Source organism: Bos javanicus, chromosome 15 (assembly GCF_032452875.1).
Source record: "Bos javanicus breed banteng chromosome 15, ARS-OSU_banteng_1.0, whole genome shotgun sequence".
NCBI classification, from domain to species: domain Eukaryota; kingdom Metazoa; phylum Chordata; class Mammalia; order Artiodactyla; family Bovidae; genus Bos; species Bos javanicus.
In genome coordinates, this window is record NC_083882.1 from 60,751,222 (window position 1) to 60,823,310 (window position 72,089).

The window sequence follows — 72,089 nt, forward strand, 5'->3', positions numbered from 1 at the left end:
CAGAATCATCTGTGGCCTCAGTTCCTTTGTATATGCAGGGAGAGGGTTAGATTACGATCTCTAAGGTACTCTCAATTCTATAATTCAAGTAGGAAAGAGCTCTTGTCTCACTCCAGGTGTTTCCTCCTGTTACTGAGAGAGATGAGAAGGCAGGGACGGATTTCATTTTCCACAGAGAAAGATTTACTCATGGATGCTGAGAAAAGGTGATTACCCATTGAGCTGAAATCGGAATAAAAACAATGTAAATCATAAATGAAAGCCTGTGTACAGAACAAAGAACAAACCCATTTTAATAACAAATCTGGTGTTTGTGGTAGAGGTAATCCATCAAACACTCATCAAAATGAATCTTGGAAAGGCAAGAGTACACAGCTGAGTGCTATTTATGAGTATAGATTTAAAACTACACTCATTTGGGTAAGAGTCTCATTCTGCCCCCATCAGCTGAGCTACCTTTAAAAGTTACTTAACTTCTCACATCTTATTTCCTCTACTGTAAAGAGGGAGAAAACCCGTATGCTCTCTAACAGGGTTCTTGTGAGTATTCAACAAGTTAATACATGTAAAATGTTTAGAGAGGTGCCTGCCATGTGATATGTGCTCAATAATTACTAGGCATTATTATCATTAGTCCTCCAATGTCATTCAATTTCCATAAAATGTCAGGGAAATAAATCATATAAATTCTTCAAAATGTATCAGAATAGGTCCATAATTTCAGACTTAGCTGGAAGAATGTGCATGAGAGACTCACCTTGTTAAAATTAATATTTATTATGATGATAATGATTATCATGTATTTATTGCCTACCTTATAGGAGCTGCCCAAGGAACTCCATATTTTCATTATTTCATCATATCAGCAAATCTACAAAGGAAAAGACCATTAGATAAATTGGAAAACTGGAGTTCAGCTCAGTTGGTAAAATACTTTGTGTAATAACTTTATACCTAAATTTGGAATCCTGAAGAACCACAACTTAAAATTATGTTCAATAGCTCTATAATTCTTTTTTTTTTTTTTTCCTTTTAACAAACAGAATACTTTACCCATTAAATTAAAGTCTAATGGGATGGACTTCTAAAAAAGCAATACAGAAATAGAAACAATAGGAAAATTACCATGTGGGTTAAAGATTAAATATTGAACCTGGTTGAGGATGACCAAGAATATAAATACATTCCAACCATCCCATTTTAAAGATTAAAAAATCTAAACTAGAAGAGTTTAGCTAATTACTCCTCTGACCACTGCTGCTGCTGCTGCTGCTCAGTCGCTTCAGTCGTGTCCAACTCTGTGCGACCCCATAGACGGCAGCTCACCAGGCTCAGCTGTCGCTGGGATTCTCCAGGCACCTCTGAGCACTGAGTGTCTTTTAACTCTTTATGGTCAATACAACTGCAGTAAACTTGAGAAATACCACAAGATCAAGGGAAGATACCAGGTGAGGAATAAAAAGGTAGAATGAAACTAGTTAAGATCCCTTAGGAAACTAAGGAAAGAGAGTGATGAAACCATCTGGCTGCAAGTCAAAGTCTTCAGCAAATCACTTGATTTCCTAAATAATTAGATTACAGTATGTAGTATAATGCTAGATTACGCATGCTAAATCGCTTCAGTCGTGTCTGACTCTTTGCAACCCTGTGGACTGTAGCCCGCCAGGCTCCTCTGTCTGTGGGATTCTCCAGGCAAGAATACTGGAGTGGATTTCCATGCCCTCCTCCAGGGGATCTTCCCCACCCAGGAATTGAACCCATGTAATGTTAGATTATGGAGAGAAGTAAATGACAGATGACTCTGGCTAGGGTTAGGGTTACTGCAATAGAGGTGTTGGGAATGATCATATAAGGGACAAATATTTTCCAAATAAGTATGCTATAACTCTATCACTTATCAATTGCTCTGTAACCAAACACCCTCAAATCAGAGGTTTAAAGTAACAACCACTGATTTGCTTCAGTTCAGTTCAGTCGCTCAGTTGTGTCCAACTCTTTGCGACCCCATGAATCGCAGCACACCAGGCCTCGTGTCCATCACAAACTCCTGGAGTTCACTTAGACTCAGGTCCGTTGAGTCAGTGATGCCATCCAGCCATCTCATCCTCTGTCGTTCCCTTCTCCTCTTGCCCCCAATTCCTCCTAGCATCAGAGTCTTTTCCAATGAGTCAACTCTTTGCATGAGGTGGCCGAAGTACTGGACTTTCAGCTTTAGCATCATTCCTTCCAAAGAAATCCCAGGGCTGATCTCCTTCAGAATGGACTGGTTGGATCTCCTTGCAGTCCAAGGGACTCTCAAGAGTCTTCTCCAACACCACAGTTCAAAAGCATCAATTCTTCGGCGCTCAGCTTTGTTTATAGTCCAACTCTCACATCCATACATGACCACTGGAAAAACTTGACTAGATGGACTTTTGTTGACAAAGTAATGTCTCTGCTTTTGAATATGCTATCTAGGTTGGTCATAACTTTCCTTCCAAGGAGTAAGCGTCTTTTAATTTCATGGCTGCAGTCACCATCTGTAGTGATTTTGGAGCCCAGAAAAATAAAGTCTGACACTGTTTCCACTGTTTCCCCATCTATTTCCCATGAAGTGATGGGACTGGATGCCATGATCTTCATTTTCTGAATGTTGAGCTTTAAGCCTACTTTTTCACTCTCCTCTTTCACTTTCATCAAGAGACTTTTTAGTTCCTCTTCACTTTCTGCCATAAGGGTGGTGTCATCTGCATATCTGAGGTTATTGATATTTCTCCCAGCAATCTTGATTCCAGCTTGTGCTTCTTCCAGTCCAGCATTTCTCATGATGTACTCTGCATATAAGTTAAATAAGCAGGGTGATAATATACAGCCTTGATGTACTCCTTTTCCTATTTGGAACCAGTCTGTTGTTCCATGTCCAGTTCTAACTGTTGCTTCCTGACCTGCATACAAATTTCTCAAGAGGCAGGTCACGTAGTCTGGTATTCCCATCTCTTTCAGAATTTTCCACAGTTTATTGTGATCCACACAGTCAAAGGCTTTGGCATATCAATAAAGCAGAAGATTCTGTAATTTGGGCTGAGTTCAGCTGGGCAGCTTTTGACTGGTCACCCCTGGATGATAAAGCTGTAATCACTTGGCATCTCAACTGGAGCTGCATGATCCTACGAGGCCTCAGTGGCATAGCTGTTGCTTATCTAAAGCTATCAGTCAGACCTGAGGTACTCCTCTATATGGTCTCTTCAACAGACTAGCCCAAGCTTGGAACAAGTTGGTAACAGCATCCTAAAGGATAAATCTCAGTGTTTCAGCATTTAGGAAGTTGCTGCTTATGTCATGCGTTGATGTCCAACTGGTCAAGTCCATAGGACCAAGCCCAGAGTCACTTTAGGAGGGAACTAATCAAAGGTATGGTTACTGGTGTGTGTTGTGTTTTAATCACTCAGTCATGTCTGACTCTTTGCGACCCCATGGACTGTAGTCAGGCTCCTCTGTCCATGGGATTCTCCAGGCAAGAATACTGGAGTGGGTTGCCATTCCCTTCTCCAAGGGATCTTCCCAACCCAGGGATTGAACTGGGTCTCCGGCATTGCAGGCAGATTCTTTACTATCTGAGACACATCTAACTAATTGGGTGTCATTGATACAAAAATCTGCTAATGTGGCCAAAACAATAAACAGATAGATGCAGATGCAAATATAGATACAGATGTAGGTATTGGTGCAGATGTGGATAGATAGATAGAGAGATAAATAGGATCTAGAGGGGACTGACATTAACTGTTGACATTAACAGTTTCAAATAGAGAGAAGAATAAGTATAAGTATCCTAAAATTAGCAGATGCTTAGCACACCAATACACAGCAAAGAGGCCAGCACTGCCGAAATCAAATACACAGAAGAAAAGTAGTATGAAATGAGATTAGCAAGGTATGCAGTAACCAGATCATATAGGACTTAGCCTTAGTTCAGGCCTCCTAGAAGCAAAACCTAAAACAAGAATTTATGTGAAATAGATTTATTGAGGGAGTCCTTTCAAGAGAATTTTAACCGATCACTTTTATTTGCGAAGTCTGGCAAACCAAGTACTGCTGCTGCTGCTGCCCTGGTTCATGCCCTGGTCCACCTCAATTTTATTCCAATTCTCTAGTCATATTTCCAATTCCCTTAGCCATGTGTGGTTTCCTAAACATACTTTCACACTCCTTTATCTTTGCCTGCCCTTGATATTCTCTCAGCCCAGAGTGCCAGCCCCTACCCACTCCTTTACAGAAGAAAATCCAACCCATTCATGAAAGCCCAGCTCAGCTGTCACAGTTCTGTGACACTTTCCCCAGTCTTCCTATTAAGTTTAATTGCTTTTTCACTTTTGCTTCCATAGCAATGTATTTACCTATAATATGTATGAATGAATAAATAATACGTATTTCATTCAGCCTTATATTTCCATTACTTGTTTGTATATCCTTCTCTTCCACTGAATTTTTAAGCTCCCCACTCATTTTTCCTTCATTGTTTCACCCAAACCAAGTACAATATATTGAATGTAAAAGATAAAAATATTTTTCCATTTCAATTGAATTAGACCATGGCATGTCAATCTAATGTGGACTAAAGATGCAGCGTGGTTCTCCTGTGTGAAAACGACAGTCCTTTGGGTTGTGTTTTGCATGTTTGACAGAAAGCTTTGGAGATCATCTAAAATACATGGCAAGAGCAGTTAATGTGAGAGGGGCCAATGTTAAATATTTCTTTTTTTTTAAGTAGTGATTTAAAAGACATATTATATTAACAGTGATGTAAAAACTCAACATTTGAAAGTACAACCATTAATAAAGCAAAATGGCTGGGGAAATACACAATACACACACACAATAAAGGGTATGATTATTTTGTAGTCTCGTGCAAAATCTATCATACCTCATTTTATAAACAGTGCTACTAAGAGGAAAATTCCTCAATTTGTTGTATCCTATGATCAAATCATCTCATCTCTGCAACACGGTCTTAAATCATGTTTAATTCTTCATCAGTAATATTAAATATACTGCTTGATTTTAAGAAGCCCTATGGGAAACTCTTGAAACCAATGAAAAGTCATAAGCAGTATTATATTCTGAGATTGACACATTTGTAAAGGATGGCAAACAGTTTCAGCTCCAGCTCCACCACTTCCTAACTTGATAACTCTGGGCAAGTTCCCTAGTGTGCAGGAATTTTAGTGCCTTAATGTCAAAGTTCATGTGTTTTTCCACGGCTCAAATATGGCGATTTTCGGTAAAAACAACATATAAAGGACACAGTTGTTAAAAGGAAATATAAGTTGTATTTAGAGGTTAAATTAATCTACAATCAAAAGTTCTATCACCAAATCTCAGCCCTTTTCCTTTAGTAATACCATTTTGATAATTTTGGTTATTACCAAAGCCTTCACAAATGAGTAATCTGGTGGGAAGAATGTTTTATTAACATCTGCATCCATGTGGCAGTTGGTCAGTTACTACAACAAAAGTATTTCCTTGTGGATTTAATAGATCACCCCACACCTGCTTTGAGAAAGCGTGGCACCCAGTCCAGATTTCCAGTGCAGCCTCTCTGCTGAGCTCAGTGGGCACTCGGTGCCAGCTCTGCAGAGAGGAGTTTGGTGCTTTCGCCTCTAGCATCTTCCTGGAGTTTCATTCTTTAGGCCCTTCTTGCTGCTACTGCTAAGTCGCTTCAGTCGTGTCCGACTCTGTGCGACCCCATAGACGGCAGCCCACCAGGCTCCCCTGTCCCTGGGATTCTCCAGGCAAGAACACTGGAGTGGGTTCCATTTCCTCCTCCAATGCATGAAAGAGAAAAGTGAAGTCGCTCAGTCGTGTCTGACTCTTAGCGACCCCATGGTCTGCAGCCTACCAGGCTCCTCCATCCATGGGATTTTCTAGGCAAGAGTACTGGAGTGGGGTGCCATTGCCTTCTCCGAGGCCCTTCTTAGATGACACATACTAAGATTCCTTGAGAATAGGGTGGAGTTCTGTTAACAGCAAAAGACAAGCCTCCTTCACCAGCTTTGGTGAGGAAGGGAGAAAGGAAAATGATTCCTTTTTCTTCAGTATAGTAGTGGAGACCGAAAAAAGAAATTAAAAAAAAAAAGAAAAATGATGTCATCATTTTTGCTCCTGGCTGGGAAGACTTGCTTACAATTCTAACCAACAGAATGTTGTTTTTCTCTTTTTTATTTTTTTCACACAGAGGCTCATGAAACAGTAAATGCACCCTACCACCCAGGTTCAAAATAGGTCACTTCTTTTGTATAAAACTGCTTTGGGGTTGGAAAAGAGAGGTGGGGGATAGATTTTTGTGGCAGGGTATACACTGGGGACTAGGCCTACATCTGCTATTATCCTCTTTTAGAAATTCTGTTAATCTACATTAAATATCTCTGCACAGATCTGATCTAGGCCCCACTTCAGTCCTAGCACCTAGCATGGTGCCTTAAATAACCTGGGGGCTCAATAAATATTGTCTACAAATGAATAAGAAAGAAATAAACAAGCATCACCCAAAAGGAAAAAATAAAATAAAAATATAAAACCCTCTCCTCTCTAGCGGAGACTTTCTCCCCCGGGCGACAGACATCTGGTGTTTCAAATATTGGGAACCTGTCCTTGAGCCATGTCTCTCTACTTAGGAGGCTTACCCTTGCTTAAAGTACAATCCAATCACTTACTGGGCATAAAAATAGTGACTTTTAATTTTATTCACTCCTACATGGCCTACACAAATAGAGGAATAACTTCCACATGATTATAAAAACAATGAATATTCTGCAACAAAATTGGCTTTGAAAGAGAATCAAGACACATTCAAATCCATGCAATAACTGTCCCTCTGCAGCCACTGGCTTGCATTCCTCTTTCCAATATGCTTATAAGATTAAATGAGACAGCTTACATTCGGTGTGCCCACTCGTTTGGGAGAAAAGTATCCCACCAAGCATGCCTTCAAAATGAACACAACCTTGTTGGAATCAGAGTGTCTACCTAGCCTCCACCTCCTATCGCCTACCTTATTGAATTCTCCCCCTCCACTACCACTGACAGTGTATTTGGTGTAACTACTCTCTGTGCTAAATGCCTCCATCTCTTCTTTTATCCTGAAAGTGACAGTGTCAGCTGTCCAGTGCCATCTGACTCTCTGACTCCATGGGCTGTAGCTTGTCGGGCTCCTCTGTCCATGGAATTCTCCCTGCAAGAATGCTGGCATGGGTAGCCATTTCCTTCTCCAGGGGGTCTTCCTGACCCAGGGATGGAACCCGGGTCTCCTTCATTGAAGACAGATTCTTTACCATCTGAGTCACCAGGGAAGCCCTTCTTTTATTCTATCAACCTTTCTTGTATCCCATCAACCTTTATTATCTATTACATGTCAGACCCTGTATTCATCCTTAAGGTAAGAAAAAAAAAAAAGAAAGGATAAAGAAATATGACAACATTTGTCATTAAGGGCAAGGACAATAGTAAAAAATAAAAGCAAAAATTCCCCAGGGCAGATCTCATGATTTCTTGGGTTTTGTATCCCATTCCTATTTCAGTGGGTGGCACATGCATCATAAATGTTGATGTAATGAAATGCTTCTTAACAGAGATAAATATGAGCGCTCTGGGACCCAGAAGAGATGTAGGGACAGTTTCAAGAAGTTGAGTTCTGAAGGATGGATCAGCAGGTGAATGAAGAGGGGAAGAGCAGACCAAAAAGAAGCGGTATGTGTAAGGCAGAGAAATGAGAGCTGGGTGTTGGTGTTGGGCTCGGAGGGTAGAGAGTAAGTGGTATGGCTTGCATGTGGATGTCAACTTGTGTTGGGAGTGGTGGCAGGAAAGGAACAGGAGAGGGGCAGTAGGAAACGTAATCAGGGGCTTTGATATTGTCTTAGGAGTTTGGACTATATTACTATTTAATTGTACTGTGACAGTCACATATTCCAGGTTAAATCACAATCTCCATGAGGGCATTTCCTATGTAAGATTTGATTTGTTTTATTCTCGATGCATAACATAGTGCTATTTACAGAAGGAAATCATCACCACATCACTACTATCACTCCCATCATTACATCACTACCATCATCTAACGCTTTCTGAGATCTTAGTGTATGTCTTGACCTGTTCTGGTCTTTTAAATGTCACAAAACCCCCAGTGGGGTAGGCACTGTCCTTGCTATACACATGATGAAACACTGGCTTGTGGAAAATTAACTCTTCAATTCCATATGGCTAGTAAATGCCTGGGCAGCTAAGATTTTTTAATTAACTTTAATGTCAAGATTTATCCCTCTACCTTTCTTGATAAACATATGTTGATTTTGAACTCATGTATTTCCTACACCAAAAAAGAGTTGCATTTGATGATCAATGTAACTGTATTTACTAAGGCTTCTTTCAAGCTAACAGTATGATGAAATGGGGGCTTCCCAAGTGGCTCAGTGGTAAAGAATCTGCCTGCCAATGCAGGAGATGCAGGATACATGGGTTTGATCCCTGGGTCAGGAAGATCCTCTGGAGAAGGAAATGGAAACCCACTCCAGTACGCTTGCCTGGAGAATGCCATAGGCAGAAAAGCCTGGCGGGCTATACTCCATGGGGTCACAAAAGAGTTGGACCTGACTTAGTGACTAAAACAACCACATAATGAGATGGGTAATGTGTACAAACATACTTCTAGTAATATTTCTTCTGGACAAGGTATGAACCCCACCTTCACTCCTCCTGTCATCACTCATACACATTTATTCTGGGAAGTCAAAAAGTGCAGAAGTCTGGGTATATTTCACCAGCTATGGTAAGCTTTCTTTCCTCTTTACCTTCCCCCAAATTGGCAGGTATCATTAAAACCTCCTCCATAAAACTTTTTAGCAGTTAACTAAGGCCCAGTCTCCATGGGAAGAATAAATGAAGGCACATTTTTTTAAATGTATAAACTGAATCTTCAGAGGTACAGCGTTGGAGGTTGCCATGGAAACTTTTCTCTCTCCTTCCCACTGTTTTTGGCGAGTTTTTTATTAAACAAAACAAAAAAAATTTAAATGCCCTCATTAGCCCCATCTCCATTTCCAGCAGTGTCAGATCATTTCTTCTAAATATCTTATGGCCCAAGTAAATAGCTCACAATACACTGAACACTAAGATATATAGGTACTTTGGTTCCCCAATATTAAGAACTAAGGACTGAGTTCATTCACTCACTCAATCAGTACATATAATCAAGGACTCTGCTAATCTACACTCTTTGTGAATATAGTCTTGCAAAAAGGCCCTCACTTAAAAGAATCCTCCATCTATTGCAAGAAATAAAATAAGTACATGACTCTTATTTAAGACAGCATATAAGAGAATTTTAAAATGATATAGGGTTCACAGGGGGGGAAAAAGCATTCATATCCAGCTAGTGCCAGCAGGTAAGGGTTCTCAGAAGACCCCTGTGCATCTGTGCTCAGCTGTGTCCAACTCTTTGCAACCCCATGAACTGCAGCCCGCCAGGCTCCTCTGTCTATGGAATTTTCCAGGCAAGTGGGTTACCATTTTCTCCTCCATGGGATCTTCCCACTGCAGCCCAGGGATCGAATCTATATCTCTTACATCTCCTGCATTAGCAGGTGGGTTCTTTACCACTGTGCCACCTGGGAAGTCCTTCTTGGAAGAAGCAGTACTTAAATAGATCCTTGAAAGTAAACTAAGAATTAAAGAACATGAGGTTAGGTTTAAATTGACTCTGTCTCCTATATCACAACAATAGCATCTCCTAGGTCAGGCTGAAGAGTTTAGTGTTTACTTACTGGAAAAACTATTTTTGAGTCACACTATGATATGATGTAATGTGATGTGATGTGATATATCTGGATAATAAATCTGAAAGGCTCAATCAGTGTGGGGATATGATAGTTTTATTTCTTATATATCAAGCTTCAGGTAGAAAAGATTTTCTCTCCACAAATTAATTGACAAAATAGAAAAAAAATCTTATGAATGTTTCTTGTAGCAATGCTAAATGAAATCCTAGCCAAGGATGAAATTAAATGTCTTATAAAGCCCAATGGAAACGTTTTAGGAGGAAGGGCCCATGGTTCTTTCTTGACAAAAAACGACTGAACTTTTCTATAGGCAAAGTAACTGCATTCCTCATTTTCCTCATTATTTTATTTGGTCATAGATTTTTTTTCACATTTCCTCAGAGGTAGAAGTTAGAAATCAGAAACTACTCATAAATAAAGAATGCTTAAAGTCTGCTCTCCCTACACTGTTATTTCATTAAGGCAAAAGGCAGAAATTTATTTCTCTTGACCTATTAATTCCTGGCATTTATCAGTTAATGCAAATATTTGTGCATTATGGTAAAAATGTTTCTTAAACATTCAGCTAAGATGCTGACCCTAAAAAAAGGCTTTATAGACCTTGAGAACTCCTAAAAATGTTTACCCTAACATTTAACCCAAGAGCAATGCCTTCGGTTAAGTCAGTGGTTCCTAGCCTAGGTCTCCAAAAATGAAGTATTTTTAAACAAAGGAACATAGATTTTCAAGAGCAAAATTTTTGCTATTTTTAAAGCCTAATTGAAGTTCTCTATTTGCATATGGCAAGGCTGGAAATTTCCTTGTTTTTCACTGGATAGAATCATCTCGGGATGGTCATACTGCTTATATCTCATGCTGATCAGGAGCTCTGTATAGCAGCTGTTTAAGTCTCTTGTTAATTAAATATGAGAAAACAGATTAATTATTAATATATGCAGTTGGCTTGATAGCTACATTTTTTTAGAAAATGAATCTATAGAAGACACAAAAATAAAAATGAAATCATCCTTAGGTATAAAAATCTAGGATTCATAAAATTCTTATGATAGTTCAATTAAGTACTTATTACCTCCCTTAACATATTAAGAATTCATTTCTCACAGGCACTGGAAACAGAACACTGGAAAGGTAAACTTTGATGTAAAAAGGTGGGAGGAGAATAACTACAGTAGACCTTGATAAAAGGAGACCAGAAACAACTGGGGCTTTGGGAATGGGAATGGGAAATTTCCAATTCCTATTACAGATGGAGAAACTGAGAATCAGAGATAAATAACTGGTCCAAGCAGATGACTAACAAAACAAGCTTGGCCTCTTTCACAACTTGCTTTGGCCCTGCTTGGGGGCAATTATTTGCAGATCCTGAAAAAACAGCAGCATAACTGGCAAATAGCAAGCTCATCACATAAACAGGGGCTTCCCTGGTAGCTCAGCTGGTAAAGAATCCGCCTGTAATGCAGGAGATCCCGGTTCAATTCCTGGGTTTGGAAGATCCCCTGGAGAAGGGATAGGCTACTCAATGCAGTATCCCTGGGCTTCCCTCATGGTTCAGCTGGTGAAGAATCCACCTGCAATGTGGGAGACCTGAGTTTGATGCCTGGGTTGGGAAGATCCCCTGGAGAAGGGAAAGACTACCTGCTCCAGTATTCTGGCCTGGAGAAATACACTAATTGTATAGTCCATGGGGTTGCAGAGTCGGACATGACTGAGTGACTTTCACGTTCATATATATTACATGTGGGCTTCCCGGGGGGGCACTAGTGGTAAAGAACCTGCCTGCCAATGCAGGAGACATAAAAGATGAGGGTTAGATCCCTGGTTTGGGAAGATCCCCTGCGGAAGGCATGGCAACCCACTCCAGTATTCTTGCCTGGAGAATCTCCATGGACAGAGGAGCCTGGTGGGCTACAGTCTGTGAGGTCTCAAAGAGTCAGACACAACTGAGTGACTAAGCACAGCACAGCACATAGATGGCTGTGACCGACAGGTTAAGTGGGAAGAAATCTCAGAATTATTCTGCCATGATGGTTTGTGACACAGTTTAACAGAAAGGACAACTGAATTCCAAAATCAAGCTGAGATCAATTAAGTCTAGTAAGTTCTGATTCTGAACTCCAAATCAGGAAATAATAGATTCTAATTGCTGCTGATTTACTGTGTGACCCTAGGCAAGTCAGCTGCTCATCTTATAAAATGGATACAGTGCATTCTTGCCTCTGAGTCACAGAAACACACTGGAGGAAATTTATGAACGACTATCTGAGTTCTGAGGAAGATATTTAGATTCTTCTTGAGTCGAAAAGCTAATGATATTTTTGCCTTGGGACATTTATCTTAATTGATATTTCTTCAGCTTTACTAATACCAGGGAGGCCAGCTATGTCTAGACTTCTTCAGGGCCATTTCATTTTGTCGTTACAAAGCAAATTATACAGGGGAATTCCTGGTGTAAATCCATCACCTTTCAACCACAATATTAAAAACAACACCAGCTTCCTTAAATTTATGTTGTTATTTTCTTTCTAAGAGCTCTAAGCCCCTTTAGCTTATTTTGACCTCACAGTAACCCAAAGAGAGACTCATACTAAAATTTCCAATTCCCATTACAGACAGAGAAACTGAGAATCAGAGATAAATAACTGGTCCAATGAGATGAAAGTAATTTTCAGCAGAGGTGAGGTTAGGACACGTGTCTCTTGACTTTCTGCCTTGTACAAACAGCTTGTTTGGTAGAATTCAACTGAGAGATAAAGAAAGAAGCACCTTTCACAAAACAAGTTCCTCATTAGCCTCCTAAAGTATCTTATATTTACCCTGACCCTATCTCTAAGGCTAAATAATGATTATGATTGTTGTAGCAGATAGATATTTAGTATGTACCTTGTGCCAAACATTTACAATTCATTTAAGTTTCATAATGTGGGCTTCTCAGGTGGCTTAGTTATAAAGAATCCTCCTGCCACCACAGGAAATGCAGGTTCGAACCTTGGGCTGAGAATATCCTCTAGAGTAGGAAATGGCAACCCCCCTGTATTCTTCAGCTTTACTAATACCAGGGAGGCCAGCTATGTCTAGACTTCTTCAGGGCCATTTCATTTTGCCGTTACAAAGTAAATTATACAGGGGAATTCATGGTGTAAATCCATCACCTTTCAACCATAACATTAAAAACAACACCAGCTTCCTTAAATTTATGTTATTATTTTCTTTCTAAGAGCTCTAAGCCCCTCTAGCTTATTTTGACCTCACAGTAACCCAAAGAAAGACTCATACTAAAATTTCCAAAATTTCATACTAAAATTTCCATTCTTGCCTGGAAAAGTTCATGGACAGAGAAGCCTGGCACATTGCAGTCCACGGGGCTACAATGAGCTGGACACGACTGAGCACACATAGTGACAGTCTTAGAGATGTGAGCAATGGCATATAGCAAGGATAATTTACCAGAGGTCACATAGCTAGTGGATTCGACATTTAAAGCCCTTATTAAAGGATAAATGTGGACCTGTTGAGGATGCTAGGGTGGTTTATGGGGAAAAGGTGAAACTCTGAAGTCAGCAGATCTGAATTCAAAACTTAACCCAGTAGTTCATGAATCATGAAACATTTAGTGTGTTACACACGAAAAACAAAGAGAGGGGCTTCCCTGACAGTCTGATGGTCAAGAGTCCAAGCTTCCACTTCAGGGGGCACAGGTTTGGTCCCTGGTTGGGGAGCTAAGATCCCCATGGCATGGCCAAAACATTAAAACAAAGACAAAGTGAAACATGAATTGTGTTACTCCCTGCTTGAAACTGTTTTCTGATTTCCCTTTGCTCTAAGTCCCTGCATGTTTCACTTCTTCTGCCTCTCCAGCATCATCTCCCATTGGCCTCCTTTTTGCTCACGGGCTCAGATCATGTATCTTTCAGTGTTTCAGATGGGACATAGTCTATCTCCTTTCTCAGAGCCTTTTCACATCCTGTTCCCTTAGGAATGTGCCTTTCCTTTACATAAACAGTTAAGCACCCCAGCAAATACCAGGGGATCTTTACCTTGCTGCTGCTGCTGCTAAGTCACTTCAATCGTGTCCAACTCTGTGCGACCCCACAGACGGCAGCCCACCAGGCTCCTCTGTCCCTGGGATTCTCCAGGCAAAAATACTGGAGTGGGTTGCCATTTCCTTCTCCAATGCATGAAAGTGAAAGTGAAGTTGCTCAGTTGTGCCCCACTCTTTACGACCCCATGGACTGGAGCCTACCAGGCTCCTCCGTCCATGGAATTTTCCAGGCAAGAGTACTGGAGTGGGGTGCCATTGCCTTCTCCGATCTTTACCTTAGTCTCAGCTTAATTATTCTACAACTCTGTGTGGCATTCATTATTCTTCATGCATTTTAGGTAAAGACACACTGAGGTTCAGAGAGGTTAAATCACTTGCCTTGGGTTATACTTGCCCAGTGGCTCAGAGGTTAAAGCTATCTGCCCCCAATGAGGGAGACCTGGGTTCAATCCCTGGTTCAGGAGGATCTCTGGAGAAGGACATGGTAACCCACTCCAGTATTCTTGCCTGGAGAATCCCATCGACAGAGAAGCCTCGTAGGCTACAGTCCATGGGGTCACAAAGAGTCGGACGCGACTAAGCAACTTCACTTTCTTTCATTTTCGGTTATACTGCTATTCAGTATCTGAGCTAAAATTCAAATCAAGTTCCAACTCCAAAGTTTGGGCTTTTTGCATTTAAACTGCTTTCTGATAGAGCTGTAAGAATATCTAGTCCTTTCCTGGGGTCCATCAGTTGAGTTAACCCCTGAAAATTAGTGTACCAAAGGCCATAAGGCTTAGGCCTTTCTCACAGTATGGCATGGAAGTCATACATTGCCAAGGAATGTGTGAAATCATTCAAAACTTCACCTACTTGGCCAACCTATGACAAGTCAGCTAAGTGATCCATCCCAATGTTGTTCCAAAGGAAAGCCACAGGGCTAAGTAACTCTGCTCTATTCTTCCTCCTAAAGGTAGTAATCTGAGTGGACTTCTGATAAAATCAGGGTCACTGAGATTGTTGAAGATTATTACAGTCAATCAACTTGAACTTACTTTGAAAATTCCCCAGCGTTACGCCATTGGTTCACTTACTCAATGCATTTATAACGAAAGAGGGACCACCACATAGGCCACACTGCCTTATGTACTTAATATACTACACGGAGTAGGCAAGACTTGGACCTTGGCATTTTGCCATCTTGAGGGAAATCAAACGTGAAACAAGCAAATATATCAATAAGCTTTTGCAAACTGTGACTGTGAAGGAATCATACAGAAGGATGTGACAGGATATAATGAAAGGGGCAGGGATCTACTTCACATGATCTCTTCATGGTACCTGGGACCTAAGGGGTGTGAAAAATCTTCCTCCACATGTGATGATCTGGAGGAGAAAATTCCAGCTAACTGGGGGTTGCAAATGCCAAGGCCATGATTCAATAAGGAGTTTGATGTGCTCAAGGTATTGAAAAAAGAGAGGAGATCAGACCAAGAGAGTAGAAGGAGAAGACATCCATTCAGCCATTCACATGCTTCTGATGGCACCAGCCGTTTGCCAGGCATTATTCCGGTGCTGGAGACAAAACAATGGCGCAGACTCAGGAAGTTCCTGAACCCTGATGGTTGACATCCCAGCAAGAGTACGGAGCAACAGGTAGGCTTCAAGTCTTTGTGGTTTTATAAGGCACAGAAAAGAGTTTGGGGTTTATTCTAATTGGAATGTAAAGTCAGGACGTAGCTTGATGTGATAAATATTTTAAAAGATCACCCTGGTTTCCTGTATGTGATAACAGTCAGAAACCTTCAGAATTATTGCTTTGCTGTTGTGATTTTGATTACTATCAGTAACAAATCTACTGGGTCTCTCTTGCTTACATTTTTCGAGACAGAAATCTTGTCAACATAGTGACAAAAATTTCAAGCCACTAGAGGGAATCATGTACAAAAGGACACTGACAAAGCATGAAAGCATGATGCTGCTTGCTCTCAGAAACTTTTTCCTCCAGATAATAGCTAACTGATATATTAGTCAATAATATTTATAAAGCAGAAGCCCGTGACAGGAGTTGAAAGAAAGTAGGAGAAACAGTGTCCATATGTAAATATAGGGATAATTTATAATCGATCATATCCCTTTCTTCTCTAAATCTTTTCTATCCCTTTCTAATTATAGACTACTTTAGAATATGAGGAATAATCCAATTCCATTAGATTCTTCTATGAAAGGAAAATGGTAGTTTCAAATCCTTTTGGAAAAAAAAAAAAAAATGGACTATCTCCTTGGCTTTTTTTTCCCCGGAAAATATTGCTGTCTCCTGGAAAAAGCATACATTTTAGACCATGAAGTCCAAATTCATATCCCAATTCCAGTATTAGCTGTTAAATGTGAGTAAGTTTCTTAGCTCCTCAAAATGAGGAGTTGAAAACAGGTATTTAAATAAAAACTTGTACATAAGAAGCACTATTATACACAGTAGCCAAAAAGTAAAAATAACTCAAATGTCCATCAGTTCTTGGACAGGATAAAAACATGGTGCATCTCTACAATGGAATATTAGTCAGCCATAAAAAGGAATGAAGTATTGATACCTACTACAACGTGAATGAACCTTGAAGATATTATGCTAGTTTAAGGAAGCCAGACATAAAAGACAATATATCATATGGTTTAATTTATAAGAAATATTCAGAATAGGTCAATCCATAGAGACAGAAGGCAGAATAGTAGATGCCAAGGGCTGATACATGCAAGCATGGTAAATTGCTTCAATCATGTCCAACTCTTTGCAGTCCTATGGACTGTAGCCTGTATGCTCCTCTGGCCATGGGATCCTCCAGGCAAGAATACTGGAGTGGTTTGTCACGTCCTTCTCCAGGGGATCTTTCTGACCTGGGAATCAAATCCTCATCTCATGTCTCCTGCATTCACAGGTGTGTTCTTTACTATTAATGCCACCTGGAAAAGGGCCAGGGAATGACTGATCAATGGGTATAAGGTTGCCTTTTTGGGTGACGAGGAAGTTTTGATAATGAGTCAAGGTGATGATTGTGCAACACTGTGAACATGTTAAATGCCACTGATTTGCACACTTTAAATGGTTACTTCTGTGTTATAATGATTCTTACCTCACTTTGGAAAAAAAAGTGGGATTCCCAGAAGCTAGGAATCTTCTTTGTTTTGAATAATTATAGCCCAAGTTTGCAACAGAAGTAATTTTTGAAAAATATATTTCATGGAAATCTAGTGTTTTCCATGGACCTTTGGAATCCTGGGATAACTATCTTTTATACTTTATACCTTGATATCCCATGAAAGATTTAATATCTGTCTTCTATTGGGTTTTTATATGGGGATTTTTAAAAATTCTATATTAAAGCAAACAATCTTTATCTGTTTTTAAAATAAAGAGGTTACAAGATGATAAGCTAAGGACTTAATTTAAACTTAGGAGTCTACATTATATATTTAAATTAACTCTAATATTTAAAATAATTTGACACTTCAAAGGATCTAACAGATTAGCCTTGTGTTCACTGAGCAACTATTCTTAAACATTTTCTGTTTGAAAAATATAATGATATTTAATCTTGATAAATACTTTTTGATTCACCATAGGGAATGTATTAGATTTTCTGGAAATGTTTAAGTATTTGGGACAATTTTGACTATTAGTTGTACCCTTGAACTGTTTAAAAAGGAAATAGGTTAAATAAGTTTAAAAGATTTGAAGCAACTTAATAGACCAAGCTTGTAAATTAAACCAAACTAGTGAAAATAATCATCAAAATTTGCTCTACTTAAAAATAGAAAAATAAGATGAACCAAGACTAAAGGAAAAACAAAATTTCTGAATTTATAAGTTAAATAAATAGAATATTACTTTAAAATAACCAAAAATAGCCTTTTCTATGCCTGAAAATCATCTCCAAGGAAATCTAAAATTCACTCTGATATTTTCCATTCAATAAAGCCATTCATACTCTCTCTAATCTTCACTCACTATTGCATATATATCACCTTCCTTACCCAGCGCATACTGAAATTTTAGAGCTTAACTTTCAAGCACATCGCAGTATAGCACTGCAATCTCACTCTGTACTTGTGGGGCCCCTGCTTCTCTTTTCTTAAAATATAATTTATAGCAATCTTAGGTTCCACTTGCAAGGGATAAAATAGAGCTTCCACTTCTCTTCTACCCAGACTTTGAGAGCAGTTACCATTAATTGATCATGGCATACCTTCCTGTAGCACCTGACTATTGCCTCAGAATCTTTCTCAAAACAATCTTTCAGGTAACTGCTACCATAAAATCTGCTCATTACCCCCAGTCTTGACTCTCAAATTATTTTCTCAGTCCTACCTCTCCACTCCACACTAAGAGAATGAAAGTAACACTCTGCACCGTATCTGATATATGTGTTTGCCTGGCCAGGCTCCATTAAAAACAGCTGCTTAACAGGATCTCTGATATATGCTTGCAATCTAATTCTAGGCATAGAACATATTCAAATTGATTACTGAGAACATACAAAGCTAAGAAACTCCAAAATGGAAACTTTTCTGTAGGAAAATTCTAGAGAACAGAACAGTCTCTCTCTAGGAGGCACAGGGATCAACTTCTCTGTGCTAGTGAAAGTGAAAGTCACTCAGTCGCGTCCGACTCTTTGCAACCTCAAGGACTCTACAGTCCATGGAATTCTCCAGGCTGGAATAGTGGAGTGAGTAGCCTTCCCCTTCTCCAGGGGATCTTCCCAACCCAGGGATCGAACCCAGGTCTCCTGCATCACAGGTGGATTCTTTACCAGCTGACCCACAAGGGACGCCCTCTCCATGCTAGACCTATCTCCGAATGATCCTATATCTAAAGAAGTAAAACAGTTCATGGTATTATTGCACTTTCCAGGCTAATTAAGTGGAATCATCTTTGGGATCTATCATTCCCTGGACAGTCCTTTGGAGGAATATAGTATGAAAGCTCTACTCCAGTGGCATATTATGGTGTTAATCTATCATCAGGATGCATTACCAGTAATTCTTTTGATACATTAGTGAGTACACTGAGGTTTACTAAAGGTCAACTACATCACCAAATGAGTTTCCAACTGACTGAATCACTTAAAATTATAGAACAAAGAGTCCAGAAGCAAATTCATTAATGGATTTTATTCTCAAGATAGCCCCACTAATGTTCAGTTCCCAGAATACTTAACTAATTCTGCATAGTAACTCCAGATGCTACCAGATTTGCAACACCTTCCCTTAGCACTCAATCCCCATGACACACACACATGGCTTTTGAGTTTATTTCTAGGTGGTTCTTTACCTCCAAATCTTTTTGTTTCATAATGTCTTCTTTATTACATAAGTCCTTCGCAGATTATAGGCATATGATGTGATAGAACCAGGATTGTGACATGGTGATCCAAAAGTGGGACATATTCAAAACTTTCTTTTCTAGAATATCTGGACATATGGCAATGACTTGTTTATAGTTCAAACTACCTCTTTAAAAAAATAATGTTTTATTTATATAATTCTGCTTATTTACATAATTCAACCTAGTATTTATGTGTATATGGCTTAGAAACAGATATATAGGGTTGGTTTTCAGATAATTTAAGTTGGAGAAATGCCCTTAAAAATTAGAGATATTGTTTCATGTCACAATGATTGACTGGTATAGGACTTGTCCTCTTGCCATAAGCAGCCAGAAAATTAGACAAAATATACATATTCCAATATAGCAAAACAAGGACAGAATTTTGCAGTCACAAAATAAAGGAAAATAAGATGAATCGTAGAATCATCTAGGCTTTCTGCCTATAGGCACTTTCTGTTCCATTTCTCAGGGAAGAGAACTTTTTAAAGAATCCTGCATTCTCATTGAGATGAGGAGACAGAAATCCAAGTTGTTCGGTAAAGGTGGCTGAAATGTATGAAGCAGAGTACCAGTAAAGAGGCTGCTTCATGAAGAATGACTGCCAGACACTGCAGACAAGGCCCCTCGAAAACTTGGCTTACTGCTAACCTGCAAAGGCTTACACTGCTCCTCCATAATGCTGGGCACAGAACAATTACCAGAGAAGGAAAAAGTACCAGAAAACTGCAGCTCACTCATTGCCAAAGCTCACATAGGGGTACAGGACATTTGAGTTTCCAGCAGTCAGAGTGGGAATTCCTCATTGAACACACAGAGCACACAGTGAAGACCCCAGAAAACTCACACTTAAGTGTTAGGACTAAACTATCCTTGGAATAAACTAGCCTTTCTATAAACCTGCCATACATGCATGCATGCTAAGTTGCTTCAGTTGTGTCCAACTCTGTGTGACCCTATGGACCATAGCCTGCCAGGCTCCTCTGTCTATGGGATGCTCCAGGCAAGAATACTGGACTGGGTTGCCATGCTCTCCCCCAGGGGATCTTCCCAACCCAGGGACTGAAGCTGTGTCTCTTACGTCTCCTGCATTGACAGACAGGTTCTGCACTACTAGCACCTCCAGGAAGCCCAAACCTGCCATCGCGCTCATGCTCAGTCACTTCAGTGTGTCCAACTCTGTGTGACCTATGGACTGTAGCCTGCCAGGCTCCTCTGCCCATGGGATTCTCCAGGCATGAATGCTGAGGTGGGTTGCACGCCCTCCTCCAAAGGATCTACCTGACCCAGGGGTCAAACCCATGTCCTGCATCTTCTGCAATGCAGGCAGCTTCTTTACTGCTGAGCCACACAGGAAGCCCAAACCTGCCATGCTGCTGCTGCTAAGTCGCTTGTCGTGTCCGACTCTGTGCGACCCCAGAGATGGCAGCCCACCAGGCTCCCCCGTCCCTGGGATTCTCCAGGCAAGAACAATGGAGTGGGTTGCCATTTCCTTCTCCAATGCATGAAAGTGAAAAGTGAAAGTGAAGTCGCTCAGTCGTGTCCGACTCTTTGCGACCCCATGGACTGTAGCCCACCAGGCTCCCCCGTCCCTGGGATTTTCCAGGCAAGAGTACTGGAGTGGGTTGCCACTGCCTTCTCCCAAACCTGCCATAACAAAGTTTAAAAATTAAACTTGAAAGGATAAAACTGATTAGTAAGTAACGTTACTGCTTGTCACACTAGGAGAGAAATAGAAGACATAACAAGGAACCAAATGGAATTCCTAGAGATGAAAAATAAAATATTTGAAAAAATGTATTCAATTGGCTTAACATCAAATTAGAGACTACATAAAAATACTAATCTGGATACATAGAAATAGAAACTATTCAAGTTAAAGCATTTTTATTTAAGGTTAAAAAAAATTATTAAATCCTCAGTAACCTGAGGGAAAACATCAACAGTGTAACAGCCATGAAATTGGAGTCTCAGAAAAGAAAGGAGATGAAGAAAAATATTTGAGGTGATAAAGCTGAAAATTTTCAATATTTAGTAAAAACTATAAACCCATAGTTGCAAGGCTCTCAATGAACAAAACAGGGGGAAATCTCAGAAGCAGCTTTAGAAAAAGTAACATTACAAACAGGGCAGCATCAATAAAATAGTTGACATTATATCTGAAAAATAAACATAAACTGTAAGATACACATGTATAAAACATATCCTTCAAAATTAAAGTAAAATAAAGATTTTGACAGACAGATTGAAGCCAATAGGACTTATTACCAGTTGATCTGTGCTAAGAAAAATAGTAAAAGAAAATCTCCCAGCAGAAGGAAAATGATACCATATAGGAACTGGAATGTATAGAAAGCAAGCAGTAGTAATCAGAATGAGAAATATGTGGGAAGTAAAAGAATTATTTATGCGTGGGGTACAATTCCAGTAAGAATTCCAGCAGGCTTTTCATAGAAATTGACATGCTGATTCTAAAATCTACATAGAGATAAAAAGAATCTAGACCAGTCAAATGAATTTTGAAAAATAACAAACATGGAAGACTATACTCAATTTAAATCCTTACTATAAAGCTACAGCAATCAAGTGAATGTGGGACTGGTAAAAGAATAAATATGTAGATGAAAGGGAAAAAAATAGAGAATCCAAAAAATAGACCCACACATACATGGTTAAGGATGGTCCTGGAGAATTGGATATCTGTTTGGAAAAATCAACTAGACCTTTACCCACCATAACATCCTAAAATTAACTTGAAAGAGATCATTGACTTAAAATTAAAACTAAAATTTCACCACCTTGGGGCAGGCAAATATTTCTCAGAAAATAAAATACATTAACCAGGAAAAAAATGATAAACTAGGTGTTTTCAACATTAAACAACTCTGCTCTTTAAAAGTCACCTTTCAGAAAATGAACAGTCAACCATAGATGGGAGAATATATCTATTATATATTCATATATATATATATATATGTAACAGGAGACTTAAATCCAAAATATAGAGAGAACCCACACTACTCTATACAAAGAAAAACAACTCAGTTAAAAAGTGGATGAAAGATTTAAAAACGTGCTTCATAAGACTTGACATACAGATGACCATTAAATCCATCAAAAGATGCTCAGTATCATTGGTCATCAGGGAAAAACAAATTAAAACCACAATAAAATAGCTCTACATATCCACTAGAATGACTAAAATTAACATTATATCAAGTCTTGGTGAGGATTTGTGACAACTAGAACTGGTAGGAACTGGTAGGAACTGGTACAAAATAGTACAACCATTCTGGAAAACAGTTCAGCAAATCTTTATAGGATTAAATACATAATTATGCTACCCAGCCATTATATTCCTAAGTATTTACCCAAGAAAAATGAAAAAAGCCCCCAAATTTAAAACTTTTACACTAATGTTCATTACAACTTTACTTATAATAGCTAAACACTGTTCACAACACTAATGTCCATGGATAAACACATTTGTCAAAACCCACAGACTGTACACTTAAAATAGATGTATTTTACTGAGTGTGAATATGCATTTGATCGTTTCCTAATTTTTATTTATTGAGTTATCTGGTGTTCCAGGCCTTAGTTGCACCATGCAGGATCTTTAGCTGTGGCATGTGAACTCTTACTTGAGGCATGTAGGATCTAGTTCACTGACCAGGGATGGAACGCAGGGTCCCACATTGGGAGTTCAGAGTCCTAGCCACAGACCACCAGGGAAGTCCCCTGTATTTGGTTATTAAGAAAAATATTGTTTAACCTCCTGTGGAACCCCAATATTAAAAAGAAAAGAAGTAAAGATTCAATGCCTGATATAGTCACAGAAGTCTTGCCGACTCACCCGGTGGAATTTCCCTTTACACAGTGCCCTTTAAGAAGCCATGAAGGATAACTAGGACTCAATGGAATAAAAAATGAAAACCAGCACTTCACAGTACCTATTTAAAGGAATGGCCTTAGAGAAATTTACTTATTTTTATTTCATCATTTCCATATTTCTCTTCAATATGATAATAGCCCATATAAAAGTATAATTAACATCAGAGAGGTTATTTTTTGAAAAAATATGAAGTGATGTTAAAGATCCATGTACCTGCCTGTAATGTTTTCCCAACAAGTGAAAACTGAGCTTGTTAGTCTCAGTATTCTAGGTATAGCTTACTTACAAAGGAGGAAATACTTGTGATGGAAAGTCTTTCACTAAAGGGTGAGTGAAACATTGACTATTTCCCTGTATCTTTTTTTCACAGTTGAAATGTACCAAAGTCTGGGCTTCACATTTAATTAAAAAAATGTGGTTCTGTGTCTTCTCATTCACGTTGGACTGAGCAAGAGACAACTTCAAATAACCCTGACATAGGCACAGCAAGGAGAGTGGCACCAAGGAGATTTTCAAAAGATGCTGAAGTTTACCAGTGTTGGTAGAATGTCTTTTATCTCTCTGCTGCCAGACTAAAACTTCCACTGAAGAGTCAACTCTTTATATTGATCCTCAGATGAAACAGCTCTTCCTTCTCTCCATCAAAATCCCTCAGTTAGAAGCACTTAACTGCAAGCAAAAGTGATGTTTCAAATAAACACCAACCATGACAGTAATATAGTAAACATACAAATAAATGTGACTCAAAAAGTTAATATACATTTCCTTTTATGCTGAAAGTGAACTGTTTTCTATGTGAAATGCATTATCCATCAAGTCTTCCAAGTATTTCCAATTCATTTGTTGATTTTTATGAATCATTGATGTGATTTTGTTTGACAGAGCTGTCACTAGCTAAGTGATGTCCCCATCTGAGCCATAATGTATTGCGGTAAACCACATTCACTCTCCCAACAACATCCCCAATTAATTGATAGTCATTCTATGACTTGTGGTCTCAATAAGCAGAGAATTCCTATAAACTCTCCAATACTGTTATTTCATAGTTTCTCTGTGGATCTTAGATCACTGTTCTCTGCAGCCCTAGAAATTTAAGCTGGAGGAAAGAAGATGAAGGAAAAGAAGGCCCCCATTTAATAGGTGGGTTGGTGACATTGTATAAGCAGTGCCTGGCCCTGCCCCGTAATGAGTAGTACTGAAAAATTAGTGGGAAACCAACATTTGTGTTCTAGCCCCCTTTTGTAAGACAGTCCCAGCCATCAAAGAGCACTCATCTGTCCCAAAGCCAGTCTCAGCAGAGATTAACCAGGAGAGGAGAAAGCAGGGAAAGGAGATAATGCTTGGACTTCAGCACCTCTTATTCCTACTCCAGTGTAAACTCCATGCCCTGCATGGAGTCCTCTTCCACTCCAGGCAGACATGACCTACAGATGCAAAATTACTTTAGAGACCACGTGTGATCCTCCAGAAGTACAGAGTACATTGGGAAAACTCCAGAATACAGCTGTGTTACTTCCCCCACCAAAGACAGAACTGGCAGAAAGTGCTTCAATCGTTCTTCAGACATTACCTTAATAAGGAAGACAGCCATTGCAATATCAATGATCACTGCAATGTCCTGTGATGACTATCTAGAACTAATTTCTCTCCTTATCATAATCATTATTGCCAACAGATGAACAAGCATGCCAACAGGTGCCTACTGATGACTTTTTTGTGAATGCCAACCGTGATTTCAAGTGGTAGAATATTCAACAACCAATAGCTTAGGCACCTTCAAGAGGTTTTGCTTTTGCAGTTTTTCTGCTCTGGCATCCTCTAAAAGGTAGATGCTCTTCCTTCTGCCTGTCACCTCAGAATCACCATAGCTTTCTGAGCATCTCCCAGCCAGGAGTAAAGAAGGAAGGGAGGAGGAAGGGGCTGAGGCCGTAATGACAAGATATATTCCTGTGCACCTTTCTCCTTTTTATCAGGAATGAAAAACATTTCCCAAAAGCTCCTCAGAAAATTTCCTTCTGTCCTAGAGAACTTGAGACAGTCATACGCAAAACAGCTCAAGGAAAATGAGATCTTAATGTCTTCTTCAGACTAATTATGACTTATCTTCATGAGTTGGTGGGGTAGGAAAGGCTAACTTCCCTGAGTTCTAGAACTGTCTAGCACTTGTACAAAATGAGGGTTCTGTTAAGGAAATGAAAGGTGATAGCTGTTGAATGGCATCTGCCATAACTGGATTTTATTTTGCTGACTTAATTGCAACCATCATTAGTATGACCATTATTACTAGTACTGTTACTAGTAACACCATTATCTTTTATTGAAGGAGTACTCCTTTCCAGGAAATTCACTGTAGTAATTCTTGTGTTATTTTGTTTAATTTATACAATGATCTTCAAGGACTGAAAAGGCCAATGTAATTTATATAGTTAGTGTTTGATTTCATCTAAGGTCTGCATGGGGGCTTCCCTGGTGTCTCAGTCGGTAATGAATCCACCTGCAGTGCAGAAGGTCACCCACAATGCAGGAGACGCGGGTTTGATTCCTGGATTGAGAAGGTTCCCTGGAGAAGGAAATGGCAACCCATTCCACTGTTCTTGCCTGGGAAATCCGATGGGCAGAGGAGCCCGTCTGGCTACTATCCATGGGCCTGCAAATAGCTGGATACAACTTAGTGACTAAACCACCAGTACCACTATCTGCATGATCCCAAAACCCAAATCATCTCATGTTCATGTGATGATCCATATTTCTACACATGGATAAATCTTTAAAATAGCCCTCTTCACAGTTCACTCTTGGCATCATTCCTGTTATTTAATTCTAAGCAGAAGGATGCTCACTGAAAATAAATGCAACCCATTACCCTACCTTTGCACATAATTGTTTTTAAATTGTGTCAAGATGTGCAATACTTTATAAAGTCCTCTAGAAAAGAAATTTCAATTAAGCTATTAGGAAATGATGATAGCACAGGCGTTCTCTTCCTGGGAGATTAAATAAAATAACACACGTGAGCTTTATTAACTCAAAGCTTAGTGCAGAGTAAGTGACCAATGAACACTAGTTGAATGAATGAATGAGAGTCAAAGACTCAAAGAACTGTCATTTGGATGCCTCTTCTGTTGCCTAGAAAGATTTATAAACATACGTGCTACTAATCAGAGCAGGGCGGGGTGTGGAATAAAACCATCTTTGTGCAAACTTTGAAGATCACAGACAGGTAACTGGACTTTGAGGTGGTAGATATAGGTTGGTTTGATGGTTGTTGACCAAAAACCAAAATTTAATACATAAATTCCCCTTGATCTTCATTTTTCATACCAGTATCAAAACTTCCAAAAACTACTCAGAGGGATATGAATCTGGATAAATTGAATACACTTAAAAATATATGTAATGTTGAGTCATATTATTTTAAATAATTTAAAGCAATATTTTTCAAGTACTTTCTTAATGCTAGATATTATGCTGGGGTCTTCTCAGGTGTCACAAGTGGTAAAGAACCCACCCACCAATGCAGGAAACATAAGAGACGTGCGTTTGATCCCTGGGTCAGGAAGATCCCCTTGAGGAGGGCAAGGCAACCCATTCCCACATTCTTGCCTGGAGAATCCCATGGACAGAGGAGCCTGGTGGATTACAGTCCAGAGGCTCGCAGAGTCAGACACAACTGAAGCAACCTAGCACGCATGCACAGATGCTATGCTAAGCAATTGAAACACATTTCATTTAATTGTCATGATAACCCCATGAGGTAATATTCAGTGGAGTTCTAGATGGTTCAATAAGTCACGTAGATGTCTTACCATGCCTGAGTTCCGAATTAGAAGATAGATGAAATGATTAGATGGAGATCAAAAGATGGTTATTATATATAAGGCTGATCAAAGAACATGACTTTAGATATGGAGCAAGTGACTCCACTCTGTCTCAGGTAGCAATATACCACGGTTGTCTCCTGGAAGGCCAGGATCCTTCAGTGACAAGACCATGACCTGGCCTAAGCATGCATTCACAGAAAACAAGAGATCTACAAGAAAACCCTTAGAGGGCTGAGAAATGCATGCAGGCCTACATCATGCATATTCACCAATCACAGAAGCTGCTTGTCTTAGGTCTGGTCCCCTGGAAAGAGACTTGGAGATATAGATTTAACTACATGAGGTTTATTGGGGAATTCCCTGGGGTTCAACAACAGTGGGGGCTGAGGGAAGCAGGACTGGGCAGTGGGAGAAATTGAACTGCAATGTAATTGCAACCAAGGCCCCTGCAGATCCTCCAAGACCTCTGGAGGAGAAGCCTTGCACAGCTGTGTTAAAGCAAGAGGGACAGGCCTTTGTCTCTTATATTGACTAGTCAAATGGATGGAGGGTGTGCCTGAGAGATGACATAACTCGGACAAGGCCATGCCTTCAGATAGAGGCCATCCTTACAGTGTGACTCAGCTGTGGCCTGTGGGCAGTCAACATCCTTGCAGGTGAAAAAAAAAAAAAATGAATGACTTGGTCCTAATGGGGGAGATTTGGACAGAACAACATGGCATTCATCAGATAAGAGACTCATGGTGGCTTTCCAGTGGAGATACCTCCACAAAGAAACAGAAAACAAGAGAAAAAGATAATGTCCAAGAATACACATCACAACCATACCCATTTATATACATGAATAAAAAAATTAATGAGAATACAGGTGGATGGTAAAGACGGGAAGTATAAGTAATCTAAACTCATTCGGTTGAATGGCCTTTACTATAGAGCTTATAGCAAAAGTAGTCTAGAAGGAAATATGGGGATGTCTTAGACTTAACTAATATAAACAATATCATATGAGGTGGAAACATCTGGTTCATGATGAAAATAAAAAGAAGTTGTTTAGCACAGTTTACTTTGGCCAATAATAGTATGTATATAAGCATAGGTCTGAATATTAGTACTAACTTTCTCCATTTTATTTTGATATCCTACTTATGCTGACTCTTGACAGATAAAATAGTTGTAAGAGAGTTCTTTGCACAGAATTAAAATCAGACTTTCTGTACCTTTTGCACACTGTTTATACATGCTTGTTGTGCACCCAATCACCCGTGGGGCTACTAACAAAGACAGAAGTCCAGACTCTACCACAAACCTACAGAAAATCAGAACTTCCAGTTTCAGTATGGTTGGAATTCATATTACAGGCTTTTAAGGTGTGTAAGACTCTCAATTAATTCTGTCCATTCTCCAAGTTAAGCATCACTACTCTGGTATGATACATATTTCACTCATTTTTAATATTACTGAGTAGATATTTCCTGTGTGCATAATACATTAATCTCCTCTTCCATATTATACATGCAAATGTGCCAACCTAAATTTCTAGGTCAACCAAGCATATTTTCCAGGCACGACTCTGAAGCTGTGGTTTGTAGATTCAACATCCTACCACAGCTCAAGCCCAGCACTAAAATTTAAAAACACATTTTTTTTTTGCCTTTAACCACATAATACTACATATGTATTATAAACACTATAGATACGGTCTAGGATTTTCAACATCTGTGCATATCAGTTACCATAAACATGGTTCTAATGTCTACAAGAAGTAGAAAAGGAAAAAATATGAAGTACATAACTAAATACAACTTATACCTTCACAACTTACAGCAGTTCTTTACTATTTATAAATTGTGAGTTCACAGCACTCTATTTGATACTTAAACAGCATTTAGAATGTTTATTATTCCCACCAAGTTATAGTCACACTAACAAATTCTGAGTATATTTAGTGATTGTCGGACAACGTGAATGTCCAACTATAATGTAAGCTCTGTGAGGACGGGACTTTATCGTTTGGTTCCTGACAGCACCCCCAGTATCTGGAACCGTGGCTGGCACACAGTCCACAGCACATCAGTGCTGTCAGTTGAATGAATGAACATCAGAGGTGATCACAAGTAGAAAGCAATTTACGGAACTATTAACTCAAACTCAGTCAGTTCATAAACCGAGGGGCCATGGTAGAAGGGACAGATCATGGTGTTCTTAGAATGAAAAAAGAGGCAGGAAGTCTAAGTGTACTTGTTTAATCAAATAAAGTAAAACACTGACAAGTTGAAGGCTGAAGTCAGCTGCTACAATGAAAAGTCAGGATTTCTCACTTACATCCCATATGTGAGTAAATTCTCACGCCAGAGTCCATTGATTGCAGTAGGGGTCATGTTCTCTGGAGGAAAGTCTGGAACCAAGTCAAGCACAGAATAAACATTCTCCCATTTCTCCCACAAAGGGACTCACAGATATCTGTCATAATATCTATTCCCTGCGAAGGGAAAATACACAGACCTTTGTAGGGTCTGAACTTTTACTAATATCTGGAGCCAGAAACATAAACATGGACTTTGGTTACATCAGGTGCTTTATGGAGGCCAAATTATAAATCAAATCCTGGCCCAAATCCATCTCACAGTGGCTCTTAAGAATCCATGGACTCGCCCTGTGGTTACTTCCCCAATTTCTGAGTACATAATTGGTATTAGTATACTTAACAACTGGCAGAATTTTCACAGTAATTCCCTGAAATAGAAATAAGAAACGTTGTGGTAGCAAGTACCATGTGGAAGCCCCCTGAATTACACTCACTCACTGGCCAAAATAAATCAGCAGCAATTTCTCAGCCTAGGCAAAGTCATCTATAATCTGAGCTACTTACCAAAGACTTATCTCATAATATGGCATTTTAAAGGTCGTATATGGTGGCCAAGATGACAGATATATAGACATGGAAGGTGAAACCATATTCAGAGCATGCATTAATTCTCACAGAAATGAATTTTGGCCTTCTTCAAAGTGGAAAGGGTCTGATGTAATTAATCTATCACCAAAGGACTGGTTAGTTTCCTTGAGGAACAGTAACATATCAATTAGCATTGATTTCTGATACTGGCATCCTGGCCATTGAGAAGAAGCTGTAGTTAGATAAGCCTTGAAAAAAAGACACTTATAATGGTAAACTCAAGCACTGCCTCTACCCATTACCTGGATTTTCTGTTTATAGATTCATTAAGCAAGTTCTGGGGTGGCTAAGGACAAAACTGATATCCACAGAACAGGTTATCCTAATTTTGTATCGGATATCTTTTTAAGTGTTGTCACCAGCTTTGAATGCTGCATGATGATTTAATTAGGATAACTTGTTGAATTAAGGGCACAAGTTCAAGGCATGAACTGTATCAGACACATCTCTTGCCCAGCTCACATCCTTCTCACCCACATTTTCACTCCAGCAGTTGTTGCTAGGGCACTCTGGGCCCTCAGCTATGAGTAGGTTAGGTTAATCTGATTTCATGATGCCCCAACTGTGGCATATCATTTCTGATTTTTATCCTGGAACTTTTTTAAACTGACAACTCCTACTACCTGAAGGATCCCTCTCACCTATTCTGATGTGCAAAACTCAGTGAAAAAGAGTTAATACACTCTGAGGCAAGCCTTGATCAAGGGGGTAAAGGAGCCTATTGATAAATACTTTTTTCTTCTGTCTCACAGACAGACAATTCTGACAGGCATTCTACATAACTCAAAAAGTCCCCAGCAAGATCAAGACCCTGTTGTCCACAGCAGACACCAGGTGATAGCCCCTCCTTAAAGGGGCTTTCTATCCTACTTCACTCTATCACTCTCCCCCTTCCCCTAATCCTAATCTTTAGGGTCACTCCCTAAAATAAATAACCATTACAGAAGCTTGTGTTTGGGCTCTGCCTTTTGGAGGAATGTAGACTAAGTTCAGTTCAGTTCAGTCGCTCAGTCGTGTCTGACTCTTTGGGACCCCATGGACTGCAGCACGTCAGGATTCCCTGTCCATCACCAACTCCTGGAGTTTACTCAAACTCATGTCCATTGAGTCGATGATGCCATCCAGCCACCTCATCCTGTGTCGTCCCCTTCTCCTCCTGCCTTCACTCTTTCTCAGCATCAGTATCTTTTCCAATGGGTCAGTTCTTTGCAACAGATGGCCAAAGTATTGGAGTTTCATCTTCAGCATCAGTCCTTCCAATGAATATTCAGGACTGATTTCCTTTAGGATGGACTGGCTGGATCTCCTTGCAGTCCAAGGGGCTCTGAAGAGTCTTCTCCAACACCACAGTTCAAAAGCATCAATTCTTCAGTGCTCAGCTTTCTTTATCATCCAACTGTCACATCCATACATGACTACTGGGAAAACCATAGCTTTGACTAGACGGACCTTTGTTGGTAAAGCAATGTCTGTGCTTTTTAATATGCTGTCTAGGTTGGTCATAGCTTTTCTTCCAAGGAGCAAGTGTTGCTGTTCTAGTTTACAGAGAGAAGTTCAGGAAGAGGGCAGAAGGTCCCATTCAAATGAGAGGGAAGAGGTCAAGAATAAAATGGTGATAGTGTGTGAAAAGGAGGGAAAATGTATTTTCCCAACTTTCAAATTTTGCTTTGGGATGTCCTATGACCATATTTGTATGTCTACAGAAAAAAGGAAAAAAAAAGATCTTCCATGTCTAAACATTGGGAAATTTAATGGAAATATTGCTCTAAGCACAGATTCCTCAATATAAACGAAATATATGGAAGTAACCTTTAATTTTTCTCTCTTTTCCCTTGGCCCTCTTCATATATTATATACATATACAGTCTTTGTGTCAACTCTTTGTGACCCCATGGACAGCAGCCTGCCAGGCTCCTCTGTCCATGGGATTCTCCAGGCAAGAATACCTAAAGCTTCTCCTTTGCCCCTGCTTGGAACCTGCCATGGGTTAAGAAAGAGGCTGTGGGGAAGGAGTTGAGGGCATAATGGCCTCTTCATTATTGCTTATCTTGTCCCTCTATTCTACCTCCTTATCCACCAGGACTTTCCTGGCTCCACAAGAAGCAGGGAAAGGAGAAGTTAAGGTCAGGAAAGACTCTGCTTGGCTGATATGGTTATCGTCTGTAACAGGGTTCTCAGAGTTGGTCAATTGCAAACTTGTTTTCCATTTCCTTCTCCAGGGGATCTTCCTGACCCAGGGATCAAACCTAGGTCTCCTACATTGCAGGCAGTTTCCTTACCATCTGAGCTATAAGGAAGTCCCTCATATGTACAAGCCCTGCCCACAAATCCTATCCTAGAGTTCACACCTTCTTCTTCCTTTACTTTTCCAAAAGCCCCCACCCTTGTTTTAAGCTCTCAGCATTTTATACCTGATCTTGGTGTTTTGTTTTCTTCTTTTTTTACTTTTCATCCGCCCCAGCATGTGGGATCTTAGTTCCTCAGCCAGGGAACAAATCCAAGCCCTCTGCTCTGGAAACTTGGAGTCTTAACCACTGGACCACCTGGGAAGTCCCTATGCCTGATTTTTCTTACTCCAATGCCTCTACCACTACTCATCACATTTCTAAAATATCCAGCTCATTTTGCTGATCCAAAGCTTCCTGGCCTTTTCCCCTTTATAATAATGTAAACAGTCATTCATGCAAAAAAAATTTTTTATTAATCCTATATTAAATGTCAGGCATCCAGCCTGGGGCTAGGGCTAAAATGCTGAGCAAAGCAGATGTCATCTGTCTCACCTACACTGTTAATATTCTCCCATGTTCCTCCTAAAATCTTCAGCCCGTTTCAGTTAAATGATTCTTCAGCCCCAGGAAACATGATCTCCAGACTCTGTTTTAAGTGTTTCTGCTAAGAACCACTCCTTGTCTTCCCTCTGCCTATCATAAGGTCACTAACCTGACAAAGACAGATGCTTTACACTGAAGTATTTGTTACATATATTCTTAAAACTTGCACCCAGGCTTCCCTAGTGGCTCAGCAATAAAGAATCCACCTGCCAACGTAGGAGTGAAAAAGTGAAAGTGAAAATCTCTCAGTCGTGTCTGACTCTTTGCGACGCCATGGACTATACAGTCCATGGAATTCTCCAGGTCAGAATACTGGAGTGAGTAGCCTTTCCCTTCTCAAGGGATCTTCCTAACCCAGGGATTGAACCCAGGTCTCCCACATTGAAGGTGGATTCTTTACCAGCTGAGCCACAAGGGAAGCCCAAGAATACTGGAGTGAGTAGCCTATCCCTTCTCCAGCGTATCTTCCTGACCCAGGAATCCAATAGGGATCTCCTGCATTGCAGGCGGATTCTTTACCAACTGAGCTATCATGGATGTAGGTTCAATCCCTGGGTCAGGAAGATCCCCTGTAGAAGGAAATGGGAATGTACTCCAGTATTCTTGCCTGGGAAATCCCATGGATAGATGAGTCTGGTTGGCTACAGTCCATGGGATCACAGAAAGTCAGACATGACTTAGCGACTGATAAAAACAATAACAAAACTTGCACCTGATTATAGTCTATTTCCCCCATTAACTTATAAATTAAATATAATCTTAGGCACAAGTTCATTTTACATTTGCATAAGAGCATAATTTTACCTTTCTAAAAGCATCCTTTAACGTGATATAAAACCCAGTACCTCTTTAGTACCCTAAAGCTTCTCCTTTGCCCCTGCTTGGAACCTGCCATGGGTTAAGAAAGAGGCTGTGGGGAAGGAGTTGAGGGCATAATGGCCTCTTCATTATTGCTTATCTTGTCCCTCTATTCTACCTCCTTATCCACCAGGACTTTCCTGGCTCCACAAGAAGCAGGGAAAGGAGAAGTTAAGGTCAGGAAAGACTCTGCTTGGCTGATATGGTTATCGTCTGTAACAGGGTTCTCAGAGTTGGTCAATTGCAAACTTGTTTTATACTAAGACATTCCGGGGATCCTCCGAGATCCCCATCTATGAATTTCTGACTGCAGTTTCCTAGATGTGAATGACATCTTTGCTTGTTTCCCAGCTTCAAATGCCCCATTGTTCTGTGGTCCCTTTACGTATTCTGTGTCCATGGACAAGCCCCTCCTCTTGCTTCCTTTAGGGTCTACATAAGTACACATCCATTTCCCACTGAATTCAGCAAGTGCAGGAATATTTCTTTGTTGCTACAGATCACTTCAGGCAGGAGTCACATGCCAGGCCTTACAGCCATAAAACCCCAGAGGACACAAGCTAGGCTATCTAAATGATTCTTCTAAAGAGCCCTCCACCTGGCTTCAAGGTTAGGAAAGCCTATTTATCACTCCTCCTCAAACAGATGCAGGAATCACTCCATACACTTACAAGTCTCTCCCAAAATAGTCACACTCTGACTGCTCTCAAGAACTCTTAGCTCTCTGAGAGTCTATTACAAAATCTAGCCTTGATATGGGCAAAAAGCTAATCCTGGGAGGAATTTTTTCACTCCCAGTGCATATCCTACATTGATAGTCAAGCACTTCAATGTAGATGTGGTTGTATTTACAATTTAACATCCATTCTCCTTATTTCTGAGAACTCAGTTAACATTCAAGACAAAACCATTTTAGCATCCCTTCATTAATGCCTAAACACACATCACTTGTTTTAAAGTAATGGATACTCTACATATGGTTCTGCAACCTGCCCTTTTCAATTAACATGTCTTTGATAACTTTCCATATTTCACATTTCTTTTGGTCAAAAATTTTAGGCATAATATAATAATAGCTTTGGGATGTCAAAATTACATATACCACTCTGGTCCATAAATCAGAGAAATCAATAGAAAATTCTGCAGACTTCAGGACTTTTCATTTTTCATGAGTGCCATAAATGTCATTGGTGAGATTAAAAGCTCAGCTATTAAGTATGAATGTCAGGATTATCATATGAGTGACATGGGGAAAAAGTTATACAAAGTTGAATCTAAGACAACTGTGTTTCTAGGCCATAATGAGCTGCCTTGTACAGAAAATGTGAACCAAGGAACAAAGTTGTAGATTAAAAAACATACCAAGATTGTACGTATTCTGAATTGCAATAAAATGGAACGGAGAAGTAATAGTTATTCCTTGTTTACCACCTGCGTGTCACTGTGCTGTGTTCCATGTGTATTTATCACTTAATACTTCTACCAATCAGTCACGCTCTTCTCTGACTTGCCCCCTCATTGCATGACTCCAGCCAAACTAAACATCTTCAGAACTTTGCATCTGCTAATCCCTAGACCTGGAATGTTCTTCCAGATAAATGTATAGCTCCTATCTTTACTTCATTCACATGCTTGTTGCACCTTTTTAAAGCACCATTTAAAGCAGTACTTCTATCCTCAGAACACTCCCTGTCCATTTACTCCACACATTTTTCTCCCTGAAATTTATGACTATCAAACTTTTTTGCCCCTTTCTCAGAGAAAAGAACTTAATTTGACTCTTCCACTGATTTCAGTGTTATTGAGTCAGTGAATCAGACTTGTCTCCAACACAGTCCTTCTGGAAGAAGCCTCTCCTCACTCCTTTCAAGGACCTTTTGCCTTGCAGTTTAGCCAATCAACCTAACCACCCCTTCCCGGGCACAGGTTAAAGCAACCAACAGTACCCAGTAGAACCAGTTATATATCCCAGAAGGTGGCTAATCCTTCCATAAATCTAAATTAAACCAGGTATATCATAGAGGCATATACCTTAGAGGTCCTCTTACAATTTAGATTGGAACACTAATGCAACAAATGGCAGCCACAGATAAAGCCATTACAACTAAAGCACAAGCATCAGCCATGCATTCCCAGGGAGCATTTTCTGGTGAATCCAGTTAATAAATCAAGAGCAAGCTAGGGGCACCTTCATTAAACAGCAAGTCACGCTGCCCATTGCACCACTGTCTCAATTGGGCCACAGAATTTTAATTTATAAAGGTGACTCAGTAACAAGAGAGGTCAATAACACTGAAAGACGAATTTATTACTTACAGTTTAAGAAGAGAAGGTATGCATATCATGAAGGGCTGCATGAAGAAGCATCAGTTTGGGTCAGGAAATAGAAAGAGTAAAAGGAGAACTTGGTCCAGAGCCCTTCTTATTACTAGTGGTGAAAAGCTGTCAGGGGAGGACATTCTCTGTTGGGCAGGAAGTGAAATACAAATGTTAAGGTTTATGACTAGAGGATTTATTAAGTAACTTATAAAATGATTTTTAAGTGTGGACCACAAAGAAGATGTGAACAATTTTAACACTCTGGCCCTGAAACATTGTAATTTATAAGAAACATATATTTGGTAATTCAGATGACCAACATATATTTCTCATATATATTTGGTCTTTGTCCACAGTTCCTGGCTCACAGCTTCCAAAATCCAGGGAATTTCCTATGCTAAGAGTAATAAATACATCTTTTCTTATGTAAATAAACTGACTATTGGGAAAGCACCTACCAATGAGAACTGGAGCAAAACATGTGATTAGAGAATTGGAAACCTTGACCTCATGGGAGGGGAGACAGGATGGAGGTTGACTCAGCTGCCAATAGCCAAGGATGTAATCAATCATGCCTATTAATGAAGCCTCCATAATACCCCAAGAGAATGGGGTTCAGAAAGCTTCTGGTTTGGCGAATACATGGGGTTGCTAGAGGAGCAGCATACCATAACAGAGCATGGAAGGTCCTCATCCTTTCCCCACTCCTGGCCCTATGCATCTCTTCCATCAGGCTGCTCCCAAGTTATACATAAAATATATACATATAAGTACATGTATCTGTATATATACTTACTCTGAGTTTTCTGAGCTTCTCTAGAAAATCAGTTGAGCCCAAGGAAGAGGTGGGAATCTCTGATCAACAGCCAGTGTCAGAAATACAAGTGACAACCTGGACTTACGGCTGGCATCTGAAGAAGGGAGTGGAACAGGGTCATAACAGTCTTGTGAGACTGAGCCCTTAATCTGTGGAATCTGATGCTCTCCAGCTAGAAAGTGTCATGATTGTGTTGAATTGTGGGGACTGAATTGTTCGTCAGTGTGGGGAAGCCTTCACATATACATGTTGGAATTGGGTCCAGGAACCTAATTTAAGCCCTGTGACCAGTGGATAACAAATCATGAATTACAAAACCTATAAGAGTTGATTAGAACATAGAAGTTCCAGTGAAAAGCAGTTTAAATATTAGTCATTAATTACCTTAGATGCTAAGAGCTCTGAAGGTAGAAGAATTCCATAAATGGCTCTGAAATACCATCAAAGCCAAAGCCCCTTTTCTTTTTACTCTCCCATCCATAACAAGCCTCATCATGTTGATTTCATCCCTCAGATTTGTTCTCTTCATGCTCACAAAATTACTGCCACATCTCCATGGCTCACATTCTTTTAAGTGTTGCCTCACATACCTGTTTTCACTGGACAACTTTGTCGCCAGAAATATATAAAAATCAGATGTGGTTAGCAAGGAAAATGGTGTGAATGATGGCTGAACAGGCAACTGAAGCTACCTGCTATAACCAATGTGACTGAATTGTATCCTTATAACCAAGTAGTTTTCAATGCCTAGGAATCTAAAGGATCTAATTTTAGACAAGGGGTAAGGACTGTGAAAATAAGAATATCGCCCATGTACTTAAGATGATGAAGGCCACAGAGATATCTGAAACAGGATCAAAATTCCTTTTCAAAAATGATATATAGAATGTGTCAAATTAGCAAAATCTAGATTTTTGGCTGAATGTATATGACAAAATATTGAATTAATTGGGTTATTCATTGAGAGCCACAAGAAATGGTAAATTTGATGTCAGAAAGAGAAAAAAACAATTTAGTGCATTAATTCAGTCATGACCAATTTTTATAATATTAAAAGTAAGATTATCCTGAGTAATAAAAGGATGCTAAAAGCAGTTTAGATCACTATCTGGAGGTTTTTAGTGAGGTCCTATCTGTAATTAACTTGGAAATCTATTACAAATTTCTCTGTTGTTCAGCCATAGACATATTCCCTCTAGACTGTGAGATTTTGTTTGTTTAATACAATATTTCCACAAGGGCCCAAAACAGTCATTTGTATAATTTACATGCTTGTACATCATCCAGAGAGATAACATTTTCAGTAGGAACAATTCCCTCATTATCAGGATTTAATGGGACATATTACTTGAGAATGTAGATTAATAGAAACTCAAAGAACACTTTCCCTGAAACTTGCATAGAAAAGAACATCTGATTTGGTTAAATGAAAGGACATTTAATCATCCTCAGTGAAATAAAACAGTTGTTTAGTTCTACAGCAGGGAGCAATGCCTTCCCCCACAGAAGTCTACATTTAAATATAAAACCATATAGCATTTCAATTCTTGAGAACACTTCAAAAATACCTAGTGTGTCAGTAGGAAAATGTGAGCCCTATCCTATGTTAAGACAGTTCATATGCTACAATTTACAAGAAGAAAAAAGGTAAAAGTTCAATTTAAGCTTCTACTTATTTTAACATAGTTACTCCGTTACAGCCCAAAATACTTCAACAGCTTTTAAACAACTTGTATAGAATGCCATGTGCCCTTTAGGCAAACTGTCTGTTGGTGACTAGCAAATGGAGGAAAATTGAAGACAAATTTTAAGAACAATGAAAAAGAGTATAGCTGTTTCATACTGTGAGAGGTCTGTATTGCATATTTAGAGTGTATCAGTTAGAGTCCAGTTACAAAAACAAAACCTATATTAGACATTTTAAAATACTGAATTGAGGATTCAGATCAAGATGGCAGAGTAGGAGGATGTGTAACTCACCTCTACCCACAAACGCATCAAAAATACATCTACATGTGATACATCACACCGAAAATGAACTAGAGACTGGCAAAGACTCTTATGCAACCAAGGCTATGAGAAAGATACTCATGGAACTGGGTAAGAAGGGAAGAGAAGTGATCAGGTCAGGACCTGTACCACTGGGAGGGCACACATAAGAAAAAGAGGAAGTGGGCAATTTGAGCCACAAATTGAGTGCCCTGAGGAGGTAAGGGTCCGCAGTGAACTGCTGCAGAGGCAGGGGCTCTGGTTGCAGTAGACCTGGGTATGGCATAAGCCCTCATGGAGGACGTCTCCATTAACTTCACCATAGAGCTGCCAGAACTTACACAGGACTGGGGAAACAGACTCTTGGAGGGCACAAACAGAACCTTGTGTGCACCAGAACCCAGGAGAAAGGAACAGTGACCCCACAAGAGATGATCCAGACTTGCCTGTGAGTGTTCAGGAGTCTCTGGCAGAGGCTTGGGTTGGCTGTGGCCTGCTCTAGGGTTGGGGAGATTGAGTGCAGCAGTGCATGCATGAGACCTTTTGAAGGAAGTGGCTATTATCTCCATTACCTGCACCATAGTTTGGCCTGAAGTCAAATAAAAGGGAGAAACACAGCCCTGCCAATCAACAGAAAATTGGATTGAAGATTTACAGAGCACGGCCCTGCCCATCAAATAAGACCCAGTTTCCCCCTCAGTCAGTCTCTCCCATCAGGAAGCTTCTATAAACCTCTTATCCCTCTCCATCAGAGGGCAGACAGTCTGAAAACCACAATCACAGAAAATTAATCAATCTGATCACACAGACCACAGCCTTGTCTAACTTGAAGAAACTATGAACCATACCATGTAGGGCCACCCAAGATGGATGGGTCATTGTGGAGAGTTCTGACAAAACATGGTCCACTGGCGAAGGGAATGGCAAACCTCTTCAGTATTCTTGCCTTAAGAACCCCATGAACAGTATGAAAAGGAAAAAAAGATAGGACACTAAAAGATGAGCTCCCCAGATTGGTAGGTGCCCAATACACTTCTAGAGATCAGTCAAGAAATAACTCCAGAAAGAATGAAAGGATGGGGCCAAAAGCAAGAACAACACCCAGTTGTAGATGTGACTTGTGATGGAAGTAAAGTCTGATGCTGTAAAGAGCAATATTACATAGGAACCTGGAATGTTAGGTCCATGAATCAAAGCAAATTGGAAGTGGTCAAACGGAGATGGCAAGAGTGAACATTGACATTCTAGGAATCAGCCAACTAAAAGGGACTGGAACAGGTGACTTTAACTCAGATGACCATTATATCTACTTCTGTGGGCAAGAATCCCTTAAAAGAAATGGAGTAGCACTCATAGCCCACAAAAAAGTCCAAAATGCAGTACTTGGATCCAATCTTAAAAATGACAGAATGATCTCTGTTCATTTCCAAGGCAAATCATTCAATATCACAGTAATGCAACTCTATATCCCAACCAGTAATGCTGAAGAAGTTGAAGTTGGATGGTTCTATGAAGACCTACAAGATTTTCTAGAACTAACACCCGAAAGAGATGTCCTTTTCATTATAGGGTACTGGGATGCAAAAGTAGGAAGTTAAGAGATACCTGGAGTAACAGGCAAATTTAGCCTTGAAATACAGAATGAAGCAGGGCAGAGGCTGATAGTTTTGCCAAGAGAATGCACTGGTCATAGCAAACACCCTCTTCTAACAACACAAGAGAAGACCCTACACATGGACATCACCAGATGGTCAACACCAAAATCAGATTGATTATATTCTTTGCAGTCAAAGATGGAGAAACTCTATACAGTCAGCAAAAACAAGACCAAGACCGAACTGTGGCTCAAATCATGAACTCCTTATTACCAAATTCAACCAAAATCTTAAAAAGTAGGGAAAACCACTAGACCATTCAGGTATGACTTAAATCAACCCCTTACGATTATACAGTGGAAGTGACAAATAGATTCAAAGGATTAGATCTGAGAGACAGAGAGCCTGAAGAACTATGGGCAGAGGTTCATGACACTGCACAGGAGGCAGTGATAAAAGAAAAAGAAATGCAAAAAGGCAAAATGGCTGTCTGAGGAGTCCTTACAAATAGCTATGAAAAGAAGAGAAGTGAAAGGCAAAGGAGAAAAGGAAAGATACACCCATTTTTATGTGGAGTTCCAAAGAATAGCAAGGAGAGATAAGAAAGTCTTCCTCAGTGATCAATACAAAGAAATAGAGGGAAACAGTAGAATGGGAAAGACTAGAGATCTCTTCAAGAAATTTAGAGATACCAAGGGAAATTTTCATACAAAGATGGGCACAGTGAGGAGGGTTCAGGATGGGGAGCATGTGTATATCTGAAATTAAAAAAAATAAAAAAATAAAAATACCGGAGCATGTGTATATCTGAAATTAAAAAAAATAAAAAAATTAAAATACTGAAAAAAAAAAAATACAAAAAAAAAAAAAAATCAAAATCTGAAGTAAAGGAAAATAGCTGTCACTAGAAAAACCACACTAAATTCTGCAAACAGTGCCTGTATCTGCAAAATCATGCTCATCATGTCCTCTAGTCCTTCATGATCTGCAAAAAAAAAAAAAAAAAAGAAATGGTATGGACCTAGAGAAGCAGAAGATATTAAGAAGAGGTGGCAAGAATACACAGAAGAACTATACAAAAAAGATCTTCACAACCAGATAATCATGATGGTGTGATCACTCACCTAGAGCCAGACATCCTAGAATATGAAGTCAAGTGTGCCTTAGGAAGCATTACTAAGAACAAAGCTAGTGGAGGTGATGGAATTCCAGTTGAGCTATTTCAAATCCTAAAAGATGATGCTGTGAAAGTGCTGCACTCAATATGCCAGCAAATTTGGAAAACTCAACAGTGGCCACAGGACTGGAAAAGGTCAGTTTTCATTCCAATCACAAAGAAAGGCAATGCCAAAGAATGCTCAAACTACCGCACAATTGCACTCATCTCACACGCTAGTAAAGTGATGCTCAAAATTCTCCAACTCAGGCTTCAATACTAGGTGAACCACGAACTTCCAGATGTTCAAGCTGGACTTATAAAAGGCAGAGGAACCAGAGATCAAATTGCCAACTTCTGTTGGATCATCAAAAAAGTGAGAGAGTTCCAGAAAAACATCTATTTCTGCTTTATTGACTATGCCAAAGCCTTTGACTGTGTGGATCACAATAAACTGTGGAAAATTCTTCAAGAGATGGGAATACCAGACCACTTGACCTGCCTCCCCAGAAATCTGTATGCAGGTCAGGAAGCAACAGTTAGAACTGGACATGGAAGAACAGACAGGTTCCAAATCATAAAAGGAGTGCATCAGGCTGTATATTGTCACCCTGCTTATTTAACTTAAATGCAGACTACATCATGAGAAATACTGGGCCGGATGAAGCACAGGCTGAAATCAAGATTGCCAGGAGAAATACCAATAACCTCAGATATGCAGATGATACTACCCTTATGGTAGAAAGTGAAGAGGAACTAAAGAGCCTCTTGATGAAAGTGAAAGAGGAGAGCAAAAAAGCTGTCTTAAAACTCAGATTCAGAAAACTAAGATCATGGCATCCAGCCCCATCACCTCATGGAAAATAGATGGGGAAGTGGGAAACAGTGTCAGACTTTATTTTGGGGTTATGACCAACCTAGATAGCATATTAAAAAGCAAAGACATTACTTTGCCAACAAAGGTCTGTCTAGTCAAGGCTATGGTTTTTCCAGTGGTCATATATGGATGTGAGAGTTGGACTGTGAAGAAAGCTGAGCACCGAAGAATTGATGTTTTTGAACTGTGGTGTTGGAGAAGACTCTTGAGAGTCCCTTGGACTGCAAGGAGATCCAACCAGTCCATTCTAAAGGAGATCAGTTCTGGGTGTTCTTTGGAAGGACTGATGCTAAAGCTGAAACTCCAATACTTTGGCCACCTCATGTGAAGTGTTGACTCATTAGAAAAGACCCTGATGCTGGGAGGGATTGGGGGCAGGAGGAGAAGGGGACAACAGGGGATGAGATGGCTGGATGGCATCACCGACTTGATAGACATGAGTTTGGGTGATCTCCAGGAGTTGTTGATGGACAGGGAGGTCTGGCGTGCTGCAATTCATGGGGTCGCAAAGAGTCAGACATGACCGAGCGACTGAACTGAACTGAACTGAAAATCACTGCAGACGGTGATTGCAGTTATAAAATTAAAAGATGTTTTCTCCTTGGAAGAAAAGTTATGACCAACCTAGAAAGCATATTAAAAACAGAGACATTACTTTGCTAACAAAGTCCATCTAGTCAAAGCTATGGCTTTTCCAGTAGTCATGAATGGATGTGAGAGTTGAACTCTTAAGTAAGCTGAATGCCCAAAAATTGATGCTTTTGAACTGTGGTGTCGAAGAAGACTCTTGAGAGTCCTTTGGACTGCAAGGAGATCCAACCAGTCCATCCTAAAGAAAATCAGTCCTGGATATTCATTGGAAGGACAAATGGTGAAGCTGAAACTCTAATACTTTGGCCATCTGATGCGAAGAACCAACTCATTGGAAAAGACCTTGATGCTGGGAAAGATTTAAGGCAGGAGGAGAAGGGGACAACAGAGGATAAGATGGTTGGATGGCATCACCGACTCAATGGACATGAGTTTGAGTAAACTCTGGGAGTTGGGGATGGACAGGGAGGCCTGGCGTGCTGCAGTCCATGGTGTCACAAAGAGCTGGACACAACTGAGTGACTAAACTGAACTGTACTGAGTGTGCTAGCCCTGGGTCAAGCAGTGGGAAAACAAATGCCCTTAGCTGTTTGGAAACCTAGTGGGGCTAATAGGAGTGCTATAAAAAACCTAGACTCTACTCATGGAGATATACTTGATTACTCTTGAAACAAACTAGAGAGAGCAGCTCAAAACTGCACTGGACCGTGACAAGTTTCCTACAGCCACCCCAGCATGCGTCTCAGCCTAAGCTGAACAGCCACTCAGGCCCCTGATACTTCATAATGTAGCTCCACACTAAGGAAAGGGATGCTGAGGCCAAGGGCAGTGCTTAGTTGTGAGGGAGAGAGTCAGTGCAGACCTGGGACGGCATCGGATGTAGGCAGGGGCAGCCATCACTAGCACTTACGGAGGCAGCACCTCTGAAGCAGTCTAGGACTCTGACTGGGGCCAGAGCTGTCACAGCCCTGGGGCAAGGATGCTCGTGCTCTGAGAGGAAAAGTGCACTCTTAGAGCTCCTGGCGCCAACTCAGACCTCACCTAATTTGCTCTGCTCCAACAAATTGGGACCTGCCCCCAACACAGCAGTGCTAGCCACTGAGCAGGGAGAAGCCCCAGGTCACACCTCACTCTGGCTCTAGCCCCTCTATCTCTAGCCCCAGCTACTACCAAGATGATAGCTGCCAGGATACCCTGGGGAAAGATGAATCATGCCCACATCGTATCTAGCTTTCTCACTAAAGCCACTGAGCACAGACAGACTTTATAAGAATGATTCGGCACAAGAATATCCCTTCAGGACTACAAAAGGTAATTGTTTTACCCAGTTTCATAGACACAGAGAGAGTTAAGCAAAATAGGGATTTTGTTTCAATTGACAGAACAAGAGAAACCTCCTGGAAAAAAAAAAAAAAAAACTAATGAAACAAAAATAAATCATTTACCAGATAAAGAATTCATTAACGTATATGCTCCCAATATAGGAGCACCTAAATATATAAAGTAAATATTAACAGACATGGAGAAATTGACAATAATATAAAATTACTGGGGGGACAGAAAATCAATAAAGAAAGTGATTTTAAATGACACATTAGACCAGTTGGACATAATAGATACCTACAGGACTTTCCATCCCCAAAGAGCAGAATACACATTCTTCTCAAGTGCTCAGGAAATATCCTTTAGGACACATCACATACTAGACCACAAAACAGGCCTCAACTAAATTAAGAGGATAGAAATCATATCAATAATCTGTCTGACAACAATGAATGAAATTAATTACAGAAAGAAAAATTGGGAAAACACAAATACATAGAGATTACACAACTCGTCACACACACAAAAATGGGTCAGTGAAAGAGGAGATCAGAAAACACATCAAGACAAATGTGTTTGCTTAAATGTCACCTCATTACTGACACCTTGCCTAATCACATTACCCAAAGTTATAGTTCTAATACTACACCTCTTGCACTTACAATCACTCTTTTTTTCTGGGAGAACTTACCACCAATAAAGATAAAAATATATGCTACCTTTAAAAATATATTTATTTTCTGCCTCCACTCAAATGCAAGGTCTGCAATTGCAGGAATATTTGAGGGTTTTTTTTCCTTCCTACTGTGAAAAGTGCCTGAAGAGTGTTTAAAATGTAATTGGTGAAAAATTATTGTAATTTCTGGGGCTAAGTATCCAAAGTTTTAGAATACTAGCTGATGTCTTTGCCCATATTTTCTCTTTCATTCTCTATTCTCTTCTCCTGGAACTCCTGTTTAACATATTTTACCGTTTAATCTTCATTTTCAACAATTTTTAAATATTTTTTAAAAATGAATATGAAGGTAATAAGTGCTGAATATTTTTCAACAATTTATAATTTTCATTTATTTATGTCACTATTCATTTTTTGTCATTTTCTTAAGGTCTAATCAATCTCTCTTCAACAGTGTCTTATATACTATGTAATTCATTCTTCACTTTTTTTACTGTTTTTAATTAATTTATTTTCCATTCTTCACATTTTAAATTTAAATAAATTTACATTTTAAAAATTCTACTAGCATTTTTGTTCAAATATGATTTTCCTGTAAAATACCACCTTTTCCTTTTCTCATGTTTTGTATTCTCACTTTTTATTTATTAAATAATTTTAAACATAGGTTGATGGTAGTGAGAGCCATTTAATCTTATTATGTGAAATTTTTGGAGATTCAATTTAGCTTTTATTTAATTTCATTTAGATGTTGGTTATTATTTTAAGTAAAGTGGATATGATTGATAATCAAGTTTTTCTGGTGTGTTTTATGAAATACTGGCATAAAGAAGGCATTCAATAAATATTAGTTTCCCTTTGTCTGCAAGACAGATCAAAGAAGGAAAAAACAGAATGTAAAAAAAGAAAATAGAATATATGTTCCTTTGCAAAAATAACAGATTTTGTTATGGTTTCTGTGTAAGCACATTTTACTTCAGAAAATTGATTCAGACAGGTTCCCTTTGGTCTCATTTTTAATGTTCCACATGTAAATGACAAATTAATTTTAATGAATTCTTTATATTTTGAGCCAAATAACTAAAATTAAAACATGAAAGGTGTTAGCTGGCTATACAAAACTGAAATATTTCATTTTGAGAATCTCAAATTTTATTACAGGAAAGAACAGTTGATGGTTTTCATTATAGAAGTTTGCTAAGCTTAAAGAATGACACTGAAATTGCCTATAATAAAATATCATTTTTAATATATAACAGTTCATAGAACACTTGATTATATGAGCAGTTATGCTTTGTAAATAAACTGGAAAGGTAATAAGTCTTGTTAATTAAATAATAGAATGTAGAATTTTGAGCTATACAAAAAAGATTTTGTTGCTGCTGCTGCTGCTAAGTCGCTTCAGTAGCGTCCGACTCTGTGTGACCCCAGAGATGGCAGCCCACCAGGCTCCCCCATCCCTGGGATTCTCCAGGCAAGAACACTGGAGTGGGTTGCCATTTCCTTCTCCAGTGTTGAAAGTGAAAAGTGAAAGTGAAGTCTCTCAGTCATGCCTGACTCCTAGCGACCCCATGGACTGCAGCCTACCAGGCCCCTCCATCCATGGGATTTTCCAGGCAAGAGTACTGGAGTGGGGTGCCATTGCTTTCTCCGAAAAAAGATCTTAAAGACCCAGATAACCACGATGGTGTGATCACTCACCTAGAGCCAGAATCTTGGAATGCAAAGTAAGGTGGGTCTTAGGAAGCATCACTATGAACCAAGTTAGTAGAGGTGATGGAATTCCAGTTCAGTTCAGTTCAGTTCAGTCACTCAGTTGTGTCCAACTCTGCGCCCCCATGGACTGCAGCACGCCCATGCCTCCCTGTCCATCACCAACTCCCAGAGTTTACCCAAACTCATCTCCATTGAGTCAGTGATGCCATCCAACCATCTCATCCTCTGTCGTCTTCTTCTTTTCGCATCTTCAATCTTTCCCAGAATCAGGGTCTTTTCCAATGAGTCAGCTTTGCGCATCAGGTGCCCGAAGTATTGAAGTTTCAGCTTCAGCATCAGTCCTTCCAATGAACACTCAGGACTGATTTCCTTTAGGATGGACTGGTTGGATCTCCTTACAGACTATCAAGGGTCTTCTCCAACACCATAGTTCAAAAGTATCAATTCTTTGGCATTCAGCTTTCTTTAGAGTCCAAGTCTCACATCCATACATGGCTACTGGAAAAGCCATAGCCTTGATTAGATAGACCTTTGTTGGCAAAGTAATGTCTCTGCTTTTCAATATGCTGTCTAGTTTGGTCGTAACTTTCCTGCCAAGGAATAAGCACCTTTTAATTTCATGGCTGCAGTCACCATCTGCAGTGATTTTGGAGCCCCAAAAATAAAGTCTGCCACTGTTTCCCCTGTTTCCCCATCTATTTGCCATAAAGTGATGGGGTCAGATGCCATGATCTTAGTTTTCTGAATGTTGAATTTTAAGCCAACTTTCACACTCTTCTCTTTCATTTTCATCAAGAGGCTCAATTCCAGTTGAGCTATTCGAAATCCTAAAGGATGATGCTGTGAAAGTGTTGCACTCAATATGCCAGCAAATTTGGAAAAGTCAGCAGTGGCCACAGGACTGGAAAAGGTCAGTTTTCATTTCAATCTCAATGAAAGGCATGCCAAAGAATGCTCAAACTACTGCACTGCTGCTTCTGCTGCTAAGTCGCTTCAGTCGTGTCTGACTCTGTGTGACCCCAGAGACAGCAGCCCACCAGGCTCCCCCATCTCTGGGATTCTCCAGGCAAGAACACTGGAGTGGGTTGCCATTTTCTTCTCCAATGCATGAAAGTGAAAAGTGAAAGTGAAGTTTCTCAGTTGTGTCTGACTCTTAGCGACCCCGTGGACTGCAGCCCACCAGGCTCCTCCAACCATGGGATTTTCCAGGCAAGAGTACTGCACAGTTGCATTTATCTCACACGCTAGGAAAGTAATGCTCAAAACTCCCCAAGTGAGGCTTCAACAATCCGTGAATTGAGAACTTTCAATGTTCAAGCTAGATTTAGAAAAGGCAGAGGAACCAGAGATCAAATTGCCAACATGCACTGGATCATCAAAAAAGCAAGAGAGTTCCAGGAAAACATCTACTTCTGCTTCATTGACTATGCGAAAGCCTCTGATTATGTGGATCACAACAAACTGTGGAAAATTCTTCAAGAGATGGGAATACCAGACCACCGGACCTGCCTCCTAAGAAATCTGTATGCAGGTCAAGAAGCAACAGTTAGAACCATTGCTTTGGAACGATGGTCTAATTCCAAACTGGGAAAGGAGTACGTCAAGGCTATATATTGTTACCCTGCTTATTTAACTTATATGCAGAGTACATCCATGCCAGGCTGGATAAAGCCCATCCTGGAATGAAGATTGATAGGAGAAATATCAGTAATCTCAGATATGCAGATGACACCACCCTTGTGGCAGAAAGCAAAGAGGAACTAAAGACTCTCTTGATGAAAGTGAAAGAAGAGAGTGAAAAAGCTGGCTTAAAACTCAACAGTCAAAAAATGGAGATCATGGCACCAGGTCCCATAACTTCATGACAAATAGATGGGGAAACAATGGAAACAGTGATAGACTTTCTTGAGCTCCACAATCACTGCAGATGGTAACTTTATCCATGATAGTAAAAGACTCCTGCTCCTTAGAAGAAAAACTATGACCAACCTAGATAGCATAATTAAAAGCAGAGACATTACTTTGACAACAAAGGTCCATCTAGTCAAAGATATGGTTTTTCCATTAGTCATATATGGATGTGAGGGTTAGACCATAAAGAAAACTGAGCGCTGAAAAATTGATGATTTTGAACTGTGGTGTTAGAGAAGACACTTGAGAGTCCCCTGGACGGCCAGGAGATCAAACCAGTCAATCCTAAAGGAAATCAGTCCTGAATATTCATTGGAAGGACCAATGCTAAAGCTGAAGCTCCAATACTTTGCCACTTTGGCCACCTGATGAGAGCTGACTCATTTGAAAAGACCCTGATGCTGGGAAAGATTGAAGGCAGGAGGAGAAGGGGACGACAGAGGATGGGATGTTTGGATCACATCACCGACTCAATGGACGTGAGTTTGAGCAAGCTCTGGGAGTTGGTGAAGGACAGGGAAGCCTGTTGTGCTGCTCTCCATGGGGTCACAAAGAGTAGGACACAACTGAGTGACTGAATTGAACTGATAATTTTGTAGGTATAAATCATCAGAAAAGACACCATACAGCTGTGAGTACTTTGCACATGTGGCACAGACAGTTTCCATAGATGTCACTATACTGAAGAGGGTGCAGAGTTTCAATTAAAACTATTGCTGTATGATTCAGGGATCTCAAACCAGCAGTCTGTGACACCCTAGAGGAGTGGGATAGGGTGGTAGGTGAGAGGGAGGCTCAAGAGGAAGGGAACATATGTATACCTATGGCTGATCCGTGTTGATGTATGGCAGAAATGAACACAATATTGTAATTATCCTTCAGTTGAAAATAAAGAAAAAAAGAATGCATAAAAAATTATTCCTGATATACCTAAAGCCTCATTCAGAAATAGTCATGATAGATGCAGTAATCAATTTGGGTTCATTCTTTTATTGTGATTCTAAATGTTCTGCAAAATACCCAATACTGATTTCCCCATTTTTGTCTGACTGCCTTGAGCATTACATTTTCTATTTGATTCTAAAACAATACTAAATGTCTTCAGTCTTCAATCTTCAATGTCAAAAAAGGCAATCATGAAGAATGGACTACTTCTGTTGCCAATGTGAAATCACTGCTGAGTGATTTTAAATACTATGTGCTCTACGTTAGCAAGTCTAAGCAGGATGCATTACAGTGTAACTCATTATACTCAATGAGGGATCAAGAAATAAAAGCTAGCAATATTAAAGCTGTGTTTAGAAGTCGGTATTTGGTGGAAAATAACCAAGTTGGAGACTATATATTCAAATAGTCTTTCAAGTGTACTTATACACTCTAGTGTATTAATGCAAAATTCATTCCTTAAATGCATTCTGATTGACAGTAGTCTTTATAAGTGACAGATATAAATGTGGTCTGAATGATCTATGGGATTGCCCTAGGTTCTTATAAATCAAAATTTGCTAGCCTCTTAGTAGGACCTCAGTAGTTACAAGAATAAGACACAAACAAAAACAAGTTTTGTGAACTCATTTTTCAAAAAGAAATTGTTACATGATGTAATTTTCAATTTTACTTGCTTTTGCCCAAGTGTTGTTCACTATATTTAAAAGATATATCTTAGTCTCAAGAATATGTTAACAGAGTTTCTATTATTTGCTGTGTTCCTGAGTTGTCTACTATTATTTACAGAAATTTCACATAGTCTGGTGATTTTCAGAGAAAATACAAAGCTAAAGCAAAGAAAATCTAGGTATAGGAAACTCCCAAGCCATTACAGCATTATTAACAAGTACAATTTTCCTTTCTTTCCTTTGATGGAAATAATACATCCCTTCTATGCCGACATTCCCAATAGCTCTATATAGTCAGTGCACTTATGATACTGCAAATATTCCATGTTAAGAGATAATTCTTGAGCTGAGATAATCTCTTATCATATTGAAAAATGAGATTGCTGGTTTCTCAAATCTTGATGACTTTTCTGATGCAGTTGAGACTTTTATTGCATGTCTATCATTTAGGTTGAATGGAATTTTGATATACATATGATACATAGCTATTTTTCAAACATTTAACAGATTTAATTACTGTAATGCAATTGGACCTGTTCTCCAAATGTATTTCTAAATTGAATTTCATCTAGAAACTGGAATCTTATACCTCTCTTACTTGGATGGACAGCTAATGAGCTAATGTTCCATAGAGTTGGGGCTCAAGAACCTTGACAATTCTGACTTCAAATACTAGGGTTCTAAAATTGCTAACAACAACATGTATGGGGTGTGTGTGCGTTTGTGAGATAGAGAGAGTGAGAAAGAGAAAGAACTCCATAAAAATAATATACCACATCTCAAAAGTAGAGTTTATAGCAATATAACTTTGCCATCATCATTAATAAACAATTATGAAATGTGCCTTTTATACAAATTAAACAATTGATTTAATTAACAAATTATTTAAACCCCTTCCTTGAAGTGCTAATAAAAGATGTGCAATTAATGTGTTCTACTAGGGAATTTTGGCTTCATCATATTCATCTTTGAGGAATAAATCAGTAATCATAAACTAATTTTTTACCATGCAGAATTTTGGAATCAGCAGCTAAAACAAAGAAAAAACAAAAATAGTTTATTGGGAATTCGGCTAAAGGGATAAAATACTTTATAAGGTATAATTTTTTATTCTATGGAAATCTGTGGGTGTGGAAGTGAATTTAAACTGAAAGGTGATACAAAACATATAGATATTGAGTTGGTCAAGAAGTTCATTCAGGCAATGTTATGGGAAAACCTGAATGAACTTTTTGGCCAACCAATTCATAAAATGGTATACTTTGTTGAAATATAATTCACATACAATACAATTCATTCACTTAAGGTATTCAATGGTTTTCAGAATATTCACTATTGTGTAACCATAGACACAATCAATTTTACACTTTCAAAATTTCAGAAAAGAAAACTTGTACAAATTAGAGATCATTCCCGTTCCTTTCAATTCCCTCAGGCCTGGCAAAACAAAAATCTACTTCTTATTGTCTGTATACTTATCTGTTCTGGGCTTCCCAATTGGCTCAGTGGAAAAGAATCTGCCTGCATAGCAGAAGCAGCAGGAGACGCAGGTTCCATCCCTGGGTGGGGAAGATCCCCTCGAGGAAGTCATGGCAACCCAGTCCAGTATTCTTGCCTGGAGAATTCCCTGCTGGGGCTAGTGTCCATAGGGTCACAAAGAGTCAGATACAACTGAAGCGAGAGCACAGCACAGCACTTGCCTATTCTGGACATTTCATACAGACAGAATCATACAATATGTCATCTTTCACGAATGACGTCTTGGAATACTGTTGACATTTCACCCATTTTGCAGCATTCATTCCCTTCCTTGTTTTATTGGGTGAATAAGGGTGAAATTTCTCCACATTTCTCCACATTTTCACCAATATTTCTTATTGTCCCTCTTTTTTATTATAGTCACCCCACTGGATGTCAAATGATATCCTATTGTGCTTTGGATTGGAATTTCTCCAATGGATTAATGACATCATGCATCTTTTCCTGTGCTTGTTGGCCACTTGAATATTTTCTCTGAACAAATGTTATTTGTTAATTTTTTATTGGATTGCCCTTTTACTATTGAGATGTAAAATTTCTTTATTCCAGATAAATATCTCTTATCTAGGATATGATTTGAACATTTTTGTCCCATTCTGTGAGTTGTCTTTTTGATTACTTGATGATATCCTTCAAAATATCAAAACATAATGAAGTATGACTTATCTACTTTTTTCTTTTGTCTCAGGCCTTAGTGACATATCTAAGAAAGCTTTGCCTAACCCAAGATCATGAATATTTAGTCCTATAATTTCATTTAATTTCACTTTTAGCTTTTACATAAGTCTATAATCTATTTTGAGTTAATTTTTTAAACAGCACATGGAAAGGGTCCAATGTTATTCTTTGTATGTGAAGATCCAACTGTCCCAACACCATTTACTGAGAAGACTAGTCTTTCTCTATTGATTCATCCTGGCAACATTGTCAAAAATCAGTTGACTATATATGTGAGGATCTATTTGTGTATTATTACTCTGTTCCACTGATCTTATGCCGGTACCAGACAACCTTAATTTTGGAAACTATATAACAGGTTTCTACATAGTGTGACTCTCGAGTTTTCTCATTCTGATTCCTTACTTATCTTGACTGTAGTTCTTTCAGGCATTATTGCAAGGGAGTCATTGAAGTCTCCAAATATTATTATTATAGTTAATTTATAAATTCTTATTAAATATGCATATGTGATTATTATTTCCCCCTTTAAGTCTGTCAGTTTTTACTTTAGGTATTTTGGAGCTCTGTTGTACACAGATGTATATAGTTGTATATTCTCCTGATGTATCGATATAAAATATAGATTTAGTATTATATCCTTCTTTGTCTCTGGGGACATTTGTGTTCTACAGTCTATTTTATCTCATTCTAATATAATCATCACTCCAGATTTCGATGGTTGCTATTTGCCCAATATATCTTTTCTATCCTGTTAATTTCAATATACCTTTGTGATTAAGTCTGTATTCTGTAGACCACACATGTAGCATCTTTTTCTTCAAATACTTTCAAATACTGACAATTTTTTTTCACAGTCTGACGATCTTTGCTTTTATGATTGTATTATTTAATCCATTCACTATTATTGTTGTCATTGATATAGTTGGAATTACATCTGCCATTTTGTTTTCTTTTGTTCTTAGTCCTATTTCATTGCATGTATTATAATTTTTGGTTAAAAATTGGACATTTTAAGTAATATTGCACAAACCGAATATATCCCCATACACAAGCACATGCTTCCAGGATTTGTTATTTTCTCATTTCTTATTAAATGAGTTCACTGAACTAGTTAATTGAGTGATGTCTATTTCCTCCACAGTTTGAAGACTCCCTGTCACTGCTCAGAGAACACAGCCTTGAGCATGAATACAGTTGCTCTAGGTTAACAGTGGTTTTATCAAGTCTTCTTTGACTGTCTCTTTTCCTGACCTCTTTGTGAAGCTGTTTGCCTCCAGTGGCATCATATCCAGCTCTTTGGCCCTGCTAGTTGCCAAATGATTACTTTATTGCTTTCAACAATGCTCTGGGTATAACTTGGTCTACAGTCTAATCTGATTAAATTTGGAGCATTTTTCAGACACAGTTTTTGAAGCAGTTATAGCTCTTCTCAGTTCTCTCTGATAAATTAGTCGGACCATAGTTTAGCTTTTTGATTTTGTGAAACCATCCACTTTCTAACAGTTTATCATCAAAATATCCATTGTTTTCTAGAGTAACTTTAGGCTTTTGCTGTTTAGTCACTCGTTGTGTCTGACTCTTTGCGACCCCATGGAGTGCAGCATGCCAGGCTTCCCTATCCTTCAGCATATTCCCAAATTTCTGCTCCAAATAAAGTCAGCTCTTTTAGGGAGAGCTTTAGAGTTAGCTGTCTATTCTTATGGTCTTTGTCTCAAACTGGGCAAAATGGCTCTGGAGCTAGGAAGAGGAACAATGGCCACCTACTCCTAAGAGGCATTTGTGCTTCACCACAGAGTTTTAGGTGCAGAAAGTAGCCTCTGTATTGATTCTCCTAGTGTGGAACCTCTGCTCTACGAGCAAGCTGGGGTACAGGTGCTCAGGCTCTAGTAGTCTCAGCCTGCCCCCTGAGTTAGAACCTCTGCCTTATGAACAAGAACTAGGTGGAATAAGGGGGTCTGCAACTTGTTAGTCTCATCTCCTTGGTCATGCCTGTTCCAGTGAAGCTGCCATCAAGCTCAGCTGGGGGAATGTGTGAGAGGAAGCATCCCATGGCTCAAGTGCCACAGGCTACAAAAATTTTCTTGAATAAGTGGTTGTTTTTAAAATAATTTTCACCAGTGTGGTTGTCTCATGTGAGAGCAAGTCTATGGAGCTCTTCATGGCACCATTCCAGAAGAAAAATTTCCAACAGCTTTTGGTGTTTGTTCCATATGCGTAATCAAATCCACCCATTTCCAGTGGCACAGTGATGGTCTAGCCACTCAACTCTATTACTGAATCACACTCACAGTAACTTCCCAGGTGGCCAAGATTTGTAACTAAGCCCCCCCCTTTTTTTTAACAAAAACAAACAAAAAAACACAACAATAATAACAACAAAATAGAATTCCTTGGAGCATAAATATTGAATTGAAGCAGTTGGGAGACAATCTGCTCTGACCAGTCATTTTCTTATTTTTTTTAAACAAAAGAGAATTATATAAATGAAGTACTAAAAAATATCCTGCAGGGTGGCAGTCTTTAACTACAACCCACAACTGTCTAAACCTATATGACAGGCAAAGACTATGACATCCACAGGAGGGGAAGCCTTTATTATGCAAAGAAATACTGAGATTAGCCATTTTCTGGCTAATCTGACAATAGCCATTTTCCAAAAAAAGGTATTTAACTCCTCCCAGATTTAACAATAATTAAAATATTTATCAAGCTAAAATTTTACAAGTGCTGGGTTCAGATGATTTCTTAAGGAAGTGGAATGTGTTTCCTTGGAGTGTTCTTTCATAGACTGTGTTTCCTTGACTCTTAAATCAGCCCCAAGAATCATTTTGAGGAATATATAGGGTTAAAAATAGAGTGTTGCACCCTCTACTTGCTGCCAATATTACAGGCTTCTTATTTGTATTGGTGAAAAGTAAATCCATTGCATTCTAAATCCAACGTACAGGACTAAAAATAACTCAAAGTGCATTTCTGCTCAAATAGGCAATTAAAATTGGCACAAAAACAAAGACAACTATTTCCAACAATGCATTAACTCTAACAATTCTGAATGGCTCTACATTCTCACATGTGAAAGTTTATAGTACTCATCTTTTCAGGACAAGAAGACAGCATTCTCAAACATAATATTATATAAGCAGTGGGATTCTGTATAACAGTATCTCATTCAAGGCCTGGAAAATGTAGACTTTTGATGAGGGACTCTAGAATGTTACCCAACATAAATTGATTTTTCTGAAAAAAAAAAAAAATTTATAAGCCTGACTTAGCACATGCATAGACAGGTAACAGTTTTTCCCAACTGGATCCTAGGTGCCCTGACAAATAAAATAGAATTTGGGGGGAAGGGATGCCTCCTTAAACTGACTTTACTATGTGCTTCTTTACTTTAAAGTATGAGAGCTTGGGGTTGACACATACACATTGCTATATTTAAACAACATAACCGACAAGGACCTACTGTAGAGTACTCTGCTCAGTATTTTATAATAATCTAAATGGGAAAAGAATTTGAAAACGCATAGATACATGTATATGTATAACTGAATCACTTTGCTGTACAACACTGTTAATCAACTATACTCCAATAGAAACTAAATTTTTTTCAAAAAATACAAAAAAATAGAGTCACTAGGACTTCCCTGATGGCACAGTGGATTAGAATCTGTCTGCCAATTGAGGGGACACAGGTACGATCCCAGGTCTGGGAAGATTCCACATGCTGTGAAGCAACTAATCCCATGCACCAGCACTCTAGAGCCCGAGAGCCACAACTACTGAGCCTGTGACCTGCGACTGCTGAAGCCTGCGCACCGAGAGCCTGTGCTGTACAACAGAAGCCACCTCAGAGAAGCCAGTGCGCCACACCGAAGACAGCCCCTGCTCAGCTCAAATAGAGAAAGCCTGTGCAAAGCAACAAGGATCCAACACAGCCAAAAATAGATAAATTAAAATGCCACTAGAAAGTAATGCATGCATGCTGAGTCGCTTCAGTCGTGTCTGACTCTGTGCGACCCTATGGACAGCAGCCCACCAGGCTCCTCTGTCCACAGGATTCTCTAGGCAAGAATACTGGAGTGGGTTGCCATTTCCTTTTTCTATATATATATACACACACTGCCATAAGCTACAAGAATTTGTGGGTAAGAACATTTCAATTGCAAATAAACTGTCACTTCTTGTTATCTGTACTGATAGATAATCTTCATACGCCCTAAGAGAAAGAGGTGTTTTCACAATTAAAACAAATTAATGGGAAATCTAAGCCCTCCAAAGGAAATCTGGGGAGGAAAAGGGACTTTTCTTTTAAAAAACCGAGTCCCTTACTTAGATTCATGATCAATATTTTGGGAATAGATTAGACTCATGATTCTCTCATCAGGAGCTTTAAAAAAAAATCTAAATTATCCTTTACCTGTACCTCTGTGTGGAAGAAATGGAAACTGTAACCAATATAGTCTTTATTTAATAGAAAATGCCCCCTTGGTCCATTTGATGTATGAGGGCAATGGCCGATGTCTCTACTCAACAGTATAAATCTTGGCTTTTGTTATCAGACACAAAAGCTGTACCAAAAACTCAAATAGAGGAGTTTGGCATTTGGATATTTCTGTTATAACTAGCTGGAAGAAAAAAATTGCATTAGGACAACCTTTAACTTTTCAGAGAACTAAAAGAAAAAGGATTCGTTCAGACTTTCTTTATCAAAACTTCTTTCACAGAAGTACGTTAAAGAAAATTCCTAGGTCTTAACTAAAGACTTTAGGAACTGACTTAATTGAAGGGAATGAATCTAGGCCTAGACTCACAGGTAGTTCATCCAGGGCCTAGTATTGGCAAAATATTAAAGCAGGCGTGTTCTTCCCTGCAACTTAACCTCATAGAAGGCAACCTCATAAAAACAGCAGTGGCATTTGCTATGGATTGATTTGTGCATCCCCAAAATTCACATTAATGCCCTAACGTTAAATGTGACAGTATCTGGAGATGGAGCCATTGGGCGGTAATTTATAAGACGAGCCCTCGTGAAAGGATCGATGCTATTATAAGAGACACAGATTCCTTCTCTCCCCCACCCCTCCACCCTGCTCCACTATATCAGAACACACTAGAAAACAGCCATCTGCAAATCAGGAAGAGGGTCCTCGCTAGGAACCATACTGACTGAAACCTTGATATTGGACTCTGCAGCCTCCAGGACTATGATAAATAATGCCTGTTGTTTACATTGCACAGTTCATGTTATTTTGCTACAGCAACCTCAGGGGACTAATGCAGTGTTGAATCCCCAAACATTTTAATTTACATTCTAACTAGGCTTCTTACTAGCTGCATAATCTTGAACAAATTACTTTATCTCTCTGAACCTTAATTTTTTCAGTGTTGAAATGGACCAGGTAAGTTAGGCAGGAGTTCTAGTTCCTGAAGGGAAATGGCTACCTACTCCTGTATTCTTACCTGGAGAATCCCAAGGACAGAGGAGCCTGGCAAGCTACAGTCTATGGGGTCACAGAGTCAAACATGACTGAACGATTAAGCATGCATGCACAGGGCTCTAAAGGAAAGATAATCACAGATTACAATAGTCCTATGACAGAGAATTGAAGGAACCTTCTATGTTCTCTATAAATAAAAATTATTTTAGTAGTTGTTATATGATCTTAATAAGTTCACAAAATTGATCTCCTTCTAAAATGAAGGAAGTGGAAAAATAAGCTTTAAACTCTCTGTTTAATCTTTATTAAACGTCTATTAAATCCTAACAAGATTGCTGGAACAGAGAGATACTCAGTAGACTCATAGGCTTCCCTGGTACCTCAGATGGTAAAGAATCTGCCTGCAATGCTAGAGACCTGAGTTTGATCCCTGGACTGGAAAGATCCCCTGGAGAAGGGCATGGCTACCCATTCCAGTCTTCTGGTCTGGAGAATTCCACGGACAAAGTCTGCTGGGTTACAGTCCATAGCGTTGCAAAGAGTCAGGCACGACTGAGTGACTAACGCTAATGAGCACTGTGCTGTGCTGTGCTGTGCTGTGCTTAGTCGCTCAATCCTGAGCACTAGAATAAATGAATTACTGAATGAATTCTTTCATCTCCCAAGCTCTTGTGGTTACTGTGAAAAGAGATTGGTAGTAAAACCCAAGATTCTTAGTCTGTTACCAGTACTTGAGGTCTCTCTGCGGTTAGCATGGTCATACTATGATGGACAGGGAAGCCTGATGTGCTGCAGTCATAGAGTCACAAAGAATCAGACATGGCTAAGTGACTAAACTGAACTGATTGTGAAACTTCAGGTCAAGCAAGAGAAAGTCTACAAAACAGTGGGGCTTTTCCTTAAGGATCTCATCTCACCCTGATGTTTTAAGGTACTGCCCAAAGGATACTGGACATTTCATTTATGTGGGTTTTTGCAGTACTAGCACTGTCCTTCCAGCCTTAATATTCTGAACACAGATGCCCATAAATTTAGCCTTGATCTCTGAAATATAGAGCAAACACAATGATTGCAAATGATTTCAATACAAAATGAAATGTGAAGTGCTACCAAACAATGGGCTGAAGAATTGTGCTGTTCAAGATTAACTTGACAATGATATTAAGAAAAATAGATTTGAATTAGGGAATGACTGGGGCACTTGATGGAGAAGGCAATGGCACCCCACTCCAGTACTCTTGCCTGGAAAATCTCATGGGCAGAGGAGCCTGGTGGGCTGAAATCCATGGGGTTGCGAAGAGTCAGACACGACTGAGTGACTTCACTTTCACTTTTCACTTTCATGCATTGGAGAAGGAAATGGCAACCCACTCCAGTGTTTTTGCCTGGAGAATCCCAGGGACAGGGGAGCCTGGTGGGCTGCCATCCATGGGGTTGCACAGAGTCAGACACGACTGAAGCGACTTAGCAGCAGGGGCACTTGATATGGTCCACTTGAATAACCACAGAGAGATGAAGACAATCTGAACATAAGAGAGTCACCAAAATGGAGGAGAGAGGATAGATTTAGTAAAACTGAAAAGCTGACATCAAGAACACCTTATTCACTATAAAGATGGAGGAAGATGGAAAACACACATTTTATTTATAGCTATTTACTCTTTATGTGGTTAAAAAATTAAGGCAGGTTTTAAAAATCTGCTTTTTACCACTTCTCACCACCTTCCAAATCTTCCCTTCACAGAAGTAGAAGGATTATTGAGGGAAAGTTGTCTGGTTGTTCTCTTGTATCAAATTAATTTTCTTCATCCCCCATATGCCAGTCGTTACACAGCCTGTTCTAAATTTTGATCTGGTGCATTATTGATGAGCTCTTAAAAGAGATTAGAACAATCTCCCACTCTCTTTCTGGGAAAAAAAAAAAAAACTTTGACACAAAAATGAACTGGTAATTTTGACTAACACGAACCATCCAGTAAATCAGTAAATCCTATTTATGGCAGACTTTTGCTAAAACCAACATTAGTTTATTAGATAAGTGTACGTGAGGACCTACTGTATATATAGCAGTATGCTAGACAACTGGTTTTCCCTGGTGGCTTAGATGGTAAAGAATCTGCCTGCAATGCGGGAGACACAGGTTCGATCCCTGGGGTGGGAAGATCCCTTGGAGAACATGGCAACCCACTTCAGCATTCTTGCCTGGAGAATCCCCATGGGCAGATGCGCATGGCAGGCTACAGTCCATGGATTCACAAAAAGTCGGACATGGCTGAGCAATTAAGCACAGAACAGACAACTGACTTATTTGACATTTAATTAGATTTATACTAGCATCTCTTGACTAGCACTCTCAGGCTGTGGAAAAGGAAAAATTTGCCCTAAACTAGTCTTAATAGTAAAGGGCAAATAAGAACTTACTTATTAGTACCTCTGACTGGAAGGGTATAAATTCCTCCCAAGAAAGAATTTTACAGTCTCATACCTCTATCTTTTGAAGTACACTGAGAGATTTTTCACTCCTCAACATTATCTTTTATTCTTAGTTATTTCTTGTCAAAGTACTTTTGTTTTTTAATAGTATTCTCTGTGCCCAGATTTGAACATCTGTAAGTAGAATTCAAATTTTGTATCGTCAACATAATGAATTAAATAAGCAATGCTGATTTTGAAGTGCACAAGATGAAATCCAGCCTGTTTTCATGCACCATATCTGTTAATTGACAGGCATGACCAGCCAAACTGCAAAAGAAAAAATGATCACGTTTGTGGAAATAATCGTAACTGTGTTCAAGAAAGTAAACAGTAATTAATTCCTTTAAAATTTGATTTTCTGAACTTAGTGAAGGGCTTTTCATCATTTTTTTAACTCATTCATGACTCAATTCTAAATTTACATGTTATTCTTTTGTTATTGGAGAAGCAATATATGTTTCATAGCATAATTATTTTTTAAAAAAGGAAGAAGAGAAAGATGGAGAAAAGTACATTCACTATCACAGTAACCAGAGAAAGTTACTATTAATATCTTACTTTGTATCCTTGCAAACTTTTTTTTAAATGATGGGTTCCTTTTTCAAACTAAAATATGCACATTCTACAAACCTGCTTTGTAACCTGTCTACTTCCCTAATAAGGCTCTGTCATGTCAATAACTATTCTACAACATATATTTTAGTGAGTAAATATATGTCTGTATAATAATGTTGTAAATAACAGTGACAGATTTTATTTTCTTGGGCTCCAAAATGACTGCAGCCATGAAATTAAAAGACACTTGGCTCCTTGGAAGGAAAGCTATGACAAACTTAGATAGCATATTAAAAAGCGGAGACATCACTTTTTAACAAAGGCCCATATAGTCAAAGCTATGGTTTTTCCAGTAGTCATGTATGGATATGAGAGTTGGACCATAAAGAAGGCCCCCATGCTGGGAAAGACTGAAGGCAAAAGGAGAAAGGGGCGGAGCAGCAGAGGATGGGATGGTCAGAAGGCATCACGAACTCAGTGGACATAAATCTAAAAGCAAACTCCGAGATATAGTGAAGGACAGGGAAGCCTGGCATGCTGCAGTCCATGGGGTCACAAAGAGTCAGATGACTTAGAGACTGAACAACAACAACAAATAATAAATAGGCTTGCATCTATATATTTGCAAATCATTTGGTTGTTTTCTTAATATAGCAGACATCATCACTGGCTTGTCCATATCTTAGGAGCGTATAACCTGTTTCCAACCATTACTCTCTACATTTTATGGATAAGTGCTCTCTACAGAACTCTGGAAGGCCTTTAACTCAAGTCCACAGCAGGCTGGAAATCTAGGGAATTAACTTTCTCAGAAGCAGCTCTCCACCAATGACTTTTGAGAGTTGGTGTATGTATAAACACACCAACTCCCTCTCCCCTTAGGTGAGATAGTTCTGAGGCATATATTATACAATTTCCAAGAGTTTCCCCCCAGGATAAAGCTCCAGCAGCCCACTGTAGCTAATGTATCCTTTATTGGCTATCTTATAAATGACTGTACTTGAGAATTTTTGTCTTTGAGATTGTTTCTGTGTGAACCTAAGAAACTATAATTAAAAAAAAAAAAAAACTAGAATAGACTCCAAGAAATGAAATTGCTAAATTAAAAGGAAAATCTATTTTAAAATCTTTCACTTAATATTACTATGTTGCCCTCTTTAAATGCTTTACTTTCTAAAATTTACATTATTTTCATCACGATCTTGCCAAAAGGTAACTGTATCATTTTAATGCCAATTTTTAAAGTTATAAAAGGAATTTGTTTTATATTAAAATAATTTTATTATTAATGAGACTGTTCACCTTTTCATATGACTATATTCATTTATGTTGCTTCATTTATGACTTGACTGTTCATATTTGTAGTGCATATTTTAATTGGAAAACTCATGTTTTTAGCTGATTTACAAGAGCTCTTTAATTATTTTTTAAAACTAGCTAGTTTGGATTTTTTTGTACTCACATAGCATCTGCCTTCCAGCCAGCTAAAAAAAAGATCATTCTTCCTGTGCTCTGTACATTACACATTGTAGGAAATGTGCATGTCTTTACTGGCAACTCTATTAATAAAAAGATTTCCAGAAAAAAAAAATTGCCACACTGGTTTGGTTCTATCGTTAGAAAGCTAGCCAGCATACCTGCTACTGCCAAATTCTTTATGTTTAAAGCAATATTGTGAGTGTTCTTGCTGGTAACACCATGGACACATCCATTATCTAAATCTAAATGACATAATTTCTGCATTCCTACAGCTTTATCTAAGAAATAAGAACTTACTGACTCCTTGCATAGAGTGAAAGCATAAACTAGCATTACTATGACCCTGAGTTTTTCAGATACAGATGCTATTCAAATATAAGGAACCAATACTACTAAATCAAGTTTCAAATACCAATAGGCATTCCTAGGAATAAATTAGCTTTTTATTCAGCCTAACAATTCAACCATTTTGATCATTTTTGTGATCTAATCCCTAAAACTGATTAAAGACAATTCAGACTTCATGGCTTTTTAAAAGCAACTCTATTGGTGTATCATTATCATCTCTGGGAACTTTAAAATGCTTCTGAAAAGTCAAATGCCACTCTATGCAACACAATCTAAATTGTGCTAATTCCCTCTTTTATAGAATTGCCCTGCCTTGACTTGATATCTATGCATCAATGACTTTTTACTATTTAGACCGTTTACTGTTTTATTGCTAATCCACTTTCCTCTTTTAACTGTCACAATAATTTCCAAATCTTGGCTGACTGTCTCACCACTCAGGGCCAACATCTTTTATCATAAAACATGCAAACTGATTAAGCTTCAACAGTTGGCAGCATAGAGAAGTCAAAGAACTTGTTAGATTCATCTGCTTCTCTAGGACCTCATCTCACTGCCTTTCTGACCTCTTCTGCAGCAGGGATCTTTTGCAGTAACATACAGTTTCCCAGATGGCACAGTTGGTAAAGAATCCACCTGTCAGGAGACCCAAGAGACACGGGTTTAATCCCTGGATTAGGAAGATCCCCTGCAGAAGGAAATGGCAACCCACTCCCAAGGACAGAGGGGCTTGGCAGGCCACAGTCCACAGGGTTGCAAAAGATCTGGACACAACTGAACACACACAGTACAGGTACATTTCACCTATTTTTAACACTGACTTAAGGCTAAGAAGGATACAAGCACATCTTGCTGAGCTTTCTGGCAATACACATCCATCCTCCCATCCACTTGAGATTTTCAGTCTCAATGTCAATCCAAGAAAGTCATAAAGTGAAGCTTCTGTCTCATTTTGTACCCTCCTCACTAACCAATGGGCTTCCCAGCTGGTGTTAGTGGTAAAGAACCCGAGTGCCAATGCAGGAGACGTAAGAGATGCGAGTTTGATCAACTAACCAATAACACAAATATGGCTAATGGCAATATTTTTTTCATAATTATTGGTACTCATGACTTTCCAGAGATTATGTTAAGCACTCTTCAAGTGTCATTCCATTTAATTCTACACCCATATAAGGTACATACTATTATAACCTCCATTTTATAGGCGAGGGACCTGAGGCATTCAGGAACTCATTTGAGGTCATATAGTCAAAAGGGCTGGAGAAGGAAACGGCAACCCACTCCAGTATTCTTGCCTGGAGAATCCCAGGGACAGAGGAGCCTGATGGGCTGCCGTCTATGGGGTCGCGCAGAGTCGGACACGAATGAAGTGACTTAGCAGCAGCAGCAGCCAAAAGGGCTGGGTTCCAGATTTGCTCCCAGACAGTATGAATACAGAGTCTGTGCTCTTAAATACTATGTTAAGTATATAATAGGTACAATTAAAAGGAAATAAATTGGGAAACAATATTTTCACTATATTATGTCTGAGTTTATAGAGATAAAAAGGTGGGCAAGAGGCAATTTATGACAAAATTGTAAAAGCTAATAAATATAACAAAGAGAACACTGCTCAATGTTATGTGACAGCCTGGATGGGAGGAGAGTTTGAGGGAGAATGGATACATATGTATGTATGGCTATTTTCCAATACAAAATAAAAGCATATACAAAATTTCCTCTTAAATGAGTAAAGAGATTTTAATATATATGTATATACATTTTTATATGTGTGTATATATGTGTGTGTGTGTGTGTATGTGTATATATATAGAGAGAAAGATATATATAAGTTTTACCAAGCATATTGGCAAAATTTTTACAAACAATAATATAGTGTTGGCCAGAGCGTAAGGAAAATGTCAACATTTCATAATCCATGAGGATGCAAAGTGTTCCTTGTTTTTTGAAGAGATTTGTTCTTAAAAAATTGCCTATCTTTTGTCCCAGCAACTTTAGAACTAAGATTTTATCCCAAAAGAATAATGGTGAGGGTATTCTTTCTGCCCCCTTCTGATGCCTATGTCAGAAGCTTTCTCTATCTCCTTTATACTTTTTTTTTTTTAAACTTTACAAAATTGTATTAATTTTGCCAAATATCAAAATGAATCCGCCACAGGTATACATGTGTTCCCCATCCTGAATCCTCCTCCCTCCTCCCTTTATACTTTAATAAAACTTTATTACACAAAAGCTCTGAGCGATCAAGCCTCGTCTCTGGCCCCGGATTGAATTCTTCTCCTCTGGGGGCCAAGAATCCCGGTGTCTTCGCGTGATTCAACAACAACCTTTCATCTTGGGGGCTTGTCTGGGATCCTTCAGGACAAGATGGGAGCTAACAATTCCAGCCTCACTCCTTTGAACTCTCAGGAGGATCTAAAGGATACCCCATTATACAATCCTGACATGGAAATGTTTACAGATGGCAGTTCTTTTGTTCAAGATGGAAAGCGTAAAGCAGGTTACACTGTGGTGACTGCTGAACAGGTTTTGGAATCAAAATCTCTCCCCCAGGGAACCAGTGCTCAGTTAGCGGAGCTTGTGGCTCTGACCCGAGCTCTAGAGTTAAGCAAAGGGCAGCGGATGGTCCTGATAACCTATGTGAGCTTACTTCTGCTGACTCCAAATATCTTGAGTCTGCCGTTGGATCCTCAAGACAATGTCTTCCTGTCCTGGGCTCACTCCTATGCTGCATTCCACAATCGGTCTAACTGCTGGGTCTGTGGAGCACTCCCCTCTTCATCAGTGGAAGGTTTCCCATGGTGGACATCCCCACTTCAAAGAAAAGACTTTCTCCAAGTCTGTGAATACCTTCGACAACAATCACATGCGATGCCTCTTCTTCATCTGATGACATCTACCAAACCCTAAAATGGACTGGTGCAACACTTTGTACTCTAACTATGGACATAATGTGACTTTTAATTTTGATTATACATTGTCTCGGTTCAATGACTATTTTGCTACATATAAGGTAAATAGGTCTAGATCTAATGGTTTTTTACCTGACGTTTATCAAATATGGGATGAGGTTACATGGCTAACTTCTGAAAAAGGACGTTTAATATCTACTGCCTCTATATGCTGGGAACAAACAGGGCCATCCCCAAAAGTTAGCCAACAACTTAATTACAATAATTCTTATTGTTTTGTTCTTGCTGTTTGCTCCCTGCATCTGTAACTGTATAACTGGATTTGTTTCTAGCCGCATGAAAGCTTTTAAGTTACAAATGGTTGCTCAAACTCCTGCTACTGCTGTAGCTTCCTCCAGCTACTATTTGGGGCCCCTGGATCAGATATACTCAATATGAGGATTAGGAGAATATGTTGCCTCACCAATTTAGGGACAATGCCCCTTGTCAGCTCGGAAGTAGTTATGGAACGAGAACGACGCCTCTTTTCCCTAGGCAACATAATTCTCCTAAAAGAAAAGGGGGGAATGAGAGAGTCAGTTCCTAGGCAGGTTGATAGGGAGTCTAGGGGTCCCCAAGGAGAGAGGGGTCTGGAATTCTCAAGGAGGAAGAAAGGACAAACTTTTTTCTTTCTCCACATTCCTTAGGATTATATAACAATAATGTATCCTGCCTAAGGACAGTCTTTGGATTCAACCTTCTGTTATCTTAAAATGTTAATTATGGGAGTAGACCTGGTCTTTACAAGGATGTATCTTGCCTGAGGACAGTGTTATCTTAAAACATAAATTATGGGAGTAAGTCTGATGAGGTCTTTACAACCTCCAGATATTCTTTGGATTATATAACTTCATTGTTAACACTAGCAAGCGCGTATTCTTTCTGCCCTCTTCTGATGCCTATGTCATAAGCTTTCTCTATCTCCTTTATACTTTAATAAAACTTTATTACACACACACAAAAAAAGAATAATGGTGAATGTATACTAAGATTTACCTATAAGAAAAATAATTATAACTTTGCTTATAACAGTGAAAAATGAAAACAACTTAAAAATCAAAAATTAAAAGTGATTAAAGTAAGAAATATCCAAATAGCAGAATACTACCCATCAGTCAAAAATGACATGGTGAAAGAATATTAATGACATAGAAAATTTTATGATGAGTATTAAGTTAAAAACCTTGCAAAAGAGTATGAACAGTGTAGACTTATACTTCATATATAGGTATCAAAGTAGGAGTGGAAAGATATATACCAATATGTTAACAGTAGTCATAGTTGAATAGTAGAATGACAGGTGATTTCTTATTTGTGTCTTTTACATCATCTAAACATTCTACAATAGTATTTATATGCCTAAAAAATACCTACACATTTTTGATACCTAAAAATGCTATTTAAACTAATTACAAAACAAGTCTCTTTTCCCCAGTTCTAAAATGAACCAACTGTATGTCTCTCACAAGAGAAGAGCTACAGTAAAGTTCTTATAGACAGTGGAGCAAGTTATTTATGTCCCAGTTATCTGTAGGAAGCCATCCAGCTCTTACTTTGGGGCGGGGCAGATCTCCATCTGGGACAGCTAATTAATGATGATCGCTGCAATCTGTAACTTTGCTGTTTTGCTTAAGTGAGAATTGTCTCTCTTCTTTGCAGAGCATCAGCTTGTTTTAGGAACTACAGACTTAGAGGTTATCAACTAAAAAATTACGCCTCTAAATTTAAACTAAAGTCTTATCAAATAAGTTGCCAAGTCAATACATAAATGAACCAAAGAAAAAGAAAACAAGAAAGGAGGGAAGAAAGGAAACACAGGAAATTCACTTTAGTTTAATCCTCAGATCACAAATAATGCTATGGGGATTAATTTTCAAGATTAATTTAGTCTGATTTCATCATATAGATGAGAAAATTGAAGTTAGAACGAAGGAGAAAGCCCCTGGTGTTTTGGCAAGTTGCAGACTCAGGTAACAAAGGAACAAATACAGAAGGGGTCACTTAGAAAAGCTGGCGAAATTCTGGGCTTATTTTGCAGTCTTTATTCACTGTTAGGAGGCCTGGAGGATTTCCACCAATATATTATGGTTGCCCTAATGGCCAAAGCCATCATTAAATGTTTCATTCTCTGTGAAGTCAGTGGCTAGAAAGACAAAACTCTTAGTAAACTGCCCTGTCTTCATATTTGCCCTGCAATGAAATTAATACAGACATCTAAGTGGAACTCAATGGCAATCTGACAGATTTCCTGAAAATGAAAACCTCAAATAAAACAAGAAAGAAAAGTGAAAGAAAAATCATTATGGACAATGAAATGTAACTTAAAAGAAAACTGATAGTGAAATGTCTTGACATGTACTGAGGACTCAAATCAAGAGAAGAAACCTACCCACAACATTCTGTGTAAACAACAAGACACATATGCAGCCTATCTCTTATTGGATATTTCCAACTTATAGAAAAGGATACAGCAGAGAAAATAAGGAATTTGCAGTCCAAGGGAACTAGGTTGAAATCCTAGCTTCTCCAATTGACTTGAGCAGGCGATGGTCCTTAACTCCAGCTTCCCTTCTACGTAAAATAAGGACAATAATTCTTATTTTATTAGATAGTTATAAAAGTTAAATGCCATAAGTGAAAGCGTATGCTTAATACATTATGCTCAGTCTCTCAGTCATGTCCAATTCTCTGAGAACCCATGGACTGCAGTCCACCAGGCTCTTCTGTCTATGGGATTTTCCAGGCAAGAATATTGGAGTAAGTTGCCATTCCCTATTCCATTAACATATCATAAGTACTAAATAAGTATTTCCTGCCTTCCTTCTACTCTCCACCTATCGGTCCTGGTGTCACTTAAATTTCATTATAACCCCCAATTAAGTATCTGCTCTCCTCTCCAGTTCAACCATTCTATCTCAAACATTTTTCACTCCTGTTCTGAAGCCTGCTCATTATCCCATGGTATATTATGTCCCCTATAGATACATTCTAATTTTTCAATGACCATCCTAAAGTGTGGCAGCAAATACTTATCTCCATACTCAAGCATGGTTGCTCCTGAAAAGGAAAGACTAAGATTCATTTTTAATATAATGTTTTAGATCATTGTAGCTTCAGATCAACAGGTATTGTATGTGTGTGTCCACTGAGTTACACTGACTCACTGAGACAAAAAAACAACCTCTTGGACTTTTTAATACATGATATTATCTAGTATTTATCAAGCAGTTTTTATGTGTCATTCACCGTTCTTAGTCCTCGAGAAGGCACTGGCAATCCACTCCAGTACTCTTGCCTGGAACATCCCATGGCCAGAGGAGCCTGTTGGGCTACAGTCCATGGGGTTGCTAAGAGTCGGACACAAGTGAGCGACTTCACTTTCACTTTTCCCTTTCGTGCATTGGAGAAGGAAATGGCACCCCACTCCAGTACTCTTGCCTGGAAAATCCCATGGACAGAGGAGCCTGGTGGGCTTCAGTCCATGGAGTCGCTAAGAGTCGGACACAAGTGATCGACTTCACTTTCACTTTTCCCTTTCATGCATTGGAGAAGGAAATGGCAACCCACTCCAGTGTTCTTGCCTGGAGAATGCCAGGGATGGGGGAGCCTGGTGGCTGCCGTCTATGGGGTCGCACAGAGTTGGACACGACTGAAGCGACTTGGCAGCAGCAGCAGCAGCAGTCTTCTATATGAAGTATTAATTTAATTATTAAAGCAGTCCAAAGTGGCAGTTACCATTGTTATTCCCATTTTAGGGATAAAAAGGTTAACACAGAGGGAGGCTATTTTTAAACTTAAGTTAAAGAGCTAGAATCTTTTCAACATTTTTTCTTTCTTTTTTTTTAAATAATGAAATCATGATAACACATTTTCAGGAGACTTGGAAAATACAGAACAAAATTACATATAATTCCACAATATAATTAATTTTTAAGTAGATAAATTTAGATTTTCAGTTGGAGTTATAATATTGAACTCTCAAAAACTAATAGAATGAGTATATTGAAAAGTAGAAGAATATAGTAGACCTGAAGATCACCATGAGACATAACTAAGATTTATACAATTTTCACACAGCAGTAGGATATAAATTCTATTCAAGTTCCCATAGACTATAAAATAGGAGACACTGGAACAAATTCAGGGACATAAAACAAGGTGCAAAAATTTCATGATCTAAAGTTATTGAAGTCATATAGAGTCTGTTCAAAGAGCTAGAATATTTAAAAAAAAAAAAAAGTAGCTAGAATCTCAGTCTGTGAAATATGATACGAGAATCTGTGTCTTCTTGGTAATAATAATTAAAATGCAAGATGAAGATGCCTTCTATCTCCTTAGGAAAGAGACAGAAGTTCTTGCTCCTGATATGATATCGATGTGTGTGTGTGCTTATTTGCTCAGTCATGTCTAACTCTTTGAGACCCATGGACCATAGCTTGTCAGGCTCCTCTATCCATAGGATTCTCCAGGTAAGAATACTGAGGTGGGTAGCCATTCTCTTCTCCAGGGGATCTTTCCCACCCAGGGATAGAACCCAGGTCTCCTATGTTGATGGCAGATTCTTTACCGCTACCAGGGAAGCCCCATGATATCTATAACTTCAGTCTTTGAAGCCCTAGATTTCTACAGAGGCACCTTGGAGCAGTCAGTAAGTAGAGGAGGATGAATCTGTATAGACAGGGTCTCCAAGTTTCTAAAACCCAAACTCAGCCTCAGTGGCCTCATTCTCTTTTGGTTTTATCACATATTGGGCATCTCCATAATATTTCATTTGAAGGAGTAGATTTCTTGTTTTGAAAAATTTGAAAACCACTTGTAGACTGAGTATCTGTTTAGGATCCAAGACACCAATAACCTCATAGGATTACCTTGCATACTTGGTCATGCCCAGTGCTTTCTCTGAGTGTTAACTTCAGCTTGACAGTGTTATTATAAGAAACAAACCTGGCACTTAGGAGAAGCTCTTGTAACTCACTATTAATGACAATAATTTTGGCACATTAAAAACATTAAAGAACTGTGCCAATATGAGCAATTTCTCCCATGACCTATGTACAAGAATACTTATGGCTCTTAGCTACTCGTGAGAAGCAGTGATGTTTAACAAGAATGACATTTGAGTCAGAATCAGCTAGATTCAATCCCAACTGATAATGGGGCTGTATGACCACGGGAAGGCTAATTCAACTTCCTAAGTCTTTGTCCCATAAACTGGGACTCCTGACAGCAGGGTAGCTGTGAAAGACTTACTTCAATGAGTCAACATGTCTTCGCTCTTTGAAAAGGGCACAGGACATTCCATAAAGGGAAACACTGATGACCTGTTAATATTCTTATATCAATTCTCATCTCTCAAGTTTGCTACCTTCCTGGTAAGAAAGGCTCAAGGGGCCAACAGACTTCAGGCTCATTCCTTTCCATAGGAGTGGATCCTGAGCCCCCACTACTGATCTGCCTTTGCTAACAGGCATAAATATTCTGTAATTGCTTTGGAGTGTACTGGTGACAGCATGGCCAACTGTTCCCTGTGATGACTCACGCGTTGCTCTGAAACAGAATGGGTGCGTGCTAGGGGAAGCTGTGAAACTCTGGGGTCTGAGTCACGGCAGTGCTGCAGCCTGCAAGCACTGATGTTCACCGATGTTTGAAGCGCCTTCAAACTCCACACCCATATGTCCACTCCTCGGCTCAAAGACATCTTGATACTTTTTACTGCAGTGAGACAATCCGACTTACCCACCACCTGCAACATCCTCTCCTGACTACTGACAGCCCAGCCATCCCAGGACCAGCTCAAATGCCACCTTCCCAGCAGAGTCTTTCCAGATGACCCTACTCAGATACAAATGACTCTTCTCATTAACCTCCACTCCCACAAAACACTACAAGCCCATCAATTTTGTGAATGCACACTCAACATTTCAATGTGACCATTTCCACTTGGTTTCAACAAAAACTGCTTTAGATCATAATTTGTTGAGAGCACAAATGTTATTTATTTTGTATTTCCCCAAAGTAACGTACACGGTGAATGCCTAATATACAATAAAGTGAAATGAAAGCATAAAATATATCTCACCCTTCAATCTAGACTTTACAATGATATGCTTGCTACCTCACATGATAAGTAAAAATTGGGAATATTGACAATAACTTTTAAATGATTTTCATGGATTTTAAAAATTAGTATTTAACAAACACATGAAAAGATGCTCAACATCACTCATTATCAGAGAAATGCAAATCAAAACCACTATGAGGTACCATTTCACACCAGTCAGAATGGCTGCAATCCAAAAGTCTACAAGCAATAAATGCTGGAGAGGGTGTGGAGAAAAGGGAACCCTCTTACACTATTGGTGGGAATGCAAACTAGTACAGCCACTAAGGAGAACAGTGTGGAGATTCCTTAAAAAACTGGAAATAGAACTGCCTTATGATCCAGCAGTCCCACTGCTGGGCATAC